The 60,948-nt window shown below is 45.6% G+C and overlaps 2 protein-coding genes and 2 long non-coding RNA genes across 5 annotated transcripts; all 4 read right to left on the bottom strand.

Moving 5' to 3' along the window:
- Positions 1-299: 299 nt before the first annotated feature.
- On the bottom strand, positions 300-14,593 carry LOC120394695 (protein maestro-like). The gene is made up of 12 exons (XM_039518896.1): positions 14,535-14,593; positions 13,160-13,322; positions 12,551-12,744; positions 8,216-8,353; positions 7,896-8,007; positions 6,041-6,187; positions 4,688-4,870; positions 3,464-3,619; positions 2,828-2,962; positions 2,526-2,628; positions 1,358-1,423; positions 300-533 (listed from the first exon to the last, which is right to left on the bottom strand). Exons 3-12 carry the CDS (start codon positions 12,622-12,624, stop codon positions 436-438), a joined length of 1,212 nt encoding a protein of 403 aa, XP_039374830.1. The 5' UTR covers positions 12,625-12,744; positions 13,160-13,322; positions 14,535-14,593; the 3' UTR covers positions 300-435.
- Positions 14,594-23,733: 9,140 nt separating this feature from the next.
- On the bottom strand, positions 23,734-25,010 carry LOC120394693. The gene is made up of 3 exons (XR_005592367.1): positions 24,956-25,010; positions 24,692-24,787; positions 23,734-23,792 (listed from the first exon to the last, which is right to left on the bottom strand). It is a non-coding gene; the product is annotated as an uncharacterized LOC120394693 (long non-coding RNA).
- A 1,683-nt stretch (positions 25,011-26,693) lies between these two features.
- On the bottom strand, positions 26,694-29,614 carry LOC120394694 (maestro heat-like repeat-containing protein family member 2B). The gene is made up of 5 exons (XM_039518895.1): positions 29,562-29,614; positions 29,090-29,209; positions 28,732-28,854; positions 27,454-27,606; positions 26,694-26,735 (listed from the first exon to the last, which is right to left on the bottom strand). Exons 1-5 carry the CDS (start codon positions 29,592-29,594, stop codon positions 26,694-26,696), a joined length of 471 nt encoding a protein of 156 aa, XP_039374829.1. The 5' UTR covers positions 29,595-29,614.
- A 2,549-nt stretch (positions 29,615-32,163) lies between these two features.
- On the bottom strand, positions 32,164-34,642 carry LOC120394707. 2 transcript variants are annotated; one of them, XR_005592378.1, is made up of 4 exons: positions 34,508-34,642; positions 33,999-34,039; positions 33,534-33,675; positions 32,164-32,217 (listed from the first exon to the last, which is right to left on the bottom strand). It is a non-coding gene; the product is annotated as an uncharacterized LOC120394707 (long non-coding RNA). The 2 variants fall into 2 exon arrangements; XR_005592377.1 differs by lacking the exon at positions 34,508-34,642 and having other exon boundaries at positions 33,999-34,177.
- Between the last annotated feature and the right edge of the window lie 26,306 nt (positions 34,643-60,948).

Genomic DNA, 60,948 nt, shown 5'->3' with positions numbered 1-60,948 from the left:
CAGTCCTCTGCAGCTGAAACCCATCGCAATTGGTAAAGGGTGGTGAGAAGAGTTCCTAGAAGGGTCACATGAAGCACTTCCGGATGGGTCACCCCACCCCAGAATTCCCCCCAGTTGGACAAATCTCCTCTTGGAGTGATCCCCAGTGGCTGAAACCCACCCTGATCGGTAGATGGCGGCAGGAGGAGTTCTTAGAGGGGTCACACAAAAGACAGGTCACCTGCCCCGGAACTCCCCCTGATTGGTCAAGTCTTCTCTCGGGGCATTCCTATTGGGGCGAAACCCATCCTGATTGGTAGAGGAAAGTGGGAGGAGTTCTTAGAGGGGTCACATGACACATCTTGCTGCCGGGGTCAAGGGGTGGGGTTAACATTTGATTGATGGTAGGGCCCTTATACCACTGGAGCGCCTTGTTCTGTTTGTCTTCGTTCTGCTTCATTCCTCAAGCACTCCACCAGAATAGATGTCACTTAGGATTTCAGTTGCCACCAGCTGGACAGTGGGACTTGGGTCTTTCTCTAGGACCTGGAGAGCTGAAATTACAGAGGGCATCACGTTAGTGAACAGACTGTCAAATCACAGCTAAGCGTGATCACAGAACCTTGAAGTACCTGAGCAGAATGATCCCATGGAAAAATGTGAAACTGGGCTCAGTCCTTCTTTTGGGGTGGAAAATACATGAGAGATGAATAGGCCGCACTTTTCATATAGTCACCTGTGCCTGAACTAGCTCGAGACTTATTACTTCTGAATACCACACTACAGCAGCTCTCCAATACAAACAAAGCTTTAGGGTCCCCCATTGGGTCCCTTCCATGCTCCCAACTGTGGGGAGACCCTGACTCTACCAGAAAGTCATCCACTCTGCTGCAAATGGAAGAAGGTCCATTGTTTCAATAGCTTCCACTTTTCAGTTATTTTCCAGCTCTATTCAGGAGCCACTGCCTGAGCTCAACTAAACCTGGAATTTAACACAGGCCAGGTCCAAGCTGGTTTGCACATGATAGAGGGCACCTACTGGAAGGAAAATTGCTGGTGGGAAATTTGGGGTAGCAGAAAGTGGCTACTTTTCACTTGGGGAGTCCACAGAGAGCCAATAAAGCCCAAAGTGTGGATAGCACTGGCTGGGGGGCATTGCCAGGACAACCAGGAGATGCACTGACTCATATCACACCTTCTGCAGCTTCCTCCTTCAGGGGAAATTAAGGTTGACTTTCTACGGGGCAAGAGTGAATTTGTCCTTTGATGTGTGGCTGATGCACTTTGCACCAGTGGTATCGGTTACTGCTGCTTGTCAGCTAAATTCCTTTTTAACAACTCACTAATGAGCAGGACTTCAGCTGTATTTATCACTTACACATCAGCAGATGTTTCAGGTCCAGCCATTTCATACGCTGAGTGTCTGTGTGTTCCAGGATGATGCCTAAATACACAATGTCAAATCAACAACAACACCACCACCACCACCACCACCTTCCCTTGTTGAGTGCAAAGTGATATTAGCAGCCCCTAGACAGGTCTTTGGGGTCTCCTACTGTGGGCCTAAGGGTGAGCTGTGGGCAAGAGGATGCTAGAGCAGTTTAGAGTCCACACTGAAGAGAATGAGAGAGACATTTTTTAAAAAGAATGTTTACATAAAACCCATTTGCTTGAAACAGTCTGTGCTCCTCTTGCCACTGCAGTCAGTTATTGGAGACATACTAAGATAGTGTCTTGGTCTAGTGGTCTGAGCAAAGGACTGAGACCAGGAATACGTGAGTTCTAAGCAGGGATCTCACAAGGTGACTGATAGGTGAGCCACAATGCCTGCCTGTCTCACATGGGTGTGCTAGGGAGAAGAGGGCACTGGGTCAAAGAGGAGGACCCTAATGCTTCCTTGACAAGGTGCTGTGGCCAGGAAGGTGAAACAGCAGGCGCCATGGGGAGGTGGGCTGCTTGCCTCCCAGTGATGAAGTCACAGTGAGGAGCACTGAACAGCACTGGGTAGGTCTGCACTTTGAGCTAGGGGTATCACTCCCAGTTCAATGGGACGGGCCCACACTAGCTCCGACAGTGCTGGCATTAGCATGTAGCTAAGGCAGCACAAGCAGTGGGAGGAACAGCCACTGTGAGAATGGACTTTGGGGTTTGGATGGGATCATACTTGGGGTGGTTAAACCTCCTGCTGCTCCTGCCATCGCAGCTACTCTCTATTTTTAGCACACAGGGCTAGTGCGGGTGTGTCTCATCAAGCTGGAAATTATACCCCCAGCTCAAAGTGTCACCATGCCCTACGTGACGGTGTCCCAGCCGCTGCTGCGAAATGATTGCACCGTGCTTCCCCTGCAACAATCCCGAAGCCCTTTATAGCAACTAATGAATTCCTCCGACCACCATCCTGGAGAGGTAGGGACATTAACATCTCCATCTATGGCTGGGAAGCTGAGGCACAGAGAGATTAATGGCAGCTCAGTGCTGCACAGTGGGAATTTTTTCTGACTCCCTCAATGGGAATATCAAAAGGGACACTGGGCATCATCTCTCACCAGCTAAGTTGGCGGCAACTGCCCGGATCTCTTCCCAGCTGCAACTGAAGTATGTGATGGTGGTGCTGTACAAGTTCTCCAGCAGCTCTGCATTCTCTTTGGCCTAGAGGAAATCAGGGACACATGAGCTCTCTCTGGCTAGAAGTGCCCTTTGACTGCCAGCACATGCTTTTATGAACCACAGGTAAATAAGGGAAAGAACAGGTGGCTGGGTAGAAGTGGGAAAAATGGGAATCTGGGCAGATTTACATTTCCCATCACCCTCCAGTCAATAATCTCATACGGTTCAACAGCTCACTCACAAGGTGTCTGCAAATGTCCACCTGGAGCTCTTCAGGCTTCAGCTCATCTGTGCCACCAAGGTGCTTATTGATCACATTTTGGAGTCTCTTCAGTCCCAAAAATGGGAAACAGAGGTGAAATGTAGCTCTGCATTCCTGAAAAAGAGCGTCACACCATTGAATTGTTCCCTACCGAGTGCTATGTTCAATCAAAGGGAAATCATCTGTGTGACTGCTCATCTATTCCAGGACAAAAAGGGATTCATCTGGATGTAATTGGCAGAAACATGCAGGAATAGAGGGGAGAGGGGAGAGGTTCCACTGAAACCTGGAGGTAGCATCAATGTCTTTTGGGAACAGATATACCGATGAAAGCTGCTTCACCAGGCACAGCTGTGGTCTCTCCTCTGTTCTGGGGAGGCAGGGGCCTGGGGTGCAGAGACAGACAGGAACAGAGACCTGTAGGGGTCAGACCCATGACCTATCCTGGATTCTGGTGAAGCAGCCATGGACCAACCTGGCTGGAACTGACTCAGCAGGAGGGCAATGAACTGAGGGGAGAATTTGGGCCTCCACAACAAGCAGGAATAGCAGTGCTCCCCTGGCATTGGGAGGAAGATTCCTTTGGCTTAGTAAATAAGTTACTGTTGGTCTTACCATTGAAACCTTGGGGCTTGGGTCTTGCAGATGCAGCAGAAGTGTGACCCAGCTCTTTCGAACCTGCTTGGCAAAATAGGCCTTCCATTTTTTCTTTGTTAACTGAGCCAGGATGCCAAATAGGACAAAGGCCATTGAGCGAAGAGCATCATCCTCCTACAGCCAAGAAAGCCCCACAAGTTGGTAAGTAAGGGACAATCCCATCACGCACCTCATACAGCCGTCTCTTCTACGCTAAAGTAGAGTGATTCCAACTACAGCTAGTCGGAAAAACTTTAATTAACCAATTCTTTGTTCGAATTTGCTGATTCATGAAAATATTTTAGAGACAGTTCAATTTTGATGAAATTCCTCCGGAAGCCAGGCAGGGGTCCTTAGAAACCTGCCTGGTGTCTTGCCAGTGCACCCATCCAGCTCCTTGGCAGCCAATCTAGCAGGCTGACTGGGATCATAGGCTTCCACACCCCCAGCTTCGGGGGAGGGATAGCTCAGTGGCTTGAGCATATGGCCTGCTAACCTCAGGGTTGTGAGTTCAATCCCTGAGGGGGCCATTTGGGGAACTGGGGTAAAAATCTGGGGGTTGGTCCTGCTTTGAGCAGGGGGTTGAACTAGATGACCTTCTAAGGTCCCTTCCAACCCTATGATTCTATGACCCTGGGAGTCCAGGCTTTCAAATTTGCAACTCCCTGGCACCTCTAGCTCCCAGAGTTTCCTGGGTTCCCAGGATAGTCTGAGTGAAGACTGCCCCAGGCCAAGGCTTCCAACAGAGCTAGGTTGAGAATAGTAATTCTGTTTCACAAGGAGTTCTGAAGTTTGGGGGAGGGGTTCCCACAAATAGGAACAAACCCGAAATCTCAAAATTCTCTGCACTACAGAATTATCATTCCAACCCTCTCACATAAAAATGGTATAGAGCAGGCACAACACTCTCTATTGCACTCTGTAACCCCCTATTCATGGTTATCTAGCTACCTAATCTAGTATTCAGACTTCCTTTGAGGTTCCCAGTGGCAATCAAGAAGAACAGAAGGGTGAGACTGTTGGAGCAGGGATGTCATCCCCATCCTCCTAATGTTCTCCTCCTCCGTAAAACACCTCCCTTCCCTGGGGCCTAAAATCTCTGCACTCTGACATGAGCAATGCCCAGGGAGTCCACATCACACATCGTAAATCGAGTCTAATCAAGATCGGTTGAACTGGATTTGGAGAGTTCTGTTCACATACATCGTCAAAGTAGGTCTGGATCTGTTGGGTGAGGTCTTTGAAGGAAGAACCAATGTCCTTCTCTTTCAGCTCCTTCAGGACTTTGGCCAGTGCTTTCATGCTCTCGCCAATCACTTCAGAACTGGAAGTGTCATTTAAGGCCTTGATCAGTATGTCCAGAAGAAACTTCTTGTGCTTTTTCACCTGTACAAATATATTACATTAAAGAACACTTATCGCTGATCACACTCATAATAAAAGTTTTCTTTAGCAGTTATGAAGCTGTGGGAATTTCATCAACCTTCTCTTCCCCCAGAGACCTATAGCTATATTTCAGACCAGGTGCTAGCTACAATGAGCCAAACTCGGTGCCATAATACACCTGTGTAATCCTATTATTAGATTTCTAGTTACTTAGATTCTGAGGCCAAAAGGGACCATTGTGATTATCCGGTCTGACCTCCTGCATAACATAGAACTTCTCGAAATAGTCTCTGAACTAGAGTATCTCTTTTAGAAAAACATCCAATCCTGATTTTAAAATTGCTAGTGACCAAAAATCCACCACAACCTTTGGTAAATTGTTCCAATGGTTAATTAAAATTACCATTAAAAATGTCTTATTCCCAGTCTGAATTAATCTAGCTTCCTTTTTCCCCATTGAATCTTGTTATACCATTGTTTGCTAATGTGAAGAACCCATTATCAAAATGTATTCCCCATGTGAGTAGTTATAGACTGCCCTCAAGTCACTCCTTAACCTTCTCTTCGTAAAGCTAAATAGATTGAGCTCCTTGAGTCTATCACTAAAGGTATATTTTCCAATCCTTTGATAATTCTTGTGACTCTTCTCTGAATCCTCTCTAATTTATCAGCATCCTTCTTGAATTGTGGACACCTGATCTGGACACAGTATTCCAGCAGCGCTCACATGAGTGCCATATTCGGAGGAAAATAACTTCTTTACTTTTCTTCAAGATTCCTCTGTTTATGCCTTCAATGATCATTTCAGCCCATTTGGCCACAACTTCGCATTGGGAGCTTACGTTCAACCGATTATCTGCCATGACTCAAGTGTTTTTTTCAGCGTCATTGCTTCCTGGTATAAAGTTTCCCATCCTGTAAGTATGGCCTGCATTTTTTGTTCCTAGATGTATACATTTACATATGGTCATATTAAAGTGCACATTGTTTGCTTATGCCCAGTTTACCAAAGGATCCAGCTTGCTCTGTATTGACTGCAAAGAGGTTACTAGGGTATGGGAGAGAGCAGAATTTGGCCTAGTGCATTGTGTGCAGCCTCTGTAAACTCTGAACAATTATTTCCCTTGGTTTCTCTACTTATGTTGCATCCTATTCAGTAATCTCTCATACCTTCACAGGCGCCCCATCGACTATATTTCCCAGGCCTCTTACAACCATCTGACGGACAATGCTGTTTCTATCCTGTGACCTTTCTTCCAAGATGCGTAAGACAATCTTAAGCAACTTCTTCTCCCTGAGCATGGGATCACTCATTAGCTGAAATAAAATCAACATGTCCATTAGACCCAATATGATCATTAAGATTGGGAATAGAATTTGAGCAGACATGGAATACACGAAAAACAAGGAGTCCTCCTACAGCCACAATCTTGTAGATACAGACTAATATGGCTACCCCTCTGATACTTGGCACATAACAGGTAATTTTATCATTCCACACAAATGAGAAATGTCTTAAAAACATGGAGCCTTCCTTTTGGGCACTATAATAGGGATCCGCTCACCTTTTGAGAGCCTCTTAGTGGCTAGGTCTGGTACCACAGTCCTTTTCTCACCCCTGGTACACCCTGCTAGCCGACCTCAGTGAGTCTTCTGTGGCTCAGGCCTCTGGCTAAGTCCCAAAGGCTAAATAAACCCCTTCTGGGCTAGTCAAGAACAGTCCCATTGCCCTCACTAGGGTCTCCAGCCCCAACTCTGGGTCCTTGAAATTCTGCCCTTTGTTCAACTCTCCGTAAGCATTGTCCCCTTCCTGGGGCTTATGCCACTGTAAGTGGTCGGGAACCAGGGCCTGCCCATAACTCTGGCTTCCAAACCATGGACCCTGTAAACAGTAGCTAGGTACCGCTTGATTTCAGTTCATTGTTGCTTCTTCCTACCGGCCACTTTTAGCTTCACCCTCACCTCAAGGTTCAAGTTCTTAAGGACTCTCTTCCTGCAAACCCAACTTAAGCAAATGCTGCCAGAATCAAACTCTGGCAATCCCCTGAATTTCTGCAGCCAGAGAGCAGCACCCTTTCTTGCCCCTCCAGTTCCTGGCAGGAACTGACCTGCTAAGGCTCTGCAGCATCTTTTAGCTGAGCTTGATGGGCTCTGATTGGCTGTTTTCATGAAGCCTCTATAGACAGCCCCAGATTTGTGGCTCTTTTCCTGGGGCAGGGGGCAGTAGGACCATGAGGCCTCTTGTAAGGAGCCTCAAAGCCCAGGAACAGCCCATCCCAGGCACAGATCGATTGTTTTTCTTAGAACCAGATGAGCCCTAAGATAGTTACTTAGCGTAAGTGGGAAATATGATGCAGATGTTAGAGGAGGGCTGTAGAAAGGGAGGATGGTCCAGCAGTTATCACACTAGCCTAGGACTTGGGAGACCCAGCTTCAATTTCCTGCTCCCTCAAAGACTTCCTGGGTGACCTTGGGCAAATCTCTTAGCCCTTCTGCGCATCAGCTCCCTGCCTGTAAAATAGGAATAAAAGTGCTTCCCTACCTCCCAGGAGTGTTGTGGGGACATATACATACATTAATGAGTTTTGAGGTACTCAGATACTACAGTCATGAGAACCTACGATAGTTGTGAATGTATTTGTATGTTGCTTGTTTTATAGTATTAGGACACTAGGTTCATTCCGAAGATCTGCTGAGCGAAACCAAAATCAGGAGCTGTTGGTTAGTATCAGCACTAGGACTTGGCAGAAGAGGTCCAGTACTTCAAACTCTGTCTGTATCTCTCTCATCCAGCGCCTGTGGTTGTGTAGCTAGTATAGGCAATGGCAGCAATACAAATATCAGAGAGAGAATGACTCCGAAAGGTAGAATGAAGCTCCTTGTCAGGTTTCCATATAAAGGGGGACCCAGTCTACTATCTAAAATGACAGTTACTCCTATGAACTGAACTGTACAACTCCCTAAAAGAAAGGCAAACAGACAATTGTCTAATGGTGAAACTGCTCTTCGGAGCCCTGTGTCTTACCTGGGCAAGGAAAGCTGTGCTGGTGACTCGGAAGTTTTCCATTGGGGAATTCACCCAGGGGAGGAGGCTCTGTATGATCTCAGGTGTTACTAGTCCAGATCTTAGCAGAACACTGGAAGGCAAAAGAAACCGCTTATGGGGTCGATTGCACACTTCAAAAATTCAGCTGCTCTGAGCAGACAGCTCTGATATCTATGGGTGAGAGATGTGTGTTTCCACCCAGGGCGCCCCACACAAAGCTATAAACGGGAGGTTCCCTCTCAGCCACTCTATTTGCTACTGATTCCCAAGGATAAAATGATGCCTCCAAGATCTCTTACCTCACCAGCAGACACACTCCCTCATGGTGAGTCTGGGGGTTTTCAAGCAGAATCCATGCTTTCTGCTTCCCAAGCACTCTCACCAGTTTCTCATTCCCAACTTTGAAAAGCACAGATTCTAATGCTTGGACAGAAAACCTGGGAAAGAGAGGCAAAGAACTGCAGCAATTGGTAGGAAGGTGCAGCCTGAACAGAGTCAGGAAGCCCAGGTTACTTGTCAGGTCTGCTGTTCATTGACAGTTCATCCATTGGCAATATCCTGGATACCAGTGTCCCTGGAAGGACTTGATGCCAGGAGGTAAGTTTCTATCTCATACATCTCATATAACTAGTTTTGCTAGGGACAAAATTTTGCAGTCATATATTCACTTACTGCAAGGAGTATGGGCACTAGCAGAGTACAAGGATATAGAAAGATACATGATCAGGACCCAAAACTGGGGGCATAGAGTGTGGTGATCACTAGTGGATATTTTGGGGTCGTATCTCCAGATATGATGTGACAGAGTGCTGAGGGTTTGCACTTGAGTCAGCACTCTGGTCACTATTAGTACTAATTCAGTTCCTTACAGAAAACCTAATTGGACAGAGGTGTAGCTGATTACGAGGTCAGATTGGGGCTAGTGAGTCAAGGAACCAATCATTCCATTAACAGGGAAACTGTATAAAAGGACATGGGCAGGAGCCCTTTGAGGGGAACAGACAGAGAAAGAAACTTGGGTGACCAGATATCCCGATATTTGGGGCTTCATCTTATACAGGTGCCTATTACTCCCAACTCCCTGTCCTGGTTTTTCACACTTTCTGTTTCTCTTTGGGTGACCAGACAGCAAGACAAAAAGCTGGGAGAGCCTGACAAACTGAGCTCTCTGAGTGGAAACAGCTTACCCCCCATTTTGGAGAAGAGTTTAGAAAGTTGAGATACAAGATAAAAAGGTGCTATGTATTGGTAGGGGGATTAAATAGACTACACGTTGGTGTTTACAAGCAAGAAAGTCTCAACGTGGTCTGCGTTTGTAGAAGGTGTGGGGTTGCAACACCCCTCTCTGTCACAGCAGGGGGCTCATCATGGATTTCCCTGTTATCTATTCAAATGGAGAGCCTGCTGGAGAAGCTGGGGTAGAGGTTTGGCAGTCAGGGTGATGGAGGGAACACACTGAAATGAGTGGTGAAGCAGCAAAGAGAAGTATAGAACAGGGGTTCTCAACCTTTCTGTTTCTGAGCCGCCTCTCACCTCAACAAGCTATAAATAGTCCATGGCCCAGTCCCAGCCCTCTGCACTGCCAGGCATCAGTTTGGGGCTCCTGGCTCTGGATTTTAACTCCACAGGGTGCAGCGGCTCAGGGCTTTAGTGCAGGTGCTGGGCTCAGAGCTTCAGCTTTCTGCCCTAAGCCCCAGCTAGTCTACTGCCAGCCCTGCTTGGCAGACCCCCTAAAACCGGCCCGGTTGAGAACTGCTGGTGTAGAAGACCCCACCAACTTTCCAACAATCCCACCAGGCAGAAAAACAGCCTTTGCTTGCCTGGTAGGTTTAACAGCAAAAGAGCCTTCAGGAATTTATACGGGAGCAAGCCCAGGTCTGGCAACAACTCCCCCAAAGTCTGGCGAGTCCTGTGACAGGAAATGGAAACCAGGCACAGGAGATCAGACTCTGTAAAATGGGACCTGTGAACAACCCTGATCTGGTTTTGGTTACTCTTAAAGGAGCAGCGGTGAGACCTCATAGGGACAGAACAATGTGGGCCTTTCGACTGACACCCCATTTAACTGGGGAAGCACATATATGGCTCTTAGTGATTAGCGGGCAAGAGATTAGAACATGATTAAGGCAGCCATGCTGGATGAGGTGGGGCCTGTCCACAAAAGTACTGCCAGAAATGGAAAGTTGAAAGATGGATTGAGGGATTATGCCTCTGTGCATTTGGATAGAAATTGAAAGATTGCGCCACTCACTGGTAAGGCCAGGTACTCAAAGAGAGATCATGGACTGCATGATTCTGGAAGTTTCTTCAGAGTTTCCCTGAGCATACCTGAGTATAGGTTATCCCAGAGGTAGGATCAAAACTGAATATGTACATGGGGACAATACATTTTGCCCAATGGCAGAGGTGACTCTGGAAATCAAGGGGAAGTTTAGGCAGAAACATGTAGAGGTAGTGGATGGATTGCCCCACTGCCTTCTCCTGGGCATGGACTGGGATCCCTTTCTGACAGGGACACCAAGGCATGTGTGGAGGCCCAGGAGGGTGGAAGTAAAACCTGCAGGGCCAGGTAAAGAGGAAATATATGTAAAGGGGCTGGAGGAACCTAGACACAAAAGTACAAGCCACAGAGAAGGTGAGGATGGAGAAGTCCCCTGAGAGACAAGAGGGAGGAGAAAGAAATCAAAAGTCAAGAGTAAAGGTGACTTAAGATCATCCATTAGGGTCAAACAGTCAGAGCCCTTACCACCAGGATCTCAGGAGCAGGCATCCCTAGAACACTTTGGAGAGACTCAGAGCAGTCTGTGTTCATGGAAGAGGCTGGGGCACAGCATACCACCCCGTCACATAGAGGTATCTAAAATGGGCCTGCGCATAGGCCAACAGCATGAGCAGAATATACACTTGTGTCTGCAGCACCAGAATTCACATAGCTAGGTACCCATCCATCGGAACAAATTCAAGTTTTGTGGACAAAACTTAGGCACCCATGCTTGAAAACCTGACTCACTGTGGCCACCGCATAAGATCAGCCTTACTGAGTCAGTCCAATGGTTCATCTAGTCCAGTATACTGTCTTCCAACAGTGGTCAATGCCAGCTTCTTCAGAAGAAATGAACAGAACAGGGCAATCATGAAGTGATCCAATCTCTGTTGTCCAGTCTCAGCTTCTGGTGGTCAGAGGCCTAAGGACACCCAGAGCGAGGGGTTGCATCCTGACCATCTTGCCTAATAGCCGCTGATGGACCTGTCCTCCATGAACTTATCTAATTCTTTTTTTAAACCCAGTTATACTTTTGGCCTTCACACCATCCCTTGGCAATAAGTTCCACAGGTTGACCATGTGTTGTGTGAAGTTGTACTTTCTTATGTTTATTTTATACTCGCTGCCCATCCGTGAACAGAGTTTAGATCCTGGTTTCCTAGGAAAAGTCAGAGACATTATAAAACCAGGAAGTCTGTAATTTGAGCACCTTGTTGGCACGGAGTAAAGAAACACAACAATAATAGAAACTGTTGTGAGATTGGTGGGAAATGTACATTAATGGGCTACCAGATCTGAAGTCCACTGATGACTCAGGAATCTCTTAGTGTTAACTGGTGAGGGGCACAGAGTGGGTGCCGAGGGTGTGGTATGTACATTCTAGTTCACTAAAAGATTGCCATATGAGTCTCAAATACAAGCTCATGTCACCAATATCATTGTGAAACACATCTACAGATGCAGTGTAAAGAGCCATGTCTATGCATTGAAAATTACATTCTTATGATCTGTGTCTAGGGACTAGTCACCAGGAAAGGTGAAAAAATGGTTTTCTTTCAGGCAAGAAATGTTTCTCCATCTGTTTGTTTACATGTAAATTAAGCATGTAGGGTTCACATTCGGTTCAGAAGGACTGTGAGAACTTCAAAGAAAGAAAAGTAACAGGAAGTAGGCAGGGGGTGGGGACCCAATTTTGGGGTACACCTCAAAGGTTTGCTCTAGTATATTTGGGCGACAAAGAAGACACCCTGGCATCTTTCACTTAGGAAGTAGATGGACAGCGAGACAGACAGCGGGGTCGCTATCAGGCTTGGTTGAGAACGTTGAGTGAGAAACATCTTTAGACAGGTTAACCTGTTGGTTAAATTTAGTCTCTAGGAGCATGTTATGATTTCATTATACATGTAACCATTTTTGGCTTGCATTCTTACTCACTATCACTGGAATCTCTGTTCTTTGATCATCTCTGCTCTTGTTTTGGCCTTCACACCATAGAGTATAAGTAATAAAGTATAGAGTCTAAAGTAGAAGTAATAAACTGGTGTGTACTGTTCCATTGGGAACAGCAGGCCTGGTAATTCTGTGAGTGTTCAGTGGATAAAGGTCTGGACACTATACGGAATGGTCAGAAGACTCGGGGGTTGGTGTGTGCCTATCATTAACCTGTACAAAGAGACTGGGGTCTGAGGAGGCCTGGATGGCAGTGCTTGTTTTGCCAGAGCCTGGTCATTTTAGGGAACTGACCCACAGCAGACACAGACAAGACTTCCTCACTCTAAGGGCAGGCGATGGTAAGGTGCCTCATAACCCTGGGGAGTGTCACACAACTCTATTGGAATTCTCTTTGTTTCTCTGCATTCCTTCTAATTACCAGCAAGGGTTGCCCTCAGTATGTTGTTGGTCTTTTCGGAATAGGCTCCGGCTTCTTATCACTGGCAAAGGCATCTTTTGTCCTAAGGTTCGGCTGACCTGCTGCAGGAGAACAGGAAACAGCTCTGGGAGCAGCTCCTGCACAGCTTCGCTTGACTGCAGTGATGACACCACCTCAAAGATGGCACATGTTGCCTGAAAGGAGAGCATGGTAAAAAATGAGATCTCCTCCCAACACCCTCTCTCCCCTTCTGATATCTGCTGTACTGAATTCTCACTTCTGCCAGTAACTTGAATGACTGCGAGCAACTCCCTTAACTCGTGGCTCAGTTTCCCACATCTATAAAAATGTGTATGACCTACCAAGGCATGTTGTGAGTCCTAAGGAATATTTGCAAAGCACTGTGAGAAACCTGGTTCAAAGACATTCTAATTGCCAGATATTATTAAGTAAATCAGCCACGTACTCTAAACTTGCCCTATTTGTTCCACAGACAGCAGAGCTGGACTCAGGGAAACAGTACATCAGAGGAGAAGTGCCCACACAGCAATATTCTAATTGTCACAGGACAGAGGAAAGCCTGAAAGGCGTGTCTGTCATCTAACTTACTGAGAGAGGTTCAGCAGCTGCCAAATGCCTGTCAGTTTCAGTCTCTGAGGTGACGCTTCCTTCTTGGCTTGTTGAAGTCTTTATTTTTTCTATTAGGACCTGTAGGACTTGAGTGGCAAGCAAGTGGTCTCACCCCAGAGATCTCCACAGCTCAGTGGTGTCACTGCAATTTAATAGAAGTTACATGTGACCCCTGGACTCTTTTGTGGCTCAGATTGAATGCGTCCTATTTAAGTAAAGACCAAATGTTCTCCTTGCCTATGATGAGAAAGTTAGGAGTACTGTCCTCCTCTAATGCTCCTCGTGTATAAATATTGAGTTTCCAGTTACAGAACTAGGTTAAGTGACCTAGTCTTACTGCAGCCTAACCATTAATACTAGACTTCCGAAGGACAGGACACAGAGCGCCAACCTCAGTTCCTGTTTTCCCACTTCCCAGTAAATATGGACTCATGAGCATGTGGCTCCCAAAGATCCAGGGTTTGGAAGGCAAGTTGATGAAAGAAAAGCCACATTCCTACTAACTGGACATACAATTATGAGAATGAATATTCATGGCCATCCTAGGTTCCCTTCACAAATTGTGTCCCTACACTCTGTTTGCCAGAAGCTGGGACTGGGCAAGAAAGGATGGATCATTTGACATTTATCTGCTCTGTTCATTCCCTCTGGGGCACCTGGCACTGGCCACTGTCGGAAGACAGGATACTGGGCTAGATGGACCTTTGGTCTGACCCACTATGGCCGTTCGTATGGTCTTAGATTCCAGCACTGATCATTGATAACTCAGTTAGGGATCTTTAAATGAAATGATGGATCTGCTTCCAGTCCAGTTTTAAGTCCCAAGGACGGCAACTCTATTCTAGCAGCCACACCCTCACCGATACCAAGCGGCGGTCTGATGACAATATTGGCCCTATTCTTTGTAATCAGCCAGGGATTGGACTTGAAGCTGTCATGCTACCAGGAAATCAACAGCAACTGCTAATTTCCAAAGTGAGGTCAATTCAGGTGTCTAGAGAGCCAGGCCGGTTCCAGGCACCAGCCCAGCAAGCAGCTGCTTGGGGCAGCAAAAGCCCTGGAGCCAGCCCTGCTAGAGAAGTAGATGTTTCCAACAATACACTCCAGTTATACCAGTAAAGTTAGGTCTTTAGGATGTCAAAGCAGTTATGAATTAATGGAAACAGAATGACACTTAATTTCTCTCCACACCCCACCTTAATATGCTCTTGGACCTTCCTGGAGAAAGACCCAGGCTATTAACCATCAGGAATTATCCCAAAATGTCTGCTGCTTAAATAAAGCCCTACATCTCCCAGTAAAGCTGTGGGATCCATGTTTTACCAAGATGAATGCAATAGGTAGCGGTATATACCTGTCCATCGGCAGATGGTTGCTGAGTAGGCTGGAGATCACTGCCTCTAGGTGATGGTGAGCTAGAATAGACACTGCCTCCAGCAGGAATTGCCTCAAGCTGCCCTCCTGGATAGTAGCCATGTGGCTATATATTATATCCAGAATAGCTGGCACCTGGAAGGAACAAAACCAGAAAGAAATGTCCCTTTTTCTTTCTCTCCATTCATTCTACAGAATCAAAACCTTTATTTAGACATTTGCTGCTTTTTTAGAAACTCCTCAAGAAACAAATGTTCAAATATGTCTGTGTAACTTTAACCCACAACAATTGCCCACACTTGGCTGTAAAAATTAACACTGACACATACAGCGAAACCCTGCTATAACACGATGATCGGGGTCCAAAAAATTGGATCGTGCTAAATGCGGGGTCGCGGTATAGCGGGGTTTACCATTTCAAGCTGGTCAGTTTCAAGCTGGTCGATTTCTCTTGGGCAGAAAACTGCTTTCATTTGTGAACTGCCCACAGCAGTAACTGAAAGGGTGGAGCTCCAGCAGCAGGGGCTCTCAGCCATGCAGTGAGAGAGGGAAACACTTGGGGAGAGCAGGGGAGATGTGCAAGGGGCAGAGGAAGAGAGAGGAGCAGCCGGGGAAAGAGTGGCTCTTCTCACCAAAAGGGTAAGTGGGGGCAGGTGGGAAGAGGCAGTGGGGAAGGCACATTCCATTTTTTGCTTTTTTTTTCCTTCTTCGGGGGCACTCCAGCCTCTCTCCCTTCACAAAGCCTCTCTCTCTCTTTGTTTTTTTTTCTCTTTTGCGCTTCCGCAGCACTCCAGCCGCTTTATTTATTTAGTTAGTTTGCGCTTCCATGGCGCTCCAGATGCTTTTTTTTTTTTTGGCCTTACAATCATGTTATACCCGAATTCGCGTTATTGCGGGGTGCATTATAGCAGGGTCAGGGGCGGCTCTAGCCATTTCGCCGCCCCAAGCACGGTGGCACGCAGCGGGGGGCGCTCTGCCAGTTGCCGGTCCTGTGGCTCCGGTGGACCTCCCGCAGGCGACTGGCAGAGCGCCCCCTGCGGCATGCCTCCCCAAGCATGCGCTTGGTGTGCTGGGGCCTGGAGCCGCCCCTAAGCGGGGTTTCCCTGTACATACCAGGTAATTTAATGTGGTGGTGCCCAGCTATGCATTAAATAAACCAGCTGACATGCACAAAAGAAGGCTTTGCTTGCCCAGATTTTGCAGGTGTGATTTAAGCAGCCAAATGCGACCATTTACCTCGAAGGATGCACAGTTCATAAACAACCACAAGCACAAAATATGCAAGTGCTTTAAACACAGTGTGCAAATGCCTGGGACTATGAACAGGTGACGACCTCTCATATTCATTCCTAGCCCTTCACATCTTCAAAACACTGTGCAAACGTGGCAGTTCTGCTGCAAGGGTTCCCTGTCCTGAGGCCTTTCACCAGCCTTGATAGACGATTTGTGGAGTGCTCCTTTCATCTAGCCCTAACACACTGGGCTCCAGAATAAGGCATATAAATAGTGGATCCCCAAAACACTATAGTTTTCTCCCTCCCTTCTTCTATTCTTAAAGGGTACGTCTACACACCAAAAAAATCCCACAGCAGTGAGTTTCAGAGCTCAGGTCAACCTGGGCCTGAGGGGCTTGCACTATGTGGCTAAAAGTGTAGCTGTTCCTGCTCGGGCTGCAGCCCAGGCTCTGAAACCTGGCAAGAGTGTGGGTCTCAGAGCCCAGGCTCCAGACTCACTGGAATGACTACAGGACTATTTTTTCCAGGTAGCCCTTAGCCATAGGCCTCCTAAGAACTGGATGCCTGCAAGTGCCAGTCATTCTGTCTTCTTGTCTTTTCCCCAGAGTCTGTTTTTTCAAGCCTTTCTTGGCTGAATACTGTGGCAACAAGCCAGACAAATAAATAACCAACCATCTTCCTTTTCCCTTGGATTCTCTCTGTCTATTGCTATTGATTCTGCTATTGCCTAGTTTAGGGTGGGAACAGCGATGGAATCGACTCTATGTCCAAGGGGGAGAAACAGCAAGATTTTTGTTCATTACACATGAGGGCAAAGATCTAAAAGCCTAGAGTTTAGGCAGAAAACCTCTCCAGTTTCCCGTTTTACCTGGTCCAGCATGGCACCTCCACACTCCTTTAGGATGATCTTTATCCACAGTCCAGCTGCCGTGGCACAGGTTGGGCTGGCAGACAGCATACCTTCCACTGTGGCCTCAATAAAGTCTGTGGCCTGTTCTGGGGAAAAGTACTCACTAACAACCTGGGAACAAAGCAAAACCAGGAGAGACTGCAATGATGTTTGGCTTCAGCACTTGTAAAAATGGAGGCCTAATCTCTCTATGGAAAAAGATCTATGCATCAGCAAATTGCATCCGACAAAGTGGGTATTCACCCACAAAAGCTCATGCTCCAATATGTCTGTTAGTCTATAAGGTGCCACAGGACTCTTTGCTGCTTTTACAGATCCAGACTAACACGGCTATCCCTCTGATTAATTAACAATTTGTTAATTAGCCGCATGTCCAGCTAGCCATTTGGGATTAAAATTCTCTCCATAGTCTATATACTACATTTTTGTATTCTACACTAATGATATCAGGTTTGAGGCAAAGCCTCTGTTGCACAGTTAGCACAACATTGTACTGGAGATGCAGGAGGTAAGTTTCCAGTTTGTATTCTCTTAGATACACTGCATCTTTTTACAACATATACAATTAAGTCAAGAGAGGCATGCACACAAATATAGGCTAAGGCAAACCCACAAGGTGACAGAATGAAGACTGGATGGGTTCTCAGCTTGATGTTCCACTAACAGTTTTTCTCATGGATGGCTGGATAGGTACATGTGTGTGCATCTGCGTGTGCATTTTCATGGGCGTGCAACATTCTGTGGAATCTGGATTTACATGGCATTCATAGAACACATTATGAAAAGCATCTTGCTGGTTACTAGCAATGAATGCCCCGCTCCACAGCTTGCTCCAAGTACGGAAAGGCATCATGAAAGCGTAAATGTAAGATGAAGGGTGCCTGGTCACTAGAACATCCGCACAAGTTTTTTGAGTCAGTTACCCTGGCCATTTTGGAAGATGCCTGAAACAAAGCCTCAGGGTCTGGAGCTGTTGTTAGTTCGTCACGGAGACATCTCAGCTCCTCCTCCGCTGACCCCAGGTTCATGGGCTGGCCTGGAGTGGAGAAAAGGAGAAAAAGTACTGTAATGACTAATGAAACTGAACCTCTACTGCATGGACATTCATACAGAAGGATCCATGTGCTAGGCTGTTATCAGCATAGTGTAAAATCCTGGCCCCATCAAAGTCAATGGCAAAACTATAATGTTGACTATAATGGAGTTGGGATTACACCCTAAATGTCTGAAAGTTAACAGTAGTGGTATGTTCTTGTGACTGATACAGGATTGAACAAGCACCGTATTCAGCTTGGAGCAGCTTTCTGGGTATGTCTAGTTTCAGTAGCATCTCTGCTCTCACTATTTACATCTAATCTCATATTCAAGTACAACTCATGCAGGTAGCTGTGAGGTTCCAATGTAGAGGTGAATCCCTCCACCAAACTCTCATTGTAAAAGAGATGGGGCTGGACAAAACCTTCGGCACAAAACCCAGGCTCATCCGTCACTTCTAAACAATGCTGGGATTTCTATGTTGTACAGTCAAAGACTGGAGTCCCTTATTCTGTTTCTGAATCACCAACACTGGTTTTTAGGACTGATTAATAATAATTAGAAATAGGGTGACCAGATGTCCCGATTTTATAGGGACAGTCCCAATTTTGGGGTCTTTTTCTTATATAGACTCATATTACCCCCCACCCCCTGTTCCAGTGTTTCACATTTGCTCTCTGGTCGCCCTAATTGGAAATGGCCTTAAATGACAACCAAGCTTTATCCCTTTACATCTAACCATTAGGTGAAAAGAACATCCTACTCCAGGGGTCGGCAACCTTTCAGAAGTGCTGTGCCGAGTCTTCATTTATTCACTCTAATTTAAGGTTTCGCGTGCCAGTAAGACATTTTAACATTTTGAGAAGGTCTCTTTCAATAAGTCTATAATATATAACTAAACTCTTGTTGTATGTAAAGTAAATAAGGCTTTTAAAATGTTTAAGAAGCTTCATTTAAAATTAAATTAAAATGCAGAGCCCCCCCCAGACTGGGCCAGCACCTGGGCAGTGTGAGTGCCACTGAAAATCAGCTTGAGTGCTGCCTTCAGCACCCGTGCCATAGGTTGCCTACTCCTGTCCCACTCTTTCACAAAGGGGAAAATGGCCTACACTTACTCCAATAGCTTTGACTGCTCATGACAGAGGGCTGCTGCAAGAACTTTTTGTTTAAAGAATTATTCCAGGAAACCCCTCCAATACAGCCAGTGGCAGGGTAAAGAGAAGGAAAATGGTTTAGTACCAAGGGCTTGTCTACATGGAGATAGTCAAGAAAGCTAATCCAAATTCATTTTCAAACTGCATTAGTTAAACTTCATTAAACACCTCTGGGGATACACTTATTTAGAATTAAAGGGGCCTTATTTCAGGTTAGTTTAATTCATGTAATTCACTAAAATTAAGAAGGGCCATTTTAATTCAGAATCAGAGCATCCACACGTGTTTAATGCCACTTTAAAATTTACACCTTTAGTTCATTTGGATTAACTCTCCTCAGTGTCCCTGTGTAGAGAAGCCCTAAGGAACTGAGCAGTTATCTACCTGGTGCAGACCATTTATTATTTGTACAGTTCCCAGAAGTGTGCTAGACTCTTTACACATCATAATCTTCTCTTCTAATGAGCTATTTACAAGATGCCCACCACTCTGTTATCTAAGTGCCAACAGACAGGACAGAAAGAACTAGACAGGCAGAAAAATGGACAATACAACAGTGAAAGAAGGTGAAGAATTACTTATACCTGTTAATGGTCTCCTCACCTTGTATACAGAGAAGGCAGCTGATACAGTCAACCACCCACTGACGAGATGTGGCCAGTGAATCACAGCTGTATGGTGCTATTGCTCCAATCAGAGATCCAAACTGATTAAAAGTTTCCTGAGTCTAATTAAAAAAGAATGAAGAATGAACGTTCTCCAGCAGTACTAGACTTCACTTGCCATCTTTATTGTTGATACCAGTCAGCTCTGTGTTTTGGGGGGACCAGGGCACAGTATCTAGCTTGTGTGACTCATGAAGGACACCCCCAACCCCCGTCTCTGTTTGAACCAAAACCGATCAGAGAAAAGGCTTGCAGAGAACAATGAAGGGTTTGGGGAGACACACCTAGAGGCCTCCTGACAAGGGTGACAAGATTAAGACATCTCCATTTGCATACAGAATGAAGATCAGAGACAACTCCCCTAGCCTCAACTGCATGAAAGATGGTATAGGGATTAGCATAAAGAATGAAGAACAGAGAACTGCACTGAACTCTGGGACCAGAAAGCAGGGACGCATTGAATCATGGGAATCCCTGCTCCAGATCCTAATGAACCTAGGCCTGCACACACCCCACTCAGCAATTATCAGGCCAATTCTAGTAATAAATCCTTGACTCATATCCCAAAATACTGAAGCAGCTTAGTTGCCTTGTGAGCTCCCTGGAAGAAAACAACACCCATAGCCAAGAGTGATCAGCTCCTATTGTCTAGCCTAAAGAAAACCCTTGAGCCATCAGTTTACCCATAAACAAATCTAGTGTTCTCCCTTCAACCATTGTATTTTCTCTACAAAACCCTACCTATGCCCAGGTAAGGGTTCTGATGTATAGACCCAAACTCTGCATCAGTTCCACTGGGATTCCACCTCCTGACTGATCGTGCTGGGGGCTCTGCCTGTCTCCAGCACTCAGGACCCTGAGCTACCACCATCACCTGGGAACCCCGACCAGTTCAAGCCTCATGGAGTGGGTGAGATCCATCTCTCTCTCTGTTTTCTTTCCTACCTCAGGTATTAACCTTTAAAATGTAGCTGTTATGTTTGTTTAGCCCTCCTGGTGTGGTTATCACTATGATTCAATCAATAACTGTTATGGTTCATCTGGTTGCTTCTCTCTCTCTCTGAATTTTACTCTTTTGTGTTTTTAGCTTCCCCCATTTACTGTGCAGCGATGCTTCTAGTACCTAAGCTAAAGATCCCTGTAGTGCCCCAAAATACTGTGGGGTTTGCTCATCAAGTGGGTTACTACCAGTACAATTGTAATGTGAAAGTGTGATAGGAATGTGTTAAACTTGCGGCACATAAGTGGGGGCAGGGAGCAGCTGAAAGTGCTGCTGAACCCAGCCTGTTGAGACCAGGGGCGCATAAGGGTACCAGCTTGACAGTGCTGCTTAACCCAGCCCACTGAACACAGGGACATATGAGGGGATCAGCTGATTGACTTGCTCTGCTAGTGTGTGCGCATGTTCGTCTAGTTCTAGTTATTAGCCCTGGGGAACCTAGGACCTGCAGGAAAGCTCCATTGGGAGGGGACTTGTGGAAGGAAGGAGTAGAACACACAAGTGACATAAGCAACACATTAATAGAATTACAGAACCGCCCCTCCCCCGCACAGAAGAGTGACCCTAATTAATGAGCCTCCCCAAAGTAACGGGCACGTCTGGTAACATTGTGCCCCTGATTCCTGTTCTGACCTGGGTAACGCACATTGGAAAATATAATCCCAATTGTACATACAAACAGATGGGGTCTAAATTAGCTGTTATCACTCAAAGAAGAGACCTCAGAGTCATTGTGTACAGTTCTCTGAAAGCATCTGCTCCACCTGCCGTCAAAAACGCTAACAACATGTTAGGAACCATTAGGAAGGGGATCGATAATAAGGCAGTAAATATGATTATGCCACTATAGAAATCTACAGGACCCCCACACCTTGAATACTGAGTGCAGTTTTGCTCATCTCATCTCAAAAAAGATATGTTAGAACTGGAAGAAATACAGAGAAGAGTAACAAAAATTATTAGGCGTATGGGACAACTTCTCGTACAAGGAGAGATTAAAAAGACAGGGACTTTTCAGCTAGGAAAAGAGACGACTAAGAGGGACTATGGTAGAGATCTATAAAATCATGACTGGTGTAGAGAAAGTCAATAAGGAAGTGTTATTTAGCCCTTCACATATCACAGGAACAAGGGGTCACCCAATGAAATTAATAGGCAGCAGGTTTAAAACAAAAAAAGGAAGCATTTTTTCACACAATGCAGTCAACCTGTGGAACTCATTGCCAGGGAGATGTTGTGAAGGCCAAAAGTATAACTGGGTTCAAAAAAAAAATTAGATGAGTTCACGGAGGATAGGTCCATCTCTGGCTATTAGCTAACATGGTCAGGGATGCAACCCCATGATCTGGATGTCTCTAAACCTCTGACTGCCAGATGCTGGGGCTGGGACTGTCCAACAGGGGATGGTTCACTTGACAATTGCCTTGTTCTGTTCATTCCCTCTGATGCATCTGGCACCCACCACTGTCAGAAGACAGGATACTGGGTAGATGAACCATTCTTCTGGGGGATCCAGGATAGCCACTCTTATGGTTTATGTTCTTAGCTGATTACATAGAAATTCAGCTTTAGCATCCTGGGAGCATAAGAACCAAGAATGCATTTTTGTGACACTGGCAGACCAGTCAACCTGTGTATGACCCATAATAACTTAACAAGAGGCACTTCTACTGTATCAAGACAGTTCACTTGCATGTGAATTTCAAAGAGATGTATTAGACTAGCAATCATCAACTCATTCAAAAATGAACAATAGATGCTAAGTGTACTTGTCTGTGATTATCTATACCTGGTTAGAAGTTTCACAATGTAACTAAATTAGCTTGTGGATGCTAATTCCCTTTCATGGCTTAATTGTCTTAATTATGTGTGCAAGGTGTTCAGTTAACCTTAAAATCAAAGATGTAAGACACTTCAGGAAACCAATCATTTCTACATTATCTTCAGCTTAACTTTCTGTGTTATAATGGAAGAATGGCTAATTACCTTATGTGAATGAATGTAACTAGTTTACTGTGTATGCACAGGAAATAGAAGATTATCTTCAAAGCAAAGTACAAGAGGCCATCTGCATTGGGGGAAGGGCCTTCTGTGACAATTTCTGTGAGGTAGGCTTGTCAGCCTGGTAGAATAGATATAAAAGAGAAGGCTCGGGCCTGATCCTATCATCTCTAGTCTGCTTAAACGTTGAACAGGGACAGTGTAAGCCATAGGACAGAGATCTTCCAAATAATCATTTGGAAGAACCTGGAAAATGCCTGGAAAAACTAACAGACTTTACATCTAAGCTGCCTTTGGATTCTGATCTGTTGGGATGATTCCAGAGAGACTTTTACAAACCAGCAGTTTATTCCATCACTGTTGTGATCCTGAACTATGAACATGGAAAGTCACTTGTCTGGATATGGATCTTTTAACCATTTGTAACTCTCTTCTTTCTTTTAACAATAAATCTTAGATTTATTTAGTTAAGGATTGGCTGACAGCGTGATATTTGGGGAAGACCTGAGATTCACATTGACCTGGGGATAAGCATCTGGTCCTTTATGATCAGTGAACCCCACATATGGCGAATCAGGTTTCCAGTAACCCCTCACTATATTAGACATAGAATATCAGGGTTGGAAAGGACCTCAGGAGGTATCTAATCCAACCCCTGGCTCAAAGCAGGACCAATCCCCAGACAGATTTTTACCCCAGTTCCCTAAATGGCACCCTCAAGGATTGAACTCACAACCTGGGGTTTAGCAGGCCAATGCTCAAACCACTGAGCTATTCCTCCCCCCTCTTCCAAGATGTGGATGTTTACATGGGAGCCAAGGTCTGGAATGCCAAAAGAGGACCGTGTTTGGCATCTTGTTAACTAGGGTGGAAGCTCTTTTGTTGTTGACTTGGTGAATCTAATGATAGAATAAGCCATCAGTTTGGGGGTTGTCTCCCTCTACTTCTTGCAGTCTGCCCACAGTGTGGTCACAGCATTGTTGTGTAAACCTCTCTCTTACGGAAGCAGAGGGATGTTCGTCACCTTGAGATCCCAACTGCTGTCCTGGAAGAGTTTTTCATGCATTCGCATTGAGTGTCAGTTCTGATGTAAGCAGGGAAGTCAGCTCAAGGAAGAGTACGGCTATACTCACTGTGCTATGAACTGTCTCTTGATAGACAGTCAGCAGCTGGGTGCTGGCCTGCAAGGCCCTCTCTCTCTCCCACTCCTTCCCTGAACTGAACCATGTCCTTAGGAGCTGTTGGTAGAGCAGGGGAATGGACAGAGTTAGTACCAGAAAATCCCTCCCAAAAGTTCCTCTTAAACAGGTTTAATTGTCACTAAAATCCCTCTCCAAAGCATCTGACCTCCATGTAGCAAAGGAATTACACCTATATCTAAGGGGCCTTTCCATTAGACAAGTCCCAGGGACCAGATTCACCTCTGGTGTACTGTAGCTCGACTGAAGCCAAAGGAGTTACACGAGAGATGAATCTGGGCCCGTGTATGTGATGTCTGCTCTGCTGTAGACTGTCTGATGGGAGCTGTCTAGCACATTGCATGCTGTTTGATGTCTGCTGCTGTGGTCTGTTTCCTGGGCAACTTCTCCCACATTGAGTGGCAAAATGACAGAGAGGAGCATTTCTTTTTATTAATTTGAATAAGAGCAGAGAAGTTCCCCCAGCCCAACTCCTTTTATAACTTCACTTTTATACTGAAGATGCATCAAACTCCCCACCCCTCAGCTCTTCACGATATTCTGTTCATGTCTGAGGAACAGCAAGTCTGTTCTGAATGAGTTTCCATACACAGGGCTTAACTCAATATTCATGAATTCCTCTTAGAAGAAGTGATCAGTTTCAACTGGTTCTCTTGGATTTGGCTACTGCAGTGGTGATTTTCTTGCCGCTCCAAGTAGTGTCAACAACACTATAAGAACTTGGTGCCAATCCAGCCCTGGCATAAAATGGCACAGCTTCCGTGGATTTCAATGGGGCACATGCCCGCTTATCCCAGGAAGAATTTGGTGCTCTCTCCCTAAAATTCACTCCGTTGTGGAAAATTCCTCCACAACTGAAGCTTGACCCCCTAAATCTCTGACTCTTCCCTGCTGTAACACAAGAAACAATCTCCACCACGGTTCAATGGTCTACTCACTTCAAACATTTCCTGGAACCAGTCTGCGGTTGGTGCTTCCTCCAGCAATGTCTCCATTAGCTTGCAAAGGGCTTCAAAGGACCTCACATAGATTGACTGAAACCGGAAGAGAAGGAGTGAGGCTCAGTACAGATCATTTGTGTGTGGGGGCCGGGGAAAGCTAACCATAAACTTGCCAGGGAGGTCATGTGTGACTGCCATCACCCAGTGCCTGCGGGGCAGAAATACAGTGGATGGTGCCAGAGGAGAATTGTCATCACGTACTTGTATATGCAGAGCATCCTTTGCTGTCTCGCATTCCTCTTTCATCTTCTCCAAGGGAGGAAGGGGAAATAAACTTTTGAAGCACTGATCAAGGAGTTCACGGTTTTCCTCCATGGTCAGAGATGGTTTGAGTTTGCTGGCAGAAGAAAGATAGAGAGAAAAGTCATGCATTAGACTCAGTACCACCTCCAAGTGAAAGAAATGGGTCCAATGACTAGAGATTGTCCCAATCTAGAACCCCAAATGCGAACAACCCTTCACTTTGCACCTCTCTTAAGTATTGGCTCATCTAGAAGTAAAGCTAAAACATCAAGTCTCCTTTTTAGAGAAACCCACAAGCTTCCTTCCCCCTGCCAGCTAGCCAGACACCTCCCTCCCCATCTGAACCTCTGCTCCATTGTACTGCATGCCCCACCAACCTCCAATCTTGTGTCTTTCAAGCACAAACCCCCAAATGGACACATTCAAATCCTTAAGAATTAAAGTCCTGCTGGTGAACAGCATGGGAGCCACACGGCCACGGCCAGAGGAGTCAGGGCGAATTGCTGCCGAAGACCCGGAGCAGAAGAAGCTCCGGGGGCCTGGGCCCCGTGAGAGTTTTCCAGGGCCCCCGGAGTGAAGGACCCCACTCTAGGGGCCCTGAAAAAAACTCTCGTGGGGGCCTGGGGAAAATTGCCCCACTTGCCCCCCGGGGAGGAGGTCCTGGTGAGCCAAACCCTGCAGGCATTAAACTGCTCCCAAGATGACACTCATGAATTAACAAATAAGAAGGCATCACAGTGCCAGGAAATATGGCAGAAAATAGCCTACCTCAGATGTCCAATGGCAAGAATTGCCTTGTAGCGAACTGGAGATGCCAGGGAATCCAGTGGTTCCTGTTTAATGAAGTCCTGAAATGCATGAAGAGGGACATCAAAAATGGGAAATGGATTTGAAAGGCAGAGAGGCCTTCCTCTCACACCCTGAAACAGGGCCATATGCCAGACCTGGAATAAACAGACGCCGTGCCCAGCAGGCTCTCTGCCTCAGCAATGGACCGTAGGGCCATCTGCAGGCTATACAGAGGACAGAAAGAGAACTCACAAGACACAAGCCATTCCTTCCAGTTACAGCCCACAATATGTCAGCATCCCTGCCAAGCTCAGAGTGGACCCAGCATTCTGGGTGCCATGCAGGTTGCTCATGAGACTGCAGTAGTACAGTCACAGCCAATGGATAAAATATCATCTCCCTGGAAAACCAGTCTCAATACATTACAACAAACTCTCTTGTACTTCAGTCCTCAAAGCTCCTAATCACTCACCAGCATGTAGCCAAGGAGCTCCAGTTTGTATGAGAATTCGAACTCCTGGGAGTCTCTGGTCTCCAAGATGGCACAGCTAATCTCCATGACATTGTGGATGAGAGTTAATTTTAGGTTCATGTCCTACATAATCCAGAAGGAGAAACAAGAGTATGTAGATGAGAAACTGAGAGAAAAGAACCAGAGTCCAGACGATAAAGATCAGGAATTAAATCTAGCCTCAGGGAAGGAGAGAGGTGTCCCCAGACCCCAGAAGGTAGAGGACTCTGGCTCTGCACCCACCTCAGAAGAAGAGAAAACCCAGGTTCATCAAATAAATCCAGGTCCACTTACACCAGAGCAGCCAGGACTCCTGCTTGATGTAGCAAGGAAACCGAGCTTTGTGCAATTTAAACAAGCAACTTGTGTACAGAAAACGCAAAAGCAGAGGGCAGATTATTTAGAATGTACCTTGTTCGCAACAGTGATGCCCAGCACCTGAAAAATGAAATGCAAAACAGCTATTAGCAATGTAGATAGTCCCACATAACACACAACCTCAAAATGTCCTGGCTGGTGACTATAGAGCAGAGAGAAATCACTATTGTTAAATCTTCCAAAAGGCAGGAAAGGTATGCAGAGGGGGTGTTTTCCAGAGGTCAATATCAGGGGCCATCCTCCGTAATATTTGCATTTGTGAACTACTGGAAAATCTCAGTTTGGTTCAACTGTTTTTGGCAATGCCTAAGTGAGAGTCTCAGTTAGACAAGGCAGAACTGAATGGCAAAGTGACGTGAAGAGGTGGCACTGAGATGAGAGTCAGGACCAGCAGTCAGGCACCTGGGGAACAGAAATAACGGAGCACACAGACAAACAAGACGACAGATAAGAGGTAAGGGAAGTAGTGAGTCCAAGAAACAGCGTGACAGCAAATCAACTACATACAGGCTAGCACTAGTCTCTCTTGGGTAGCAAAAGATAGAGCTAGATACACATCCATATGAGGGGAGTTAGAGTGTTATTCTGAATAGCCTGAGTGTCACTGCATCTGAATTACTGTGTAGCTGGGGTCTACAGAATTTCAGAAGACTATAGAAAAACCTAGAGAAAATACAAAGAAGAGCAACAAAAATGATACAACATGTGACAGCTCACACTCCGTCCATTACAGTTTTAAATTTGAGTTATGTGACACTTATCACGCAAAAGCTCTTACCTGACAACTGGCTCTGTAATGGAGAAGGATGTTCCCTGTGATGTCTGCCTCTACTCGGGAGAGAAGCTGGTCTTTTGGAGCATGGACAGCCACGCTGCTGTAAGTCAGCATCAGGGTGCTGCGAGTCTTGCCTCTTCTCCCATGGTGGTAGTCCTAGTCAATCAGAAAGTTCTTCTGATTCCTTTTGCTTTGGAATTCTGATCTGCTGCTGACCGAGGAATTCCTCACAGCAGCAATAGCAGCTTGCACTTGCAAAGCTCTTTTCAGCCAAAGATCTCAAACCACTTGCAAAAAGTATTTAAGCAATATAATAACGGTGAGGTGTGGAGATATTAGTATCTCCATCATTCCCACTAGGTAACTCTGACACACAGAGCCTAAAATGCTGAACCTACAGCAGTGAAGTACACGGGAGCTTAGTCATTGACACTGGTAGGTACAAGATCAGGCGCTAAATGTCTTGCCTAAGGCTGCACAATGAGTAAATGGCAGAGCCAGCAGTGGAAGCCCAGAGGCCTAGTCTCCTGCTCTAGCCTCTAGATCAGTGGTTTTCAACCAGGGCTACTTGTGTACCCCTGAGGGTCTGCAGGGGTCTTCCAGGGGGTTTATCAACTCATCTAGCTATTTGCCTAGTTTTACAGCAGACTACAAAGAATGCAAGTACAATATTTATATTCCAGTTGATTTATTTTATAATTATATGGTAAAAATGAGAAAATAAGCAATTTTCAGTAATAATGTGCTATGATACTTTTTAATAATTTTATACCTCATTTTGTAAGTAGTTTTTAAGTGAGGTGAAATTTGGGGTACACAAGACAAATCAGACTCCTGAAAGGGGTACACTAATCTGGACAGGTTGAGAACCACTGCTCTAAATCACAGGTTCCATAATTGTCATCCGTAGCCCACTGGTGGTCTACCTAAAGCAGGTTGGTTGGCACATGTTGCTTGCAACCCCTCTTCATTTCCAGCTAATAACTGGGATTTAAAAAAAAAACGCTAAAAATACCTTAAATGCTTTTCCATGCAAGCCACTGAGGTAGTTCCCACACATTGTGCATGGGAGGGGCGCTCAAGCCATGAGATATCAGATGATAAAAATCATTTGAGAGAACCCCAGCTCCAGCTTGTGCTCCACTGTGCTTAACTGCAGGCGTCACGTAGAACGCACACACTGGGGGACAATGCGAGCTGAGCAGAGCAGACACTACCCCGGGGCTGCTGCCCCTGCTTTAGAGGGAGAGGAAGTTGGAGAGAAGCCCCTGGCTCCTTTACCTTCAGGCGGCTGATGAGCCCAGAAATCTTCACCTTGCTCATTGCAGCCCCAAACTCGTGAAGTGCGTTCAGGGTGAGGTCCAAGTGGCTCTCAGCACAGAACGCGAGGATGGAAATGACTCTCTGTCACCCAAGAAAAATACTGGTTAGGATCTAACCCACGAGTCCCTTCCTTTCAGCTGAAGCGGTGTAAAGCGCCAGTCAGGCGTCAGACCCGTGGGCAGCGGGGGCTGAGTGGAACAGCAATGAAGAGGATATGAAGCGAAATGGCATCTATCCCAGGCCAGCTCAGAGCTGAGTCCCACAGGGAGCATTCAGGGATTATTTGGTAAAGTGGAGAGAAGGACAGAGTCCTCACCTGTCTCTCAGGGGCTTCCATATAATCTGTTGCTGTCAAAAATTTATGAAGCTGGGACTTAACGTGGCCCAGGTCCTGACAAACTGCTAAGGACGTTCCTAGCGCCTTATACAGGAATCTCTGAAAGAAAGAGACCGGCACTGAGATACCAGTAACAGAACGTGCCAGTCAGTACAGACCCAGCTCAGCAACACTCAGGAAAGAACAAGATAGCCAAGTCCAAGCACCCATACTGCAGAAACATCCCATCATCTAGCCCAGCCAGAGAACCAACAATGCAGCACAGACAAGCAGCCTGTCCAAGCAAATATTGGAAGGGCAGGGGGGCAAGAGAGCAGGGAACAAGTAAAAACAAATTTTATATGGAGAATAAAATATAAAGTAATGAAGCCTTGAGAGAAGCCTTATGCAGCCCCCCAATCAGAATTTCAAGGGAAATTAACTAGAAACTAAGCCTTAACAGAGAACAAACCTTCTCACGGGAGGGGCTGGTATAGCTGGCCATCTGCTGGTTCAACTCAAGGCTTATCTGGCTGCTCCAGGCACTGTCGTCTATCATCGCCAGAGATGTTCTTAGGAACTGAGTGTAAAAGAAGAGTTAAAGCAGATAGTTAATTGCAAGAATTTGGGGGTTGTTGTGGGGGTTGTTTGTTTATTTGTTTGGTGTTTTTTTTTCTTCCTTGTTCTCTCTTGTAAACTTTCCAATATTCAGGTGTCATGGGAAGGTTATTTCCCTATTGAGAACTATAAACATCGACAACCCAGACTTCCTCTGCTGTTGTTCTTTAACCTTTGTCTGATGATTCCTCTCAGTCCCCAAACCCAGATGGACAGTGAATTGGAGAATGAGATAGAGCCAAGAAATCTGACCATTGAGGAGTGATTTTATAGTGGATGGAGGATGGGCCTAGTAAACTTTGAACAAAGGGCCCTGGACTACGAAGGACCAGGCACCTTCTCTGAAGTGCTATGGACCCTTTATGCCACCTCCTGAGGGTCTCCAGGGTTGTGAGGTACCTCACTACCACCTGCCCTTAGCATGGAGGAAGACTTCTCTGTGCTCTGCCAGCCACAGGAAATACAAGCACGCCCTTCTCACCCCATTCAGGTTCCACTATCCTTCTACAGATAAGCAATCGGTACGGTCCAACCGCCGAGCCCTCTCTGCAGCCCCACAATGTCCAGCCCCTGTTCCACTGGACACACAGAATTCATAGGTTTGCTACACACCACCTTACCAGTTTCACCTCAGCTTCACTGCTCCATTTCACACACTTAGATACATTTATAGTGAAAACAAGCAGAGTTCAATTGACAAAGATCAGAGAGTTGAGAAGCAGCAAGTAAAATAAATGTAAACAAATGGTTACGTAAAAATAAAATCATAACACACTTCTGGAGCTTAAACTTAGATAACCAAACATTCCCCTGTCTCACAAAGGATAGCTCCCCCAAATCTTTCTCCCAGCATGAAACACCCAGACCAAAGGTCATCCTCCATTCATAAGACAAGCCAGCTGGCAGTTCGTCCAATAGGTGAAGGATACCTGGTGCCGGATACCTCTGGACCTCCAGATAGGGTTCCAAGCATCCATTGTCTTCACTTGTAAGCAGGGTACCCCCTATTGTTTGTTTGTTTTTCTTGTATCAAATCTCCTCTGGAGACTTCACAATCACTTGACTAGAATTTTCCTCTATTGATTAGCATCCACTGTGAATAATTACTCAATCTACATACAGCCATTCAGGCAGATAAGCATCTCCTGCCTGAAAGAAACTTGTTTATCATTTTCTGGTGACCAGCCCCAACTCAGACCTTAAAAGCATCAATTTCAGTATGGAACCATAACACCTTATCTATTATCCATCCAGTCACTGTGCAAGGATTATGATGAGCCGTGTGGCACGGGTATCCAGTAAAGGCTTTACATGACACCCTTTGATTATATAGAGATCAGATCCAGGGAATCCTGGGAATCCTGTGGCCTCAGCCAGTTGGCACCCAAAGGACCCAGGGTCACACCCTCAACTCCCATTGAAGTCAGCCAGAGGTTAGTAACTCTCAGCACTTTGCTGTTTCAGGCCCGAATTTTGAACAGCAGCCAGGAAATATCAGAAACCTCACAAGAAAACCTAATCTTATTTGATTTTTTAGCCCAAAGAATTTCAAAGGAGGCTGGATCTGGAATGGGGAACTCTAGAGTGTAATCCAACCCCAAATGGAACTGCAAACCTTCTGGGGTGTATTTGTCACTAGGTCCCTTCCTTTCATTTTCAGCACTCGCCATCAAAGTGTTCCTTGTCTGGATTTACATGAGGCTGCAAAGAGCTCTTTCTGAGCAGAAAGGCTTCTCCCTGAGATACAGTCACCAAACCCTGTCTTGTCTCTTTTCCTTTTGGGGTTTCTCACAGCAAATTTTCTTTTGAGTGGCAAAGAGAAAAAAAGAATCCTTTCGATGTCCCCCAGTGGTGCATTAGCACCATGAGCATGCTGGTTTTCTGGTTAAGTTTTGTGTTGTTCCCAGTGGTAACGCAGAGTTATTTATAACTGGTTGAACAATGCTAAGTCCATTTCACAAAACAAGTGGAATTTTTTTTGTTTTCTTGATTTTTCAACACACACATGAAAAGTGAAAGAAACAAAAATATTTTGCTTTTCAAAATCAAAAATGACCATTATTCAGTTCTTTGTTTTCCCCCTTTCCTTCCCTTTATCCCTCGTTCCCAGGCCTTTCCTCCCCTCTTCCACTTTGTGACTGAAAAAGCCGGGGGGGGGGGGGTTAGGGGAGCAGGGGGAAGGAGACAAACAGGAAAGCAAATGGAAAAAAGCCAAAAAATCAACTTCAGTTTAAAAAAACTGAACATTTTCCGGTTGGTTGGGTTGGGTTTTGTTTTGTGAAAAAAAAATTGAAAATGTCCCATGAAAATAAAAAAGGCCAGTTTTCACTGAACAAAATGAAATGGTTTGACCAGCTCTGCTGATAATGAATAGTTTATCATTAATATTTTCCCCAGCTGATACATTTGGAGGGGGAAGGGAGGACTGTGACAATACAGCTGAAAGCCATCTTGTACCTGAAGCAGCATGTGCTCCCACCGCGCGTGGTCCAGGGAATTCTCTGTGTTTCCTATGAAGCAGGAGGCAAAACATGATGTCAGCTAGGTTAGCAAGAAGACTCGTCCCAGGAATCTCCTTTGCAATCAGTCCTTCAAAAACCCCTGCTCTGCCAAGCTGTAACATATCTGGGCTTTCAAAGCTAAATGGAACCTACGCCAACATTCTTTGCTGGACCAACAGAAAGTATCATATTATGTACCCTGCTGGCATTTTTATTCAGGGTCAGTCAACCCACCAGGAGTGAGATGCTGAGCACTCCCAATTCCTTTTGACTTTAATGGGAGCTGAGGGTACTTAACATCTCAGAAAATGGTTCAGCACATCAGAAGACTGGGTTTAATGTGAATACAAACTTTTCCTGCATAATAAGAGAGTCTGGACTTGATCCTAACTTGATGTAAATCGGTGTAGCTTCACTGAAGTCAATGGAATTATACTGATTTACATCAGCTGAGAATCTGGCCCTGTTTGTGAATGTCCAGCTCTAACCTACCCTTCTTTAATGTCGGCACAAGGCAGTACTGGGGACTCTGTACAGCAACAACAACTAGGGAAGATACAGCTCATTTTTTAAATCTTTGTTTGACTATCAACCCCATTTGAACATTGTGGGGTCCGACCTTCATCAGAAACCTATCGGGTTTGTGCTCCACGTAGGGTCTGTCATACTCCACAGAGACTACAATGGCACAGCCACGTCATTGGAGCTTTGCTGGCATTACCCCATAGTGTAGATGCAACCTACACTGACTGAGGAGGTCAATAGATTCATACCACTGTAAAATTGCTGAAAGACATTATTAGGCCCACAATACCTAGATTCTACATAGGGCACTCACTTGGCCAACCTAGCTTTTATGGCTCAGGTTTCCTTACAGAAAGAAAAACTCTGGGTTTTTTAATTGAATCACCCTTGAAAGTAAACATGGGGTTTAATTTTCAGAAACATTCAGTTTGCAAAATCAGACTATATATGTAACCCCAAAATATTTCACTGACCTCCAGCTTCATGTGTAATTCACCTTCCCAAGCATTAACCTAGCAAAGGTGTGGGGGGAACTGCTGTAAAATTTCCATTCAGCTGAAACCTTCCTGGCCTGATTCTGCCCGGATTGAATTGGCTTCAGTGGTTTAACTCTAGATTTACCCCAGTGGTTCACAGTTATCCAGATGAAGGAAAAGTGAGGGCCTAGAAGCCCAATTTCAATTCCCCACTGTTCCCACATACTGCAACAGGAACGGCACAACACGTGTCGATACGAAGCTGCATTTTCTGGCTTCCCTTCTATGCTCCATGGACAGCACTCCTCCTAACTAGCACTTTACCTTCAATGTACTGCAGCAGAGATGGGATCTTTACTGCCCACGTCTCACCCACTGCTACATGGATATTTTGGTGCAGGGCCTGTAGTAACTGCAAGGCAGCACATCCGTGTCCTTCTCCTGCATAAGGGGATGAGGCCACTACCTGTCAGTGAGAGAGAAAGAACAGGCTCAGTTTGGTCAGCACAATACCAGTTTGTTCCTGAAGGAGGGAATAGTTCAGACTCTCTCACTGTGGAGACCATACAATAGAGTTGTTGATTCTACTGCAGTGCCTTCCTGAAGAAGAAAGCATTCTAGCTAGTACGAAGATACCGAACAGTGGGTCTCAGGAGAGGGCAGAGACAGAGAGATCCAATCATACACATTCCTCAGCCTGTCTACAAGCATCTAGCTAGAAAACCCATTTTTATAGTTAACTGTCCCACTTCACATTCCGCAGAAAACCTAGTCTCATGGTCTACTCACCAGGAGTCGTGCCAGCAGCCCCTGGGGTGTAGGGAGTTTCACTAGGGAAAGAAAGAGAATATCATTAATTCTGCCAGACTTTCAGAGAGTCCTGCTGATGTTATTCACCTAGCCATTTCCAACATGTCCACCAGTGTTGAATGCAGCTGATCATAATTTGCATTTCCATAGTGCTTTCAGTCTGACCTTCTCAAAATGCTTTACAGACATGAATGAATTCCATCTCACAGCACCTCTATGAGGTTGGCATTAATTACTCCTTCATTTCACAAGTGGGGAAGCTGAGAGAGAGAAAGATCAGGTGATTTCCCCAAGGTCACATCAGAATTTTGGTGGCAAGCTGGGAACAGAACCCACATTTCCTAGCTCCCTCCCATGGCCATGTTGTAATCACAAGACCATCCCTCATTTTAGCCTTCTCATTGCAGATGAGAGAACTGGAGCAGACTGAACCTGTTCATTGCATAGTGTGCCTGGAGAGAGTAAATGAAAGAGTTCCTGTTATAAACCTGGTCCACTGTAGTCGAGGGAAGCAGCTTCTTCTCCTTCCTGCTGCTTTTTCTCAGCCAGCTCCCTAAGGCATCTGCAGAGAGGCTTCAAAGTACCAGTGTACTGAGCTGGCACCACATATTCGAGAAGCCTTGGCCATAACACCTGCAGAGAAGAGCGAGACTGTTCAGTACGCAGCTATTTCCATTCCCCCACCTCCAGTATCCTGCTGTCGGAATCCCTCCCTCTCATGTAGCTTCTCCTTTTATTCATCACTGACCCTTCCCTTACCTATCACCTCATCTCTCTCTCCCCATCATCTCACTCCACCTGTCCAATGCCCCCTCACTCTGTCTTTTAAATACTCTGCCTTCTTTGGTGAGCAATTTGGCTCTCACCCAGAGATGAATCCTCTTTCCCTGCATTAGAGCATTATGGAGCTATTTAGATGGCACCATCAACTCACCCAGAACTTTACAGACCTATATAAGGCACAGTCCCAGCCCCAGCATCTGTTCAAATCCAGGATCACCAAATCTAAATGTCAGAAGTATTCATGGGGGACCTAAGGGGCAGTTGCACTCAGACAGTGGAAAGAATGAAGAGAAGATCTCTGCAACATGATTCCTTCCAGTTCAGTTGCTTGCTATCTTTTCTCTAATGTGAACCACTTACTCCATGATGAAGGGGTCACATCCCTGACATGAATCTGACATGCTGTTCCTCCATTATGCTGACTGTGCAAAAAGCTTCCTTGTGGGGAGGTACAAGGAAGGTAAGGAAGAACGTCCCTATTTCAAGAAGCAGTAGCAGCAGGTCACTTACTTGGGTCATTCCAGTGACTGAGGTGTCCAGACATTGCAGGATGTCAGTGCACAGGGTTTGGATAGTGTTTTCTTCCGGAATAGCCTGGGTGAGAAATGTTGTACCCTGCTGTGAGACAGCTCTATAGAACATATTAGCTAGTAGCAAGACACTGGCTAGAGAATCAGTGTCCTTCTCTTACAAAGCCATCATGAACATTGACCTATGCCTGCTTTTATATTGCACTGGAAGTGCACAAACATCTGAAGGGAAGAGAATAACAGAAACTCCTAACTGGTGGGTCAGATCCCAGACTTAGGAAAACCCTAAAGTGAACGGAATAATTCACTGAACACAAAAGAGTTTCCCCAACAGGGTTAATTTTCTTTACATTTGAAAAACTGTTTCATCTTTTTATCTCAGAGGAAAAGCATTCAGACTATGCAGAACCAGGGGGATCCACTCTATTTGTTTTGATGCCCCAACCAGCTTGGTCATTTCGTGTGTAGTGAGTGTGATTCTATCAACAGGCCTAATTCTGCTCTTACTTACTCCGGAGTAAATATTGATTGACTCTACTGATTTCAGTGTAAAGGAGAGCAAAACTGGCCCGAGGAGAACAAGCAGCCTTCCTTAAGATGGGGGTGGGGTGCGTGTGTGTGGAAAAAAAGGCCCTTGGAGAGTATTGCCACAAGCTCCAACTTTGTAGAAAAGGGGCCAGGCAGAGCTAAGATCTTCAACAACTTACTGTAAAGTTGAACTGTTTATGTTAATACAGATCACGGATCCAATCCTTACCAGTTTGCTGGTGGACACACTGAACTCCCTGAAAACATGTGCTACCATATCCCATGCTGCACAGTTCTCCACACTTTCTGAGCTGAGCAGCCTCCGGATGAAATGAAGAACTGCCTTCCTCACCTGAAAGGGTAGAGATGTCACACATGAGTTATTGTTATCCCTTCTGCCTGAGATAGGAGATAGGATATGAGAGTCCTTATGCTTTTGATTTGATCTCCTTGGCTTATAAACATGGATCCATTTAACACAGGCAGGAGAATGACATGCCTTCTCTAGTCTGCAGTCTCTCCTCTGGATCTGAATGAAAGCTCCACCCAGATGTCCATTCATCCCATATCATTGAAAAAAATTGAAATATTTCACTGCTCCACACACAATCTTACCGTAGCATTCTGATCACTGAAAGTGGATTTCACTGCCTTCACAATCAGCAACTTTTTCAGTCTTGTCTCGGGCACTGAAAGATAAGGAGAGGTGTACAGTACTTCTTTGTTCCACACACTCACTTTCCACATTGGAATGAATCCTGGATTTCAAAAGGCCCTATTTAAGAATAGTCCCAAGCTTCTCTCATACACAGAATCAATGGGGAAAACATAGGACCAGACTCTGGCCTCAGTTACACTAGTATAAATCTAAAGTCATTCCAGTTCTATAAATAGTGCCATCATACTGCCATGATGGAAATAGTATAAAAGAATTAGATAGACTGAGGTCAATCTGTGTTTACACAGTATAACAACACAGAATCTAGTCTATAGTGCCTAATACTGACGATTATCGAGTCGGGGTATTATTTTATTTTTGATTATTGTTAATGTGCATTAGCCCCAAGTCAACTTCTGTATCTAAAGTTGAAAAATACCTTGGGCTACATTCAGCACTTAGTTGAACCTGTTGATTTCTGTGTGGCCATAGGGGGGTAACTTAGGGCAGCATTTGATCCCTTAGTGGATATCCAGGCCACTGGTGACTGTGTGTTATAGAGATTCTGTGTCCCATTTGCAGAGGCGATGAGTCTGTTACAGCCCTGACATGCCTACAAAACCTTGGTTCTTTAGCTCAGTCTATAGTAGCTCATGCTTTTAGCTCTGGATCAGGGCTGGCTTTAGGCCGATTCCCCTGATTCTCCCGAATCAGGCTCCGTGCCTGAGAGGGCCCCGCACATAACAGGATCCCGCGCCCAGTGGCCTTTTAAATTTTAGTCACCCGGCAGCACTCTGGGTCTTCGGCGGCACTTCAGCGGCGGGTCCTTCACTCGCTTTGGGTGTTCGGCGGCACGTGAAGGACCCGCTGCTGAAGTTCCACCGAAGACTCTGAGCAAGTGAAGGACCCGCTGCCAAAGTGCAGCCAAAGTCTCAGGGCACTGCCCGGTGAGTACAAGCCCCACAAATCAGGGCCCGCACTTCCTAAAGCCGGCCCTGCCCTGGACGTCCCCAACTCAACCCTCAGCATGTCGGCCAAGAGGGCAGCTGGCACAGTTGCTCCTGTGTTACTTACAGTCAGCACCAACAATAGCTCTGAGCAGATTCAGAGATGCCACACGAACAGCCTCATTCTCAATCTTCAGCTGAGAGTGCAGAAAGGCTATCAGATCATCAGGAGAAGAACGGGCTGCAAGGCAAGAAATCACGTCCTCACTGATGACAGAACTCTTATTCTTACCATACCTTACAAAGGAAGTTACAAGGAAACCACTGTGTAACTCAGAGTCTCTTCCCCTTACCTAGCTGAACTATACAATAGACCAGCTCTGTGTGATTTTCCATGCTGAGCAGCCTAGCTTGAGAACAGAGCTGTGGGAAGAAGGGAAATGGTCAAAGAAAAAAACTAATCAGAAGCAATTGAAAAGAAAATGTTCAATTAATTTCTAAGTTTCCACTTCCTACTTGTCCAACTAGAGGTCTGAACCCCAGGTGGATGGTACTGAATGCACAGCAAGAATCAAACACAATGTCCAATACATTAGATGAGAGAAGCTAAAGTGTTTTGAGCAGCAGAGCTCATCGAATCAAGACACAGCCACAGTGTTTACTGTGCAACTCTGACTCCCCCTGATAAACGGCTTATGGTAAAATTGCTTTACAAACTGAGCTGGATATTAGCTAAGAAAATGAGACCTCTACCTGCTTACTCTTGAGCCTGCAGAAATCAGTAAGGCATGAGGCGGTCCCCAGCTCTGCACTATCATTCCATAGATTTTGATTGTTAATATGCTTCAGATCTGCTGTGCCTAAGCTCAAGGGATCCAAGCAAAACCACCCCTCACCTGGTTGTGCAGAGCACTGCAGATGGCTTGAAACTTCGTCTTAGGGAGAGGGATCTTATATTCACCAGAGACCTCCAAGAGCTGGCTCAGACTCTGCAACAGAGGGTGAAAGTCAGATGGTGGCACACACAGGAGCAATATGTAGTGACTGAAGCAGATTCAGGGGATTCGTGGATTCCAAGGCCGGAACAGATTATTGCCATCATCTTGTCTGACCTCCGGTATAATACAGGCCACAGACCTTGCCCAGAATAATTCCCAGAGCAGAGCTTTTAGAAAAATATCCCAATCTCGATTTAAAAACTATCAGGGAGGGAGAATCTGCCTCGGCCCTTGGTAAATGGTTCTAATGGTTAATTATCTCGCCATTAAAAATGGACGCTGTATTTCCAGTCTGAATGTGTCTTGCTTCAGTTTCTAGCCATTGGATCAAGTTACACCTTTCTCTGCTAGACTGAAGAGCCCGTTATAAACCATGACTCCCTCATGTAAGATATTATAGACTGTCATGAAGTCACCCTGTCACAGGATAGGTCCACCCCGTCAGGAGGAACTGAAGTAGATCTTGGGCGGCCCAGCTGGCCTAGTCTCCCTAGCCACCGCAGCAGTCCTGGCTCCTAGGGCAGCATGGCCTAATGGTTGGGATCAGCGCAGCAGCCCTTCGGTGAGGGTTCACGGCCCAACAGCCTGAGTCACTAGCGCTCCCCTTCTAGGTATGGCAGTGCAGCCTAGTGGCCAAAGTCATTAGAACCACCTTTTGTGGCAGGGAAGTGTTGCCTAGTGACCAGCCCTTTTCCACTGGCTCCTACCTATTCCAAAGGTCCCAGCACAGGGCCCTGTCTTGCTGCAGAGGTATCTGCCACCAAATCAGCGGGGATCCTTCCAAAACATGCCAAGTCAAAACCCAGTGCCTCAGCTGGATCAGTGCTTAGTCTACCTAGGCTACTTCCCACTCAGGGATTCTGTGGTCTCTCCTCCATCTCTGGCATTGAGTGGCTGGGGGTTGTTGGTTGCAGCCACAGTACGGCTGGCCTCTGAATCCTGGAGCACTGGCAGTCTCTCTGCAGGAGCCTGCAATGCACCTCTGCTCCCTTCGGCAGCCATCCCAGACTGAGCTGAGAGGTTCTCTTTTATATCCTGGTTCCAGCTGAAGCACGCCCAGCAGAGATGAGGGGCCATGGCCTCCTCGGCCCACAAAGTAGGATTACCCCTGCTGAACCAATGTGGGGTAGGTAAACCCCATCACACACCCTTTTACTTTCTGTTTGTTAAACTAAATAGATTGAGTTCCTTGATTCTACCACTGTAAGGCATGTTTTCTAATCCTTTAATCACTGTGGCTCTTCTCTCAATCTCCTCTCCAATTTATCAACACACTTTTTGAGTTGTGGGCACTAGAACTGGACACAGTATTCCAACAGTAGTCACACAAGTGCCAGATTTAGAAGTAAAACAACCACTGAACTCCTCCTTGAGATTCCCCTTTTTATGCTTTTCAGCTTTTTTGGACACAGCTTGAGTTCGTGTTCAGCTGATTATTCATCATGATCCCCACAATCTTTTCAAAAAGTCACTGCTTCCCAGGACAGCATCCCCCATCATGTATGTATGGCCTAAATTCTTTGCGCCTAGATGCTCACATTTACATTCAGCCATATTTAAATGCACTTTTGTTTGCACCCAGTTTACCAAGTGATCTAGATCTCTCTGAATCTGTCCTCTCCATTTTTTACCACTTCCCAATTTTTATCTCATCTGCCAACTTTAGCAGGGAAGATTTTATGTCCTCTGCCAGGTTATTGATAAAAAAGGTGAAAATCGAATTCCTTCCTGCATCTAAACACTTTTCTCCTTTGCTGCTTCAAGCTTCCAGAATGTCTCTGATGCCATCTACAGAATTTACTATATTGAAGCAGTTCTGTAGTGCCCTGATGCTATCAAACAAGTCCATGATGCATTGGTTCCCTCCAAATCATGGGTATTTCAACCCCAAAAGTGACCACATACTCTGTACCAGAAAGCTTCAACCAACAGAGATGGTGAGTAAATATCACTACCAAGAAGTTGTAAATGAACTCACGAGACAGCTATAACTGTGTAGCCCCACTGAAGACAGAATATGGCCCCTTACTTCTTGCTCATGTGGTACTCAGGGTCGATGAAATAGAGAGACAAGGGGAGTGAGACAATATCTTTAATTAGATTATCTCACCCACCTTGGCGCTCTAATATCTTGGGACCAACATGGCTACAACAGCACTGCACAGAACGGGAGATGAAATAGACAGGCAATGCTTTTAGATCCATCTAGTTCCATAATCCAAAGCAATGATTCTCAAGCCTCCTTAGTATTAATTTTCAACCAATGACAGTTGTCTTGGTACTGACCAGAGACAACATATGGCAGCCCCTGCTCTGAGGAGCTTATGAACTAAAACAGAGACGCAGAGTTGACGGGATGTACTGGGAAATCTCAAGGAGGGAGGATCTTTTTGGAGTGGGGGGGGTAAGGTGTTTTGTTTTCTATCTCCTTATCATCCTCCCCAGGAAACAGAGGATGCTTTTCATAAGAGGCATTTACCTACAGATCTTGTTGCCTGGCTCACCACGTGTACAAACCCAGAGCTTGTGTGGATATTTATTTTCTAACAAGTCACTGTCTCAACCAGGAAACCCCACTGGTAGCAAATTCCTCATGCAGTTCATATATGCAGACACATAGACAGTTACCTTAAGGAGCAGTACCTCACCTTGGTGATGTGAAAAACATCAGTGTTCTCCTTATATTGCTCAAGGAGCCATGAGATCGGTTTAAATAGCTGATCTTGATGGCCTTCTTCGTGTAGCAGGAGGCTCATCATGGGACCAAGGGCTTTGATGATAGCCAGCTTGAGCTGCATAGATGAGACACAGAATATATGTTCCTATGAATTCATTCAATATCATTCAATGGGCACACCTTTTCTACTTCCAATGAGTGCACCTTCCCTTGTTCCACTGTAGGAATGGGCCTATCAATATTTCCTGGTAAGAACCAGGACTCGTAGGGTTGGTTTTCAGGATTATATCCTAATGCACCTCACAACTATACCAGGTAAGATATTCCCCAGATTAGTATGCATTCTAGGCCAACTCATCCCTGCTGGAACTCCACTGGGGCTGAATGGAGGAATTAATTTAGCCCACTATCCCGCGTTCATCCGCACGTTAGGTGCGTAAAACTAGAATCCATGTACATTGCGTACAGACAGAATTTCCACGTTGTGGTGACATTATAAATGTTTGGATTTTAGATGTTTTACATGACACTCTGTTCCATCCAAAAGGACCTACCATTAAATGTCATCATCACAATGAGTGCCAGACACATAGAATTTAATGTTACAATTTCTGCTAAAGGTTTAGAAAGCCAGCAATTCTCACCTCCGGCTCCTCACAGGTCAGCCAGTTGCTGGTCACATGAGCATAAATAGGAAGAATTGGATCGCAGAATTGCGATGCATCCATTCTGCGGAATGAGCACTTTTCCCAGTTAGTGAAATAGAAATTTACTGCTCTTGACCATTTTTCCAGAACTGCATGGAAGGAGAGAAGACAGACAATGTAAAAAGGACATATTGGTAACAAGGAGAAGTTGCTTTATCAGTGAACACACCCAGGCCTAAAGTTTACTACAATTCCATGGCAGCTACTGCTTAGTTCAGGAATAGACACTGAAATCCAACATCAATTTTGAGCTATTTCTCTTCCCCCACATTCCGTGTCTTGTTTCTCAAAAGGCTTTTTAATTTGCAGATCTCTCAATCTTATTTCAATTACCATCATTTGAAGACAAATCTTTTCTCCCTTCCTTGTTACTTCTTAATTAGAGCTGGTTGAAAAAGCAGTTTAAATTAAATTAAAAATCTTTACGGATAGTTGTTTTTTTCTTTCAAAATTGCAAAGTGTAAAATCATTTCTATTTTTCAAATATCTGAAAAATTCAGTCACCTCTTTAGATGCTCCAAAACACTGGACGCACACTTCCTGATCAAAATTGTCATGGACATTTTTCAGGTTTGTTTTTCATCAAATTTGGGGGGGAAATTATGCAAAATATAATTAAAAATCAAAATATTTCAGCAAGCTCTCCTGTAAATGACTCGTGTCCTCTGCAGTTATTGTTTATTTAACCCTAACACTGTATGATTTCATCCTGAGTTACAGTTTGTCTGAAAGATGTTGAGTGCCCCTAACTGCCATTGGCTTTACTGGGATTTGAAGGTAGTGGGGAGCACTTTGCCCTAAAGGTAGGTGTATCTAGTGTCCTTGCTAAGAAGAATTAGGGCCCAATCCTGTTCTCTATGAAGTTGATGGCAAAATTCCCATTTACCTCAAAGGCACAGGATTAACCCCTTACTGAACATCACCTGAAAAGCAAAGAAGAGAGAAGTGGAGAGGAAGAGAAGACAGAGAAAGAGGGTGAAAGGAGATGATGATAACGAAACTAAGGGGAGAGAATGGGTGAAGAAGTTGGAAATGGGATTTTTAAATGTACAGTATTGAAATCTGCTCCCTTCACCTCCTCCCCTAGGAGACTGCTGGCAGATGGGCAGCTTCAGCCTTTGTGTCTGTTTATTTTAAATTATATCCATGAGTCATAAAGGGCCTGAACTTACAAATGCTCAGCGCCTCCTGCAAAGTACAGAGCACTCTCAACTTCACTGAGTGCCATGGGAGCCAAGGAACACAGCACCTGGTGCAACCCAGGGCAGGGAGCACAGTGCAGGGCCTGTTTGCAAACTTGGTCAGTCACTTCAATTGTACCAAAACCCCCTAAGTATCCATTTTGGGCACCTATAGCAAGTTCTGGCACTTACCACCACAAAATGCTTGTCTCATCCTGCTGTCGTTGACTAACTCCAGCATGCAGTCCATATCATACAGGGTCATCCTCACAAAACGGATACACTTAAGTGCTGCAGAGAAAGGCCAGAAGAGAAGGAAGACAGATAATCGGCTGCTCTCCGCCTTCTTAGAACACACTTAGAAACACTGTGGGGCAGGATGCTATGGGCTCCTGGGCCATTTTGCACTGTGTAAGCAGAGCAGGATGGCTTTACAGCAGCCATTGATAGCCAGTGGGGGATTCACCCTGAAGAGGGGAATCCTCCACCAGTGCACAGCTGTGCCTGATGCCCAACTCACTCCCAGCGTAAGGGGAGAGCGCACTGGGGCCGGATGGGAAGTGGGGTGGAGAAGAGCTCCACTGGACCTGATCTTCCACTCATTCCCATCCTTAAGGAACTTCAGTCAGGGGCAGAAGTTACAGCTTGCACCTCTGTCTGGATAGCTCATGATCTGGAAGCCAGAACTAGCAAGAGCAGTGAATCCTGTGTCTCTCCACACACACACGCACACACTCAAGCAGAGCTCTGTTTAGCTGTAACATTTTTAGGTAGAGAGAGTAATCCCCTGTCCTTAAATGAAAGACAATAACTTTGAAACAAAAGATGGAAGTTACCATACCATAGGCTGATGACAGGTTGCCCAGCGTAACTAAAATAAACTCTTCCGGCAGGTTCAGATGAGACCGCAGCTCAGACATCACATCATTGAAATAGCAGCGTGCCAGCGTCACTAAGGTGTTACTAGCTGCCACTTTAAGTTCATTTGTTACTTGCTAAAAAAAAAAAGAGAGCGAGAGAGACTGAGGTGACTGAAGCCGGCTGCACTAGCCAGAGTTGTTTAGATGAGTCAAGTCCTAATTTCTGTGCATAAGTTGTGAATGAACCCACCCAACTTTCTGTGGATAGAGTCATTACTTATAAATATTCATTGAATCAAAACAATCTTCAGCCTTTGAGTTGCTTGCAAGCTGCTTGGTTAGACTATTCACTGGTAGCTCCTTGTGGTGGATGACTGGTCACCATAGTCACATGATATTTTGCCCCGCCCTTCCCTAAGGAGGTAGCAAGAGACAGACTGGGCAGCTTCAACGATATTCAGAGAGCTTTCCTGGAATAAACTGTCCCCCAAAAGGAGGCTGACTTCCTTTGGAACAAGAGAGGGATTTTTCCATGGGTTTTCCTGCTGCCAAACTAGATTCTAAATCCAATGCTGCTGCTTTTGGAGATAGCTCAGATTCTGTCTGTCTTAGGGCTTTATACTGCACTTATCGCTATAGTATCAGAGTACCTCCCACGTAACATCAGTATAAAAAATGAAATCCCTAGTAGACTTTGGGAAAGACGTGCTCATTAAGAAACCATAGGCCTGTCTCTGTGTCTGATATCATGTGTCTCGGGTTATGATCCTGCAAAGCACTTAAGCACATGTGTAACTTTCACATGTGAGTTTTCCCATCTTATGCATGTGCACAAGTGCTGTCTAGGACCTGGGCTTTGGTCTGGAGGAAGGTGTGGGCCTCTAACAGAAGAATACATTTTCATTTCAGTATATAGTTTACTCTGCCCCCCCCCCCCAAAGAGAGTTTTAATTAGTTAAAGCTTTGGATCCTTTGATTAGTAGCTCAGGAGAACTAACTTACCCGAGTCTCTCTCATCTGCTCTGAGGCTAGGCTTATAATTTTGTTCACTAGCCTTCTCTCTAGGCCCCCGGTGTCCTGCTCTAACACATTCTGCAGGATATAGTAAATGTCTATTTTGTTTTGCTGGGGACAAACCAGAAAAGAGAACAAACAATTGGGAAAAGTTTTTCTTGATGACCACACAGTAATTTGACAAATAAGCCCCTGCCCTAAAGAGCTTCCAATCCAAACATGAAATGATTAGCCCAAGTCTTATCAGAACAGAGCAGGTCCGTGGCCAGGAAGAGAATCCATGACTCCTGAGTCATTATCCAGAGTCCTATCCACTAGGCCACACTGACTCCTCAGCCAGCATGCTCACACAACTAATCCTTTGGCTTAACTGGTGTCAAACATGCCATGCCCTCCACAATCACCGCATTAGCAGCACTTCAGAAGCAGCCGAACAATTGACATATTTTAATCTTCCTGCAGAGAAAAAAGCCAGAAGAAGCCTCCTTCACTGCCCCCTTCTCGAGTTTCATTTATTGAAAACAAACAATAAAAAGGAGCCCCTTGCCCTTGCTCTAGCCACTCCAGACAGAATTGGTAAATGTGTAATTACAAAATACCCAACTCCCGCAGTAAGTCCTCAACAGCTCCCAGGGGAAATTAGCTCAGCAGTTAGATCTTCATTGACAATCGCACACTCAAAGGTGTCTTTTATGAGGCCCATCAGTGTAGAAATTCACAGATGATACTAAATATGGGGGACTTTAGTATCAGCTGGGACAGAAAAAAAATAAAGAGGGAAACAGAGAAATTAAAAACCTGAGCGAAGAACAAGATTCTTTTCAGAAAACTGCAAACTAGCACATCTGGAAAGGAGGTAGAAGTAACTGACATAATGGGAGGAGAAAAGTGGGAAGCAACAAGTGCCCTGGGGGTGACAGTGAAAAAGCAAGTCAACGTGTCTATGCAAGGGGTGATGGCTACCATAAAGAGACATGTGGGTTGGGTCTTTTCCACACAGGGATCATGGCACAAAGCAGGAAGACGACAGTTCCTCTGTTCATCTAAGGTGTGACTGTATCTGGATTATTGCATTTTCCAGCACCACATTCCCAGAGAGATCAACAAATTGGAAGTAATTCGTGGGAGAGCAAAAAAGAATGCGGGGGGGGGGGTGGTGGCAAAATTGACTTCTGAATAGAGCCCTGCAACCTGACCCAAATCCTATGGGACCTGACTACAGGCATCAGGCTCAGGTTGGATGAGAAAACAACTGACTCTCTTGGGCTCAGGTCAGCTCGGCTCTCCTCCTTTAGCCCATGGGATCAGCACAACAGGGGGCAGTGTCAGAGGATGAAGCCATTGCTGAACATTGTTGCCGCTGCACCGGCTCCACGAGCAGGATGCGGTGGCAATATCCGGTTTGAGGGGAAGGGTTGGGACCAGGATGGAAAATTATTCAACCCTCTCAAGGTGAGGTGAGTGGGCTTGGGGCCAGTCCAGGTTGGGCTTCAAAACTGGGCCCGAGCAGACCTCTACTTCTGAAGACAGACTGAAAGAACTGTCTACGGCAGATGCGGCCAAAGGATGGCTATGAGGGAGACATAATAATACCATACAACTATGTGAAGCGCATGAACATCAAGGAGGGAGAGGAATTTTTTAGTATAATACATTTAGGTAAAAGTAGGAGTAATGGGATTAAACTAAAAAAAAGACATACAATTTAGACTTTAACAACAGGAAAAATGCCTCACCTGTGAGACAGGTCTATAAGGTTATGACATAGTCTTCCTAGGAAAATAGTGGAAGTTCAGTCATTAGGGGCTTTTAAAATTAGTTTAGCCAAACCAGTTGAAAATGGCCATTTGGAATGGTTCTGCATTCGCAGGGACATGGACTGGATGATCCAATAGGTCTTTTCCATCTCTGTCTCCTGGGAGTCTCTAAATCTAGGTAACCTGCATGCCAAGGTCATAAAGCCCTTTGGAATGTTCAGAGCCAATCAGATCTCTCGATTAGCTAAACATTCCAGGGGTGCTGCTTGAAAAGGAGGCTTCTGCAAACTGCAACCAGAACACACAGCTCCACTGGGGAGAAGCTCCTTCCATTCATTTTTAAATGTCAGGAGGATTTGTTTAATTGAAAATTGTCACTGATAATTTATGAATACATAAGCACTACGTAATACAAGCAGCTCTGGATTAGGCAACAATTTTATTCTTTAAAACCAAAAGAGAGTCATAATTAATCAAGTAATTCAAATAATTAAAGTACTAGGAGGCCAAGACAAGCAGTTCGGTTCTGCTCATAAGGGCTAGTGGGAGAGGACAGACTGGGGGAGGGGCTGAATGGGAGTGGAGACCCAGGGTTACAGGGCAGGAGGGAGGTTCAGAGACACACAGTGATGGGGGAGGAGGTGCAGAGCTACACAGGGACAGAGGGTGGTTGGGTGGGGCACAGAGCCACATGGGGATGGGAGGAGTGGGTGTCTGAGCAGGGGTGGAGGAACACATGAACAGTGGGTGCAAGCACCCATGGGGGTGAAGGAACACATGGAGACAGGGGCAGATGTGCCTTACTGAATGGGAGAGGTTAGGAGTCAGCCAGGGTCTGCATGGGGGGAGCTCCCTAACAATTCTTCCCCACCCCTCCCAAAAAAAACATTTCATACTTTTCCCACCCATACCCAGCAACCCTCCAAGTTCACACCCAGGCTTCTTTGCAGCAATTTACCTCCCTCTCCCTCAGCTCCTCCATTACCCTGACTCTACCAAGCCTTTGCACTGCAGCTGAGGGATGACGGAAATATGGTTCTGTAGTGAGTTTAAATGAATTATTACTCAGAGTTCTGTATTAATATGCATAGTAAGGAATCTATTTGTCAAAAAACATTTCCTCAATCCTTTTTGTTGTCTGTATTGATACAGACATACTTGCTGACAGGGATTTTGAAATACATAATTTGAACTGGTGCAATTATATTGTATATTTGCAGAAATGTTAAAATACTGTGCACATCATTTTTATTTTTTTGTTGCAGAATTCTCCTAGTAGAAAATATATAGATAAGGTCCCTTCAGTGCTATAATCTCAATAATATGTCATCATAAGAAAGGAGTGTTGGTTAGGAATAAGAGCAGGGAGTCAGTTCACTTGGGTTTTATTCACATTATTTTACTAACTTGCTAAGTGGTGTTGAGCAAGTAACTTAATTCCCTGTGACAAATCATCTGTAAATGGGGATCGTGCTTACCATTCTCACAAGGGTGCTGTGAGTCTTAATTCACTAGTGTTAGGTAAGTGCTTTGAGATTTTTGGATGAAGATGCTAAAGAAGGGCACGGTATTATTAAAAAAAGATTATTGCTAGTCCTCTAGTGTACTTTTACTATATAAAACCCATGTACTCCACTGTGTGTAAAAGGACAATGCTCTCTTTATAGAGCATTATATCATCCTGATCTGTAATAACAGCATTTTGCATGATGAGTTCACGCCTGAGGACAGAAGGATTAATACTGATGGTACACCAGACCAAGTTCTATACTGAATTACCCCCATGCATTCCCCCAGGAAGTCAGGCAGAATTTGGTGTGGACACATGGAAAGCAGATTTAATTTCCTGAAACTGCCCTACCTCATCCTGTTGCAGTTTCTCCAGCAGAACTCTCACAACACTAGCCAGCTTGGTCTTAGCTATAGAGGCAATCCTGAGGGCAATTTTGTTCTTATCTTGGTCAGCCATATGTGCCAGGAGGGAAACAACCTCATTATAAACACCTGAAATTAAATAAAAGGATTCAGTTGGTTACCATTGATGGTACAAATTGGTGCTGGCCTCTTTAATTCACTATCCAATAAAGATTCTGCAGGTGCCCAAACACTGTGAGGAGAAGACGACCTGGGAATCATGTAAATCCTCTTCCTTCCTTCTGATGACCAGGTTTGTGTGCTGAAGGACCCAATGTGTTTGGGGGGAAATCATAATGAAGAAAATTTGCTCCTTTCGAGTAGATCCCCGTGTAAAATAATTTTCCTTTCCCTCTTTACTATCAATTGATGAGGTTTGATAGCATACAGAATAATACTTTATGGCCCAAATTTTCAAAACTGGTTGCCTAAACTTAAGCTCCTAAATCCATATTAAGGCACCTACACCCTGATTCAGCATCCTAATCACATGCTTAACTCTAAGCCAACAAAGAGACCTAAAGTTAAGCACATGCTTTAAGAGTTTTGCTTAGTCAGGGCCTCATTTTCAAAAATCCTGAGCACCCAGATGACAAGTTTTTGGGTTCAGTGTAAGGCTACTAGGTGAAATTTAATGATTTGTGAAATCCAGGAAGTCAGACTAGATGATCTAATGGTCCCTTCTGGCCTTAAACTCTATGAAACTATGAAATAGCTGATGTATTAAAAAAATCAGGATTTTATCTCCCATGTATCTCTTAGCTGTGGGCAGAAATTCTCCAGGAGCCTTAATATTTAACAAGAAATCTGAAATGCCATATGTATCTGTATCCATGGTAACAGCATTCCAAAGCATGAAAGAGGAACTGACAAGATTTCCCCTTCCCTGGAAAGACTGCTTGAGGTTAGGTGATTGCCCATCCTTTATGCAAATTGCATCCTTCAGTTCTAACACCCAGATGCAAACTGAATCCTAACTGTAACCTACACTGCCCATCTAGCTGCAGTAGTGATAGTGTGGGATTAGGAGCACTAGTGTTGCTAAGAAGTGTGACCCCCCCATGCTTTCTTATCCTGCATTTAAGATATTAGCAGAGCTTCATTTAGACAGCCAGAAGAGAAGTCCCTCTGCATTTTTTGTTCTAGTTTTCCCCATCTCTGAGGATTCCACAGCTAGATCTTGGCTCCATGGATGCAGAAGACACAAAATGATAATAAACATAATAAACATAAAACACCTGGGACAAAAGTAGGGAGACCTCCCCCATAACATTCAATACAAACTGAGATTCTCAGGAAAGTTTCCAGCTCCAGAGGCTGTAGGCCAAGTCCTGAACTGGTGTAAATCAACACAGCTACAAGGAAGACAACAGAGCAACACTGGTTTACATCAGCTGAGGTTCTGGTCATAGAAATGGAGAACATTACAACTAATCTATCTGTATGCCTAGGCTTTCTGAATGTGTGTGTGAATATAGACTGGATCTAGAAAATACAGTGCTGACCCTTACCTCTCTCGGTTACCTCCTGCTCAGTCACAAATTTATTCATGTTTTAGTCTTTTCAACACTTCCTCCAGTCCTTTCTCCAAAGAGCTCCTGTACTGATAGGCAGCTGGCCTTTCAGTCTGTCATGGCCAGGATAGCCAGTTCAGATTATGCAAGCACTATTATGACATCAATGTGACTGTAGCATACCACATAATCTCCTGCTGACCAGGTATGTGCTGTAATTACATGGACAAGATCCTCAAAGGTATTTAGGCTCCTAACTCACACTGAAATCAGTAGCTTTTAGGAACCTAAATACATTTCAATATCTGGGCCCATACATGTAAGCAGTTCAATAGGAGGCTACATTTGCTCCAGTGTAGAATTTCTCATTCTCTCAACATCATTTTGAATTTTGGTTTGGTCCCTCTCTGTTTACCACACTTTCCAATATTGGTTTTACCTGAAAATCTGCTCCTGGTTGAATTTATATAAAATAATAGCACCAAACAAAGAAAGAGAAGAAACTGCCTTGGAGAATGCACAGTGACCCTTGAGTGTGGTTGGTTGGTTTCCTTTGCTTTTTAATTTGGTTGATCAAAAAGCCTGATGAAACCTTATTGAACTGTATTACAAATATTGATTTTATATTCTTTTACAATGAATTGAAATGTATACTTAATTTCCATGTCCTGCCAAACAAATCAACTACATTAATTTTTATTGTGTTTGATACAGTGTGGTGTCATATGTAGGACCATATGTAGAGCCAACTCTTGATTTTGGAAGTTATGTTGCCTTTAAAGCATTCAGAGTGATGACACACTTTGCAGTAAACCATATGGAAAAAGAATTCCAATTACATTTGTCCCTTGCTATGTATAACTGATTTTGTGCCTTACCCTTTCTGATTTTATCCTTACACGTATATGCTATTCTTTTCTATTCCTCCTTAGTAAGTCGTCCGTTTCACATTTTGTAGGATTTCTTTTTGATTTTCAGGTCATTAAAAAACTTACTATTCTTCTTATCTTTCTTTGTATTGGCAGTTGTGCCTTTAATATTGTCTCCATGAGAAACTGCCAGCTTCCCTGAACTCCTTTATGCCTTAGATATTTTCCTTATGGGTGGCTACCTACCAATTCTCTGAGTATATTGAAATGTGCTTTTTGTAGTCCTTCTTCAGTCATTCTCACTCCTTCCTTTCCTTAGAATCATGAAATCTATCATTCATGATCACTTTCACCCAAATCACCTTCCACCTTCACATTCACAACCAGCTCCTCCCTGTTGGTCAGAATCAAGTCTAAAATGGTTGTCACTCAGGTTACTACCTCCATTTTCTGAAACAAAGCTTTGTCCCCAGTACATTCCAGGAACTTACTGGATAATTTTGTTTTTTGCCATATTTCTTTCTTAACAGCTGTCTAGGTAGGTAAAATCCCCCATTATTATCATCAGGATTTGTGTTTTGAATATTTCTGGGTTTTGTTCTAGAAATGCTTCATCTCTCTCCTCTTCCTGATTTGGTGGTCTGTAATAGATCCCTACCAGGACATCACCCCTGTTTTTTCCCTCTTATCTTTACTCAGAGACTTTCAACTGGTCTGCTTCTCACCTCCTTCTGGACCTCAGACCAAGTGTACAATAAAATACGTCCTCTCTTTTTTTCCTGCCTCTACTTCCTGACCAAGCTATAGTGAGTGAGTGAGTGAGTGGGAGAGAGGAAGGGATCGCTCAGTGGTTTGAGCATTAGCCTGCTAAACCCAGGGTTGTGAGTTCAATCCTTGAGGGAGCCACTTAAGGATCTGGGGCAACAATTGGTCCTGCCTAGTGAAGGCAGGGGGCTGGACTCCATGACCTTTCAAGGTCCCTTCCAGTTCTAGGAGATTGGTATATCTCCAATTATTACCTTTACCCTCTATACCAATATTCCAGTCATGAGATTTAGCCCATCAAGTATCTGTGATGCCAGTTAAGCTCAGTTATGACTTATGTACTAAAACTCCCAGATTTTACTGTTTATTCCTCATTATTATTACTCCTTCCATTTGTGTATAGACAGCTAAGATGTTAAGCAGATACCCCCATGGATTTCCCTTTTGTTACTCCTATAATTCTACTACAATTTTCCACATCTGCTTTTCCCCAAACATCTAGTCCTCTATTAAGGTCACCTTTTTTTACCTGGTGTGTGCGCACGCACACACACACACACACACACACACACACACACACACACACACACACACACACACACACACACACACACACACACACACACACACACACACACACACACACACACACACACACACACACAGTGTTCTGCAGCAGTGCAAGTTGAGCTGCAGCAATGAGCAGTGGGATACTGCCCGTAGCAGGCCTTGGGCTTGTAATTCATATACTTCTCTCACTAATGAGGATCAACAGGTCAATCCATATTGATTGCAGTTTGACAAGACACCATCACTTCAACACATTACAGTCAGAGAGGATGATAAATATTCCATTTATACACATTATGTACAAGGCCCAAAATGTCTGATAATGCAAGAAAACAAGGGTGGTAAATACAGAAAATGCATTACTGCAAAAATAGCCAGCAGATTAACTCCTGCTAACAAGAAGCTTCTGTACAATGTACAGTAAGATACTGGGCTTAATGCAACACAGTGCTAGGTTGAATTAAAGTTAGTCAAAGTTTTGTCTGAGTAGGGTATGAGGCCCAGATCCTCAAAGGTAATTAGACTCCTAACTTCTGCTGAAACCAATGGGAGCTAGGAGCCTAAGTACCTCTTAGGATCTGAGCAAGGACTGTAGAATTTACCCAATAACAATAATAATAATTTTCATTGCTAGAGAGATTTTCTTCTTCAACACATTTTACAAAAATGTTTTCTAGCTCTCTGCTTCAAATAAAAGCCATTATTAACAGACAATTCTATTTTTCTGTCACAGCACAGACAGATAGGAGAGTGAAGGTAACACAATTTATTAAAGGGAATTTAAGCAGGTTTTTTATGGAAAAAAAATTAAAGATCCAGCACTCTATAGATGACTCCGCTTAGCTGTGTGCCTTATGGCTGAAAGCAGAATTCCAAGAACATTACTGCGCTTTTTGAAATAGTTTCTCAATAAAGGACAACTCAAAATATCTGCTTCCACCTAGTGGTGCGGATTTGCATAACGTCTTATTTATAGTCCCTTTTTAAAGATATCTTTGCCTAAAGGATAAAATACATCAGAATCTACTGAGACAATTCACGCTTCTGCACAAAGCCACAACAGCACTAAGAATGTATCTACTTGTTAGCAAATAGGATCACTGGGGAAAAGGATAATCTCAGAAAGTCTCTCTTTTTCTCCTTCACTGTATTCTATATAGGTTTTTATCCTGTTATCGTCAATGCAGTATCTGAGCAGCTTCCCCTAGTACATTAATGATATGACTAACATCTGTCATGGTAATATCTTTTATTAGACTAACTTCTGTCGGTGAAAGAACTGCAGAGTTCTTCAGGTCCTTGAAAGATTATTTCTTTCACCAACAGAAGTTGGTCCAACAGAAGATATTACCTCAGCTAGAGTGACCAGATGTCCTAATTTTATAGAGACAGTTCAGATATTTGGGGTTTAGGTGCCTATCAATCTCACCCCACTCCCATCCCGATTTTTCATACTTACTATCTGGTCACCCTATACCTCACCCACCTTGCCTCTCTAGTATCCTAGGAATGACCCAGCTACAACATGATTGCAAATAACATTTATCATGTCCAGTTCATTCTCTCTCATCCTCTTCTCATGGGGAGAATTGTGTGTGCAGTTTTGTTTTGGTAGGGCTTTGATTTTGGTTTGTTTGGGGGTCAGGTTATGTGTACACATTTCTCTGTATTTATATTAGGGAAGCCAGGTTGAAGTGGAAAAGAACTGCAAGAAATGCTGTTTTTCGACCTTGTGTTAGCTAAGACTAGAATGCAGACTGTAGCAGAAATTGCTGAGAAAAAGGAAGATCTCAGAAAGGAAGATGTATAAACAAAATGCAGTTGTTGATCATTACTGTATGTAACAAAAGGTATAAATACTTGCCTTCCTTGTTTATCTTTTGGGATCCCTGCTGTTGTGCACTCTCCCCCTTGCAATAATGCTTGAGAATGAACTGCCTCTGACATGTTGCAACCAACCTAAGAGTGAAGACTGCGTTATTCTTCCACACCTAAAAACCATGGGCTGAATGAAGATACTGGATTTATGGCTTATTGCAATAATTTATAACCCCTCTCCCCTTCCCTGCCACCTTTCCTCCCTATGACTAGAGGGGCATTAACAGACCGCTTCACCTTGAATGCTCCCTTGAAATGTGTTAACTACTTGTGCAACGATCTGTTCCATCCTGTAGTTAGCTGTGCTGCGTAAGGCCATGGCTACACTACAGACCTTACTGCAGCACAGCCGTAGGTGGCACAGATAAGAGGCTGGGGGGGCTAAGCCTCCCCAGAAAAGGCTGGCCATGCAGGAGGGTAAATGTTACAGATGTGTGTGTTTCCTCCCTTTAGAAGTGCTGCCTTTGTGTCGTAGTAACCAGGCAAGGTACTAACAAACTTCACAGGGCTTTATTTTGAAAGTGGAAACCTCTACCAAGCTGCTGCTGCACCCTCTGTAACTCTCACTCAGCCTCTTCAACTCCTCCCCCCGCCTTCCTGTTTCCTGTCCTTTCAGACTCCCAGCAGCCAGTGCTCCCAGTTCTAATAATTACAAGCAACATCTAAACACACATTTCCTCTTCTCTTAAGAAACTCTCACAATTAAAATACGTGGTGTCCAAGAGCCATTGTCCTGCCGGCCACCCGATGGGGAGGGCTCCTCATGCAACCTCAGCGACCCTGCCATGCCTCCAAGCCCGGGACAGGCAGGCGCTGGAGCCAGGATCGGTCCCTGTTTCCAATGTGCCAGTCCTGACTAGCTTCTTCCCTGTGGGGGAAAACATGTAAACAGAAGGGAAACTGAGGCAGGGGTGGTGTTGATCCAACAGAGATGGGACACAAAAGCCAGATCCAGGTACATCACCTCCCCCTCCCGAAATGGGCCAGCGGCTCCCAGTGCCTTGGCTTTGTCCTGCAACCTCACCCTGAGACACCCCCCTGCGGAGTTGGGGAACACCCCCATCCACTCACTGAGCTGCGCTCAGCTCCTGAGTACCCCCTCCTAGCCCAGCCTGGCATTGCTGGGCACCAGTTTCCTTGGGCCATGCATAGAGCTAGCCCCAGCTACTGGTAGGTCCCCTATGGAAGTGTGGGGGCTGGGAGCCAGGACTCTTGGGGTCTATTCCCAGCTCTGGGAGAGGACTAGTGGTTAGAGCTGGGGAGGGGTGGCTGGGAGCCTGGACTCCTGGGTTCTAATCCAAGATCTGGGACTTGGAGCGGGAGGAGGTTTGTTGGGAGCCAGGACTCCTGGGTTCTAGTCCCAGCTCTGCTGCTGCCTGTGTTGTGAGCCACCTTGGTTAAGTCATGTCTTATTTGGTCCCTTGGGCCCATGCTCCTTACTTGCTTGCTAGGGGACAGGGAGTGACAATATTTGTAACCAAAGGCAAAGCTTCCCCATTTGTCTGGGCACGTGGAGTCATCTGACAGAAAACATACCCCACCCCGCCCTTGCCATGTGTGTTGCTGGGGAATGGGAGCTTCTGAGCTCCCCATGCCTTGGCACTGCACAGGGCAGATATCCACGGGTATGAGGGACAAACGGCCACTCTGTTGGATTTCACCAAAAAGCCCCATTTAGAGGGGAGCAAACAGCAAAAATATGGTGGTGACATTTCCAGGAAAAGGGTTCCTAAATTCTCCACAGTTTGGGGGCTTCGTTAGCCATAATAACCAGCTGGGCCTTCACTGACACCACCAGATATCTGCCATACCCTCAGGCAAATCACACTCTATTCAGCTAATGTTGGACATTGGCTCAGCAGTATCTATACTACCTGATTCCATCTACTTGCATTATTTTAAAGATGTGCCTCTTACTGAACCCAGCCTTCACTTGGTGTGCTATTTGAAAAACCATATTACAGTCAGTGGTGAGCTGCAGCCGGTTCACACCAGTTTGCGAGAACTGGTTGTTAAATTTAGAAGCCTGTTTAGAACTGGTTGTTTCTGGAAGGACAACTAGTTGCAAAAGGGCTTTTAAATTTAACAAAAGCTCTAGCAGCTCCCTACCCTTCCCCCGGCCCCAGCTCACCTCACTCCGCCTCTGCCTCCTCCCCCGAACGCTCCCGAGGCTTCTCCTCCACCTTCCCAGCTTCCTGCGAATCAGCTGTTCACACGGGAAGCCTGGGAGGGCTGAGAAGGAAGCAGCGGCTTCCACCAGGTGAGCTGGGGACGGGGGCGCCAGCGGGAGGAGGGCTCCAGGCGCCACCCGGCGAGGTCGCGGCTGGACCCTGGGGCCGGGCGGCGCGGCTCCTGCTCTCCGGGTCCAGCTGCGACCTCGCCAGGCAGCGGCGCGGCTCCTGCCTGGCCCCAGGTCCGGCGGGACCTCGGCCGGGCGGCTCGGTCCCAGCCCAGCTGGGCCCCACCTCCAGGCAGCACGGTAAGGGCGCAGGGAGGGCGGGTTGGATAGACGGCAGGGGAGTTGGGGGGGGTGGATGCGTGTCGGAGCGGTCCGAGGGCAGGGGACAGGGGGAGTGAACAGGGGCAAGGGTCCCAGGGGGCAGTTAGGGGTAGGGATTCCAGGGACAGTCAGGGAGAGAGAGAAGGGGTGGTTGGATGGGGTAGGGGTCCCAGGGTGCCATCAGGAATGAGAGAAGGGTTGGATGGGATGGCAAGGGGCAGTCAGGGGACAGGGAAGGGGGGTGGATAGGGCACGGGTCCGGGGGGGGGGCTGTCAAGGAACATGGGGAGGTTGGATGGGGCAGGAGTCCCCGGGGGGGGCATGACCCCCTCATGGGGTGAGGAGGAGGGAACCGGTTGTTAATATTTTGGCAGCTCATCGCTGGTTATAACTTCAACTACAAAATGATACATACATATAGACAGCATAATCATAACCAGCAGCCCATAACCAGGTCTTAGACACCTTATATGACCCCCTTTACATAAGATTTGGTGCCACTACAGGACCTTGGTTGCAAACCCTGTTCTATATGGTCCCAGTTTATATCAATAACGTCACATCCCCAACGCAAAATTGATGCAGGAAGGGATGACACAAACATCACTGACTGCATCCCAAGTGCTCCCCATCCTTGGGTCTGTCTCACTACAGCTACTGTTGGATTAGAAGCCACACCAGTGTAACAGAAATGGTTTATCAAAGTCATGATCAATAACATGATTGAATCTCTTTACAAACTCAAGGTAAAACTTAGTTTGAACAACAGGGGATTGGATCTGCTTTTGCCTAACAGAAGTCACTGGCTGATGGGGCGGGCTCTCTGTGCTAACAGCTATTAGCAAGTCTTTCTTTTCCCTGCCAGCCAGGTAATCTGCATCAACACAAACACTAGCTTTTAACTTCTTAGCTGCTACCGATTCCAAGGCTGGACTCTGTCTTACAGAGATACCACACAAATCCAAAGGGTCTGAGGGTGAGAGTTTGCTTGCTCTCCCCTGCATCCAGAAGCATTCAGCCATAAAACTGTTTTGCTCTGAAACACCAGTAACCAAATCTGTCCTCAGACCCCGAAGCACAGACTGCTCACTCACAGAATCAGCATGGAGACATTCCTGTTCCAACACCATTGTCTTCCCAACAAGCTGGTCAAACCCAGCCACTTGGCTATAAGGCTGCTCAACTTCCTTAACTGCTTCTACTCCATCTGAGATCTTTTCAAAGCTGCCCACACTGGATCTTTCAAAGGGAACGTCAGTGGATCCATTCACAACAGAAAATTTCTGGCTGTTAGGAACTGAAACTTCCTTGATTAAATCACGTTCACACCCTTCAGTTGCAGTAAACTGCTTCCACAGGTTACCATGAGGATTCCTTTCCCTAGGAGCTTCTCTAAGCAGCAATTCACCCCTCTCAGAAATTCTGCCCTTCCCTGCTTCACCTAGGGCTTGCTCTAAAGGAAACACTTTCCTGAGCAACCACAGACTCTTGCTGGGTCTCACTTACATTCAGAATCACCTCTGGACCATCAGGCAGATTCCTACACAATCCCCTGTCAGGCAAACTTATAGACTTTCTAGATAACAGGTTAGAAGCATTCTCCTTCCCTTGGCCATGAACAAGTTCAGGAATCTTTTCCTTCTTGCTACAAGTTGTCAAACTGTTAGTAGGTAACACAATTAAATCACCTTCATGCTCTCCTTATGGCCTGGCTAGGGTGTCACCCTGATTAGACAGAGTTGCTACACCCTTTTCCAACCACACATTAGCAACTGGCAAACTACAAGCACCAGAATTGTCTGATCTCTGGGACTTTGCTAAGACACTAACTGGATGCAACCTAGTCATAGTGCCATTCTCCCCAGCAGACACAAACTTAGGACCATCCCCTTCCTGGGCTTTAGCTGTATTTACAACCAACTCCGAGACAACTGAATCACCCTCAACCATCACAGGCTGAAAGGCACCTTCTGTCTGCTCCACAGACACAGAAGAGCCGGAGACACATTCTCCTTCACCAGACACACAGCTTGGGATCTCATTTCCCTTGTCCCAGCACACAGGGCTGTTCACAGACAACTGCTTGGAGACTGGGGTAGCTTCCTCCATAGGCAAGTCAATACCTCTGACAGACACAGGCACATTTCCTTCACTGTCACATTTCTCCACACAGGAAACAGGTAAGGGATAGGGACACTCATCTTCCACTATCCTTGTCTTCCCAAACTGCTGACTAGACAAAGCCACCAGCTCACAAGGCTGCCTAGGCTTCTCCAAACTTTCCCTACCAGGCACATTGCCACTCCCAATGGAGAAGCTGCTGCTTTTTTCACTACACTGAGCTACTTTCAGCAAATCACAGTTATCCATTTCAGGTTCACTCCCAATGGAGAAGCTGCTGCTTTTTTCACTACACTGAGCTACTTTCAGCAAATCACAGTTACCCATTTCAGGTTCACTTTTACAAGCTGCACCAATCCATCACCCATCACAAATCTACCCTTTCCTTCCCCAGTTAGGGCTTCCACCTGACCTTTTTCTTTAATTTCCTCCTGAGAAACATTTTCCTCACCAATGAGATCTTTCTGCTCTTGATCTAACTCCAGATTCACTTCTGAGACATTAGACAGACATTTAGAAACTCCACTCACAGACGCACTGCTTTCCTGCACAGACAAACCTTTGGAGCAACCCTCCTCAGGCAAACCATTGCCCACAATAGACATAGGTGTAAGACCATTCCTGTCCTGTGACTGGCTACCTGAACTGAACAAAGCTTTAACATTTTCCCCAATTAAAAGATCTTTAGGCAATAACTTCCTTACCCCAGCTATACGTTCCTGCTTAGCCCCATTCCATTCGAGGTGGATTCTGGCTAAAGGCACACGGACAGGAAACTCATAGAGGATCACAACATTCACACTCTGATTTGGTAAATAATCTTCCTCTTTGACTAGATCTGCTTTAACAAGAGTGATGTGAGATGCCGTAATTTGCCCTAAACAGCTTTTACCATTGACTTTTACACTCTCTATGAATTTTCCATTACCACTCCCATACATAGCACTGGCACAAATTATGGAGCCACCTTCTACTGAACACACAGTAACAGCATCTACATAAAAGGTGGCAGTGTTGGGGTACATTTGCAGTGATGAGCTGCTAAAATCTTAACAATCGGTTCTCTATAAAAAGTTCTGATTTAAGGGATGTGCCAGAGCATGTATTTTTTGTACCAATAGGGTTACCATACGTCCGTATTTTCCCGGGAGGAATTTTTAAATTTTAAAAATTCCGCCCAGACAGCGATTTAAGAACCGAAAAGCCTGACATGTCCAGGAAAATACAGATGTATGTTAACCCTACTTAAAGTTCTTTTTTTAAAAAGATGGGCCTGAACTAGAAATGAGCTCCTTTTCACATGGGTGGGTCCCCGCCACTCCCTTGGGGTGTGCTAGGGTGACCAGGTGTCCCTATTTTATAGGGACAGTCTCAATTTTTGGGTCTTTTTCTTATATAGGCTCCTATTACCCCTCATCCCCTGTCCTGATTTTTCACACCTGCTGTCTGGTCACCCTAGTGTGTGCACATGTGTGGGTCCCAGCTGCTCCATGTCCCCCCTCATTGAAGCAGATGTGCAGGGTTACTGTCCTGGGAACTGCAGGGCACCAGTGGACATGGGGCTGGCTGCAGACAGGGGCGTGGGGCAGGGCTAGCTGGAGGCAGGGAGTGTGACACAGGCTGGCTGCAACAGGGACTGGCTGTGGGCAAGTGATGCAGACAGGGGCTAGCAGGGGGTGGCTGTGGGCAGGGGGTGTGGCAGGGGCTTGCTGCAGGTGGCTGTGGGCAGAGGGTGGCTGTGGCAGAGGGAGCAGGGGAGGGGGGCAGACGGGGTGGCTGCAGGCAGGGGTGCAGACAGGGGCAGGGTGACAGGGGCTGGCTGGGGTGGCTGTGGCAGGGGAGCAGGGAGGGGTGCAGACAGGTGGCTGGGGCAGGGTGACAGGGGCTGGCTGGGGTGGCTGGGGCAGGGAAGCGGTAGAGGGGTGCAGACTGGGGGCTGGGGAAGGTGACATGGGGTGGCTGGGGCAGGGGAGCGGGGAGGGGTGCAGACAGGGGCTGGGGAGGGTGACAGGGGCTGGCTGGGGTGGCTGGGGCAGGGGAGTGGGGAGGGGTGCAGACTGGGGCTGGGGAGGGTGACATGGGGTGGCTCGGGCAGGGGAGCGGGGAGGGGTGCAGACAGGGGCTGGGGAGGGTGACAGGGGCTGGCTGGGGGTGGCTG

This window comes from Mauremys reevesii, unplaced genomic scaffold, assembly GCF_016161935.1.
Source record: "Mauremys reevesii isolate NIE-2019 unplaced genomic scaffold, ASM1616193v1 Contig74, whole genome shotgun sequence".
In the NCBI taxonomy this organism is placed as follows: Eukaryota; Metazoa; Chordata; order Testudines; family Geoemydidae; genus Mauremys; species Mauremys reevesii.
The sequence above is the reverse complement of the archived record's forward strand: the minus strand, read 5'-3'. Positions and strand labels throughout refer to the sequence as shown.

Excerpts from the sequence above, each read along its gene's own strand:
- LOC120394695 (XM_039518896.1), bottom strand. The coding sequence starts at position 12,624 with ATGCCTTTGCCAGTGATAAGAAGCCGGAGCCTATTCCGAAAAGACCAA. Across the intron at positions 8,354-12,550 it reads ACTGAGGGCAACCCTTGCTG|GTTTTCTGTCCAAGCATTAG; the intron begins GTAATTAGAAGG and ends TCTCTTTCCCAG. Across the intron at positions 2,963-3,463 it reads CAAGCCCCAAGGTTTCAATG|GAATGCAGAGCTACATTTCA; the intron begins GTAAGACCAACA and ends GCTCTTTTTCAG.
- LOC120394694 (XM_039518895.1), bottom strand. The coding sequence starts at position 29,594 with ATGGCCAGCTATACCAGCCCCTCCCGTGAGAAG. Across the intron at positions 29,210-29,561 it reads CCAGCCCCTCCCGTGAGAAG|AGATTCCTGTATAAGGCGCT; the intron begins GTTTGTTCTCTG and ends TCTTTCTTTCAG. Across the intron at positions 27,607-28,731 it reads GGCTCATCAGCCGCCTGAAG|GACTACCACCATGGGAGAAG; the intron begins GTAAAGGAGCCA and ends CTGATTGACTAG.